Below are 60,948 nucleotides of genomic sequence, written 5' to 3' on the forward strand. Positions count from 1 at the left end.
ACCTCTTTTAGATTATTCTGATACCTTAGGACATATCTTGCTCACAGATGCACAAAATAAATCGAGATAAAGTGCACGAGTTTTGGCACAGTTGAAAGCTATGACAGCTTAATGCTGCGACACTCAATGTAGTTCCCAGGGAAGATGCCTACTGAGCGGCCACTCTCGCTGCTTGGGGTGCCCTGCCTCTGTAAGGGCTGGCTGCAAAACAAGCACAGAATGCTACTTTTGATTTTCTCCTTGTTTTGAAAAAGCAAAATCCTCTTTGGATTTCTTTTGATTAATGAACACAGGTATTAATGTTGGTCTTTCTAAAATGTGTGGTGTGACATGAACTTTCAAAGAGCAGGGGATATCTGTATCATGTAAAGTTGTCAACTGTTAAATAGTAAACTTTTACAGTATTTTATTCAGGGCGCCTGGGTGGTTCAGTGGGTTGAGTGTGGGATTCTTCAGCTCAGGTCATGGTCTCAGGTGAGATGAAGCCCTGCAGTGGGCTCAGTACTGAGCATGGAGTCTGCTTAAGATTCTCTCTCCCTCGCTATGGACGTTCCTCAAAATGTTAAGAATAGAACTATCTGCTAATTGTACAACTAGGTACTACTAAATAAGTATTTACCCAAAGGATACAAAAATACAGACTTGAAGGGATATATGCAACCTGATGCTACAGCAGTATTACCTACAATAGTCAAACTATGGAGAGAGCCCAAATGTCCATTGAATGATGAATGGATTAAAAAAATGTGGCATATATATGTATATATATGAATATGAATATATATGGGAATATATATATATACATGGGAATATCACTCAGCCATCAAGAAGGACGAAATCTTGCCCTGTGCAGTGATGTGGATGGAGTTAGAGTGTATTAGGCTAAGTGAAATAAGTCAGAGAAAAACGAATATCATTTGATCTCATTCATATGTGGAATTTAAGAAAGCAAATAGATGAACATATGGGAAAGGAGAAAAGAAAAAAAGGAGAGGGAAACAAGTCATAAGAGACTCTAATGATAGAGAACAAACTGAAGGGTGATGGAGGGAGATGGGTGGGGGAGGGGCTGGATGGGTGATTGGTAGTAAAGAAGGCACTTGTTAGGATGAGCTTTGGGTGTTGTACGTAAGTGACAGATCACTGAATTCTATTCCTGAAACCAATATTACACTATATATTAACTACCTAAAATAATAATAAAAAAAGATTCTCTCCCTCTCTCTCTGCCACTCTCCCTTGCTCATGCTCTCTCTCTAAAAAATAAAAATTAGGGCAGCCCGGGTGGCTCAGTGGTTTAGCGCCTGCCTTCGGCCCAGGGCATGATCCTGGAGACCCAGGATCAAGTCCCACATCAGGCTCCCTGCATGGAGCCTGCTTCTCTCCCTCTGCCTGTGTCTCTGCCTCTCTCTCTCTCTTTCTCATGAATAAGTAAATAAAATCTTAAAAAAAAATAAAATAAAAAATAAAAATAAAAAAAATAAAGTATTCACATCCAGGAGGTGATCTTCTCTTTTAAAGTAAATTTTGGTTTTTCTCCCATTTTACAAAAATAATACATTCTGATTATGGACTATGAATAAAGTACAGGTAAACAAAAAGAAAATAAAAATCACCCATCAGTTAATTATTTTTGGCATTTTATGGTATATCTTCCTAGTCCTTTTCCATGTACATATATTGATAATATTTTCTTTTGCTAAGATGTAATTTTTACAGAACATAAAATGTTGCATCTGTAAAAAGGATAAGCACATAGATGCTGTTATAGATATTTTTTGAGCTTCTGGAAATTATTCATAGTTGGTGTGAGTTGATGCTGCCAAAACCTTACAATAGGTTCCCGACGAAGCTCTCAATTTCTCAGATCTTTTTCATGATCTCCTGTTTTTTGAACTGTAATTTTATTTTCTTTTCCTCTTTTTTTTTGGAGAGGGATAGAGAGAGAGAGAAAGGGGGTGGGGCAGAGGGAGAGAGGGAGAGAGAGTATCCCAAGCAGGCTCCATGCCCACCAGCAGAGCCTGATGCAAGGCTCTATCTCACAACCCTGAGATCATGATCTGAGCTGAAACCAAGAGTCTGATGTTTAAGAGACTGAGCCAAGCCACCTGGGCACACCTGAACTGTCATTTTCTAATCTCTGGTTGTGAACAATAACAGTATTTCTAGTTTGCCTCGGTCATAACTAATTTATTTTACATACGCTTTATGCGCATTTCCAAAGAATTTTTAAAGTTACACTGTTTTGGCCACTGCTTCACAAGTAATAAAGCCCTTAACTTCCTTTTGAGTAGGTTAGAAAGGCTGATTATATATGTCTTGTGATTCTCACACCCTGGGTCGTCTCCGGGATGGTGGGGTCCCTGCTTCAGCCTTCATCGGGTTCTGGACTAACCCCTCTGCTTTTCACATAGGAGATGGTTCTGTGTAAATGTGAGCTACTCCAGCCCCAGTCCTCTGGAAATTCTGGCCTGGAGAAGTCAACAACCGTGATGAACCTCAGTCCTTCCACACTTACTCGGTTCCTGTTAGGCACTTACCCTTCCCATATATTTGCCACCACGAAACATGAAGGTTAGTTGCTCAGGGAAAGTGAAGACTACACAGGATGTTATCTTGGTTTTTATGGCTTTTCTCTGACTTATTAAATCACCATGTTTTTCTGAGTGACAAGGCAAGACAATAATAAAGTGGAAATGGAAATGAATTTCAGTGATTTAGGCCGTTGTTACTCAAAGTGTGCTCTGCAAGGCAGCAGCATCAGCATCATTTGGGAGCTTGTAAAAAAAATGCAAAAATCTCAGAAACCAGTCAGATCTATGAAACCAGAATCTGCATTTTGATAAGTTTCAGGTTATTAGCACATATATTAAAGTTTGAGAGGCTTTTGTCTAGAAGAATAAATTTTGTTAAAATGTTGAAGCTCGGTCATTTATAATTGTGCATTTAAATTATGTACTCTGACACAAAGACACTGATGTTATTTTGATTTCTTTTAAAACAATCAGCTCCCGGTATGATACTAATTTTTAAACTGCAAAAAGTAGCTGTGGTCCATGTTACTCATGGTAGTCACATAGCTTAGCTTGATCACTCATGTTGATCTCTCATGAGTTGGTTAAGGCTACACCCTGAAAGGATTTAGAAAGGTGAATCTGATGACTTATCAAAGTCTCTTCAAGCTTAATGATACTAATAGGAAAGCAATAACAAAAAACTTCTAGATGACTTAGTCTTTGCCAGGCTGTTCTTAGGGTTTTACGGTAACTCAATACTCCTAACAATCCATTAAGATAGGTACTAGCACTGTCCCTATTTTATAGCTGAGAAAACTGAGATTTGGAAGGGCTGAGTAATTTGCCCAAGGTGTGCAGAGAGTAAGTAGCAGAAATGGAATTCAATCCAGACCAGTTAGCTCCAAAGTGCATCCTCTTCATCGCCCTGCATAGGACTGCACACAAACACAACACGTCCACATTTTATGTGCATTCGGAATATGCTAATTTGAAATCACATAATATGAAAATGCAAGTTGACGCTTTTCATATGCAGAAAGTTTTAAATCATGTGATATTCCTGGATGAAAAAAAGAGGGTCAAATATCTCATAATTTTGAAGCCTCCCGGTTGACTTGTAAAACCATGTTTATGTTATTGCCACGTGGTGGCGCCACTCCAACTAGGAAACAATCTGCTCTCCTTTGTCAGCTCTAGAGAAAATCAGTCTTGAATTGTGCTAGGCCTTTGGGAATAAACCTCAAATACAATGTAACGCCTATGAATTTGACTAACTTACTGTAGGCCTGGTTCACACTGTGGGTTAATTTTAAATGAAAAATCTCAGCTCTGTATTTGTCATTTGTCATTTGAGTTGTGACATTCATTTCAAAGTTTACCTTTCAAAAAGGCAGCACGTTCAGGAAGAAAGGGCTGGAATGTATTGTAATTCAGCAGTAACTTAGTACTTTTTGCTTCTACTACCACATCTCAACCAAATTTTGTCCGTGAAATACACAAATACAAAGCCTGGCATATCTGGTGCCCCTTTTGTGCAGATAATGCAAATTGTTTCACATTAGACAGTAGATATCAAGCTCCTTTTGTTGTTGTGAGAGTCACATTGTTTATTTTATCAATATCCTATCTCACTCTAAAACGTTCTTTATGTATTTTATTGAATGTTTAAGAAAATTCCAATTAATTTTGCATATATATGTGTATATATACTACATATATAGGTATATAATACACATATCCTTTAAGATATTGGAACATACTGTAAAGTATTGTTAAACCAGGTTTAGATATTACTAATACGGGAAACTAGCAGACCCTCAGTGAATGTTTTTCTGCTTGAAAAGTTTATGACTCTGAAGCTAGTTCTATTTGCTAGAGCATGAGATTAATCAGAGACTCATCCAAAGTAGAATTTCATCGAGAAATGAAATCCAGACAGTCTTTCTACTGCTAAGGTGATCATGGGAACATTGGAGTCATAATTTACTGAACTAATAATCATTTTACTGTAAGTTCAAGGCAAAAGTGAATTCTCCATAAGAAAACAAGTTATCTTATATCATTTTAAAACTGTCAGTTTATTCACGGGTCAGTCATTAATATATGTGCCAATATACTAGAAATATAGATCTAATAAAACAGGAGGTTATAGTAAGTCATTAATTAAGACTGGCAGCTTTGGCAAACTGTCTGAATCAATTTTACAGACTCATGTCAAAAGTGTTAATAGTAGTTGAAAGGGTTTTTTTCAGAGGATAGCTCACAAAATTAAAAAAAAAATCTGTGACCAAAACCTATATATAAACATAAAAATGGGTATATTTAAATTTCTTGACTAAGCCACTGGACCTGCATTGTTGAGACCATTTCTCACAGTGTAAACTGGAGGTGAATACCCATGAAAGAGAATAAGTTAAAAATGGGTGCTCCCTGTCTTCCTCTAAGAGCCCCAGAGGGATGATGGGATGATACTAAAAAGGCAGCCCATTATCGAGAGAGGAGAGAGCAGTGGAAGGTGATGTCTATGCCAATGTCTGTGCCAATATCTGTGACGACTTTCCATGAGCTGCATACTGGGACTGTGCCCAAGACAGTAACTTAGTGGACTAGTTTTGAGTGCAAACACTGGAGCCAGCCTTCTTCTTGAGCTTTTATCTTGCCTCTACCACTTATTTGCTGTGTGACCTCAGACAGGTCACTTGACCTTTCCATGCCTCAGTTCCCTTCTCCATAAAATAGGGAGAATATTAGTACCTAGCTCAGAGGGTTATTGCAAGGATTAAATGAGATGATGCAAAAATTCTTTGAATAGTATTTGGTACAATTTATTTATTTAAAAAACTAAGAAAAATAGGTTTATCTGAATCTTCTCCAATTCCCTGAAAGCCTGTGTGCAATGAAGTACACCTCCTGACTCTCCATGTGTGAAGTTATTAAAACTACAAGTGAGCTTCAGTCAACCTCACTGCCTGTTGGGTTGCATTCGAACTGCTTGGCCAACTATGGAGAATTTCTATGCCTTCTCTCTACTACTCCAGTTCCTGAATCTTGTCTCCAGTCAGCCCCTACATTCCAGATACACAAAACTATTTGCTCTACCCCAAATCTGGCAAGTTATGTACCTCCAAACTTTGCTCATGCTGGTCATTCTACAGAAAATACTCTTTTCCCTTTGTCTAGTTGGCCAACTATGTCAAGGTCTAGATCAAACATTTCTCCCTTTATTTTATTTTTTAATTTTTATTTATTTATGATAATCACACACACACACTTAGAGAGAGAGAGAGAGAGAGAGAGAGAGAGAGGCAGAGACATAGGCAGAGGGAGAAGCAGGCTCCATGCACTGGGAGCCTGACGTAGGATTCGATCCCGGGTCTCCAGGATCGCGCCCTGGGCCAAAGGCAGGCGCCAAACTGCTGCGCCACCCAGGGATCCCCATTTCTCCCTTTAAAAAGCCTTCCCTAACCATTCCTCTTTGCCTGTCCCTCCTTTCCTACCATCAACCCCCCAATGAGCTATTCTCAGTAACCTCCATCCTCTCATTGAAACTGTTCTATGTCATTATATTAGATGTCACATTGCCTTTCTAGAGATCATCTGGTTCCCCAAACATCTGGTAGATATCTACCATATGGCAGATTACTATACAGTATTGCCTTTCAATGCAGCCACACCTTTCATCTTGAACTATTCCTATCCTGGGTTTTGATTTCCTGGAGAAACCCAGGTTTTCTAGTGAGGTCTCTATCTGGGATCACATGAATTTGCCCAAGCTCCCACAGCTCTCACAACTCCTTTTAGGAACTTGTGCTGGATTCCAGCTGAATCTCTCCTGGCCTGGCACTTACACAGTGTACAGACCACTGTACTTCATGCTCCTGCAAGCACTTCTTTTTTTTTTTTTAAGATTTCATTTATTTATTCATGAGAGACACACAGAGAAAGAGAGAGAGGCAGAGACATAGGCAGAGGGAGAAGCAGGCTCCATGCAGGGAGCCCGACATGAGACTCAATTTTGGGTCCTCGGGATCACGCCCTGAGCCAAAGGCAGATGCTCAACCAGTGAGCCACCCAGGCATTCCCTGTAAGCACTTCTCATCGGACAATGGCTAGCTGCTTATTACAGACTTTATTTCTCTGGAAATGAACAGGAATAAGCACAAATGACTGAATTTTGGATTTGAATATTATATTTAAGCAATGCATCTAAATACAAAACATAAGAGTTGTCCCTGACACTTATATTAATCACTACTTTTAGTTCCTTCTCTTTGTCTTAGGGAAAGGGAAGGCTTGGAGGCAAGTGCTGTAAAAGTTTCTCCTTCACCACAGCTCTGTGTAAGGTTAGTGATTTAACCAGCACTACAATTCTGGTGTTCACGTTCTTAATCACTAAGCACCAGAGTCATTGTGGGCTTTTCTTTCAGACTGCTAACCAGCTGCCATTGTGTTATGCTGTTTGGTATATGTGTTTTGGTATCAACATCTCATTTTTTCATGTTTTAAAGGGTTTTCTAGGGGGAAATTGCTAATCATGACCACCTTGCTGTGAACAGAATCCAGTTCTTAAGGGATATTTTCAGTTCCATATTTCTATTTCTCTGGCTTTCATGAAACATGATTTTGGTCCAGTGGGGTCACAAGAGTGTAAAGTACCAGTAAGGCTTTCCTTTTTTGAATTTTGAATATCTGAATAAAGCCAACTGTCTTCACTCAGCAGACACCCTGAGTAGCAAAATAAAAAAAAAAAAATTAGAAAACATGTTCCTTGGACATGGAGACCAAAACTAATGAAGTACTGTGGGTGGTCAAAGGGTTTTGAACTCACAAGTAAGAACAATTTCTTTGGAAGGTAAATACATAAAGGGTTGATACACTCTGACCATTTGTAAAATGCAGATGGAGAAAGGCAGACTCTCTGTTGAGCAGGGAGCCTGATGTGGGCCTCAATCTTAGGACCCTGAGATCATGACCTGAGCCAAAGGCAGATGCTTAGCTGACTGAACCATCCAAGTGCTCAATACCTCTAGTTCTGAATGATTTTTATCTTAGGGCATATCCAACATAAACCTTATTAGATATAATGTGTTTATTTTAAATTAAAGGTAGAGTGTGTGCTCAAAGCATTCTGTGTCATTGCCACCCTGGAGCAGTGAGTGGAAATTGAAGGCCTCCAACCAGGTCATTTTGCCTCTCTTTACCCTATTTCATAGCTTGCCCTACAAATTCTGCTTTTAGCTATAAAATAGGTTTGTTGTGTTTCTTTTTTTAAGAGATTAGGGAGGGGCAGAAGGAGAAAGAGAGAGAATCTCAAGCAGATTCAGGTTCCTGAGATCATGACCCGAGCAGAAATCAAGAGTCAGATGCTCAACCAACTGCACCACCCAGGTGCCCCACTATAAAATGGTCCTGTTGTGGATAAATATTGGTGTTAGAATTAGTTTAATAAAATATCTGGGATCCCCGGGTGGCTCAGCGGTTCAGCGCCTGCCTTTGGCCTAGGGTGTGATCCTGGAGTCCCGGGATCAAGTCCTGCATCAGGCTCCCGGCATGGAGCCTGCTTCTCCCTCTGTCCGTGTCTCTGCCTCTCTGCCTCTCTCTCTCTCTCTCTCTCTTTCTAGGTCTATCATGAATAAATAAATAAAATCTTTAAAGAAAAAAATCTTACTGTAACGTACTTATTTTTTTTCCCAGTTGTACTATAAAAAGGAAGAAGGTAGGAAACAATTACTTACACAGGAAACTGTGTGCACTGTTTTGTGAGATGCCCTTTCTCATGAAAATCTTCGAGGGAGGTCGTTGTTCTTTCCTTTTTACGTACAGGGAAAGCAAATTTTGCTGTGGTTAGACAGCCCTCGGTGGGGGAGTGAGAGTTTAAACCCTTGTCTGTCTACTTCACCAACCCTCCCACTAGACCAGGCAGTGGCACACTATGACTCATGGCTTACCTTCTCTTTCTGTCAACTATTTTTTAAAGACTTATTTATTTACTTGAGAGAGAGAAAGCATGAACGGAGGAGCCGAAGGAGAGGGAATGAGAATCTCAAGCAGACTCCACACTTAGGGTTCAATCTCACAACCCCAAGATGGTGACCTGAGCCAAAACCAAGAGTCAGAACCTTAACTGACTGAGCCACACAGGAGCCCCAGTTTCTGTAAAGTTTTATTGGAACACAGTCATGTGCATTCATTTACCTGTTGCCTATGGATACTTTTGTGCTAATGTGATGAAATCGAATGGCTAAAAAAATCTCTGCATGGCCCATGAGCCTAAAATATTCACTATCTGGCTCTTTACAGAGAAAGTTGGCTGATTCTTGATCGTCCACTATGTCTAAGGAGCTGTCATTTGTACATTTTCCAAATAAAATATAGAGCAAGAAATTAGTGAGGTTTTCTTTTTTCCAAATTTGCTTCCCCTGCATTTCAATATAAAAAGAAATTTCAGAATGCAAGAAGATAATAAAGCAGAAAGTAATGATGACTTATAATCTTGCTATCCAGAGATAACTATGGCCATCCTTCAGAACTTTTTCCTAAGTGTATATGAACACATATAATTTTTTCCCACAATGAAATAATATTATATGTATTGCTTTGTTTTATGCCTTTTTTACTTAATATTTTTTGAACATTTTTTATGCCAACAAATATATTCATATCATCCTTTTAATGGCTGCATAGTATTTGATTTTATAGTTTTGCCATACTCATTTAGCTTTTTTCTTTTGGCAGAAAGGAGGAGAAACTCAGCAAATCGCTTAGTGCTAGAGTAAGTTACGGCTAAAAAAACACTACCCAAAATTATAAAGATTTTTTAATTACAGTAAAATTATAGATCTATTTGCAACTTACTCTAATGTTGGGCTCATCTGAATGCAGACGAGTCTTGAGGAATGTACAGTATTTTACCCTGTAGTCCAGAATCTCGGAGGGCTATTTGACTACTTTCCAGTGACCCATGTTAAAGTGAGCATTTTATATCTGAGACCAGTACTGTTGATATATTGCTCATTCCACGCCTGAATGTTTTACTTCCCTTGTTATGTTAAAAGGGAGGCAAGCATGCTGTTTGATAACATGGGATAATTAGATTGTTATACCAAATAATAGCCACATCTACACCAGCGTTTTGGCCTAGAATATAAAATAGTACATACCGTGGAATAGGGGAATGCTAGAAACTGTTACCTACAAATTCTTCATTTTGTAAATTAGAAAATGGAGCTTAGAGAGCTGACTTCTAGAGCAGCGCCCTTTTAACTATTAAGTGTCTTTGTTCTTTTCACTATTAAGTTTCAAACACAGCCAGTTCTCCTGTTTGTTTGAATAAGCTCTTACTGGGAACCCAATACATAACATGGGTAAAAGGAGAACTGCTCTGGCTGAAGCAGGGTGGCGGGGTGGAAGTACCTAGTAGGCCTTTTCTTTGTCCCCAGATATGGCCTCCGAGGTTCAAGACTATATATCTTGGAACTTTCTTGTGTCTTGAATTTTAACATGTCTCTCCTTTATGCTGTCCTTCCCTATGTTAAGAAGAGTTTTCTATCTGAGAGGCATTTGACGGAGACTTACTTTCTCCCTTGTCTGTCAACCATGTCAACTAGGAGGGGAAGAATCATATTTGGGGTTAAATGCATAAAAGCATTTATTTCAAGCAGACTTAAAGTTCAAAAAGAAAGGTATTTTCCCTTGATACAGTTTCAACTTCGAAACAGTATTCTGCATGAGAGACTCCTAACTCTGGGAAACGAACAAGGGATGGTGGAAAGGGAGGTGGGCGGGGGTTGGGGTGATGGGGTGACTGGGTGATGGGCACTGAGGGGGGCACTTGATGGGATGAGCACTGGGTGTTATGCTATATGTTGGCAAATTGACCTCCAATAAAAAGAAATTAAAAAAAAAGAAACAGTGTTCTGGTGATGAACATTATGTTATTAATGGTCAAATATATTGAGCGAAACATTCATTTTTGCTATTCAGTGGCACTTGGCCACAGAACTGATCACAGTAAGCTGGTCACAAAAAATTTACTGTAATTTTAGGGATGTTTTTATTCCAACCTTTTGTGAAAGGTGAACCATTCTATTACCTAATCCAGCAGCATAAATAAGAATTATTAAAGCCCATCTAGATTATTACTTTATTGATGTTTCTCACCTGCACATCCTATAATATACAATGTTTATCTTGGAAAGATAATACCTTGCAGCACAAAAAGAAAATTGAAAGCCAGATCTTCTCTAAGAGAAAAAGCAAGATCATTATGTAAACAGCAGCCGGGGCTCATCCAGAATATGTCACATAAATATCACACCATGAAACAAGAAATGTAAATTATTGTACATACGCTGTAATGGAAAATTGTATTATACATTAGTGGAGTCACCCATTTATCTAATCACAATCAGTTCCCATAAAATCTCATTTAGGAAAGTTGAATGCAATTCAGGGGAGGTGGCTATGGGAATTTCAATCACAGGAACCTAAGGTTGGATCGAGATCTTACCAAGGTCTGCGAGTCAGCTTTTATTGCCTTCAAATACTGCCAGATCTCTGGAGTTGTCTATATCTGAACTGACCAGTTCAGCCTCTCACCTGTGGAGGAGACTTGAGACCAGTCAGCCTACATGGCCTTTATTTCTACATGGCCTTTATTTCTAAATCCTGGTTCAAAGACCATGTTCAACTCACAGTGCCACCTCAGTGTTGTCTGGGCTTTCTCATCACTCTCTGACCAGAATGTGGTCACTTCCACTCATTCATTTGCTCATAGATTCTCTTACTCAAAAATATATACTTAGTGGCTTCTGTGCCTAGGCTTTGTGCTATGAGCTATGGATGCAAGGAGACTGAAACACTGTCTCAGACTTTAAGGGGCTGCCAGTGTGGTGGGGATAATAGAAGTCATCGAACAATCATCACAACATATGTGTAATTTCAATGATGGATGCAAAAAGGGAAAGACAGGGTGCTGTGGGAATGCAGGATAGAGTTGGCTTGTGAACAGCATTACCCAGGAGGGAAAATGGGTGGAAAGGAACAAATATCAAGCAGAGAGAACACGCCATGTGGAGGTTTGGAGGAGAGAAGGAGCTTGGAGCATAAGAGATACTGGGACGAGGTTGGTGTCACTGGAGCCCAGTGTGCCAGATGAGACTGGGACTCTGAGGAGGTGGGGAGGAGGGCAGAGTCAACAAAGCATCAAGTATTTTGGATTGGGTTGTATTCAGAAGCCACTGAAACAATTTTTAGGTTTTGGGAGGTGGAGAGAAGAGAGCAGAGAAATATATAATCTGGGATTTTAAAAGATCCCTCAGGTCGCAGATGAAGAGCAGAGTTGGGAGGTCCGTTTGCAGTTGCATTTGGGGGGACATATTGGTAGCTCAGGAAGGGGAACAGAGAGAAGTGAATGGATTTTAGAGATATTTCAAAGTTGAAGTCAACAGGGTTAGGGAGGGATTGTGTGGTGGGGTGTGGTAAGGGAGAGGAAGGTATCAGTAATACCTTCTAGGTGTGCTTCTTGAGGATCTGGATGTGTGACATTGCCAAACCCTGAGCCAGGAACTGGGAAGGAAGGCTGGCAGCCTCACCGTGCTGCCCCATGTGCCTTCTTTGCTGCACTCACTACTATAAACGAGTGATAAGCTGTGGACCATAGCTCCTTCCTGTAATGATGACAAATGAAGGGGTGGAAGCGGCTTCCCAGCAGTCTCTGAGAGAGCACCGTGAGTTCCCTATCTGAATTTATCAATATAAAATGTGTAAATGGATATTAATATTAGGTCATAATAAATATGAATTCAGTTGTATCTGAATCTGTCCCCAACTGCCCGAAGAACCTCACTGCTGTTCTCTTAGATTTGCAATGGACAAAACACAAAGGCCTTAAAAAATTTCCTGTATGCAACGTCTTGATTATGCATTCTGGTGAGAGAGAATACATTTTTGAAACATTGTGAACAATAATCATAACACACTGTAATCTAAGGACAATCCATGGCTGAAGGCCTCTCGGTATTTTAACAGGAAACAACAAAGAAGGGAACTTGATAATCAAACAAGGCAATGTGCCCAAATAAATAAATCCCAGATTTGGTTCATAAACTCCTCTACTCAGGACTCAACACTAAAGAAATGCTATACATGAAATTGGCGAAGGTTGTTCAGAATGATTCTTCTCACCTGGAAGTGCGCTGTAGTCATGTGGGCGAAGTCCTTGGACAGAGCCTGAACCCTCAGCTCTCTTATGTACATTATCGTCCTATGTGGCCAACACCCATCAGATCGAAGGCTGCCTATCATCTTTTGCTAGTCTCACCACAACAGGCATCAATATGCCCATTCCCAGCTTACCTCACAAGGATGCAGGCCTTAGAACCAGGCTCCAGCAGTCAGATGCACCTGAGGACTGACTCATCTGAGCAACCTGAAAAAACTCCTGCATGTAGCATTTCCATAGTTGCTTGTATGGTGGGTATGGGTGGCCGAGGTCCTCTGGTTCTGGTGCAGCAAAGGCAATGGGGGATTTACTCTAGCGGTTTTTTTGAAGGTAAATTCCTGGTGTAGAAGTGGCAATGGGGGCAGGCGTAAGTGCTGTCCTTGGGTGGTTGGGGAGGCATCATCAGCAATGGTGAGTTCTCACCTGGCCACCTGCCTCAGGTGGTTTAGGCCTTGCTCCAGGAAGCCCAGCCTCATGCTCTTGTCCTCTCTCTCATCACTGGTATCCTCCTCCAGCCCTCTCTGAAGAATGCCTTTATTACCTCCACCTGGCTTCAACAGCCAGTCACCTTTTACTATATTTGCTTTATCCCCTTCTCCGTGTATGTATGGTTCTTATTTTTGTGATACCACTTGAAAGTTGTCCGGTTGAAAGTTGTCCACCTCCTGACGCTTTACTCCTAAACACTTTCAGAACACATCTCCTAAGCATAAGTATAATCTCCCATAGAACCACAACACTGTTATCAAACCTAAGAAAATCAATATTAATTTCATAATACTATCTGGAATACAGTCTATATTTAAATTCATCCAGCTTGAGAAAATCTTTTACAATTATTTTTTTTCCAAAACAGGATCCCATCTAGGTTCATTATTTTAATTGGTGGTTATGTCTCTTTAGTCTCTTTTAGTGTAGAGTATTTCTAACTTTTAAGCCCATGAGGTTGACTCTTTTTTAACAGAGTGGGGGGAGGGGCAAAGGAGGAGGGGGAGAGAGAGAATCCTAAGCAGACTCCAGGTCCAGCACAGAGCCTGACATGAGGTCAGATCTCAAAACTTTGAGATCATGACCTGAGTCAAAATTAAGAGTCCAATGCTGAACCAACTGAGCAACCCAGCCACCCCTATGTTGATGTTTACATTTTTGGGAAGAGTATTTCATCAATAGGGCTGTGTGTATCACTGATAGAGTGTTCCACTCTCTGTGATACTAAATGTGATCTCTTGGGTTAGGATGATTACTGCCAGATTGCTCCATTGTAAATGTATGTCTTTTCCTTTTGCAAGTAATCTTGTAGTAAGAAATCTACTTTACCTCTCGAGAATATCTTCTTGAAAACTTTCACATTAATGATTTAGTATCTATTGATAATTCTTGCCTGGCAATATTTTTCTTAAAAACTTTTAAAAAAAGATTTGTTCATGAGAGAGAGAGAGAGAGAAAGCTCGACCATCTACATGTGTTGTGTGGGGGGAGGGAGAGAAGCAGACTCCCTGCTGAGTACGGAGCTGGATGTGGGGCTCTATCTCAGGACCCTGAGATTACACCTGAAGAGTTGGTCCAAAATCAAGAGTTGGTCGCTCAACCGACTGAGCCACTTAGGTGCCCAGGCACCACTCTTAAAAACTCTTTTTCTCCTTTATCAGACAAAATTAGCCTCTGTTACTTACAACTAGGAACTCTGACTTAGTAAGCCACCTCCTATTAGTAAGAAACAGCATGGAACTGGAAGACCAGAGAGTTAGTATCAGCTCACTACTGCGCAGTGTCACTTTGAGCAAGTGCTTGGTCCTGATAAAGGGCCAAGCAAGTGTGGCTCTGATAAAGCCAGTCCCAGTGTGCTATTCTGAATCCAGCCAATTTTTAACATCTCCCCACCATGTTCCATGACTCTTCCCATTTATGTGCTTTTTCTCTCCTCCATATTCAGGGAGCAGTGGGGCAATGGGAAAGGGCAAAGGGGCTAAGCTGGGGTAAGGGCAGAGGAATTCCACTACACCCTCCCACCAGGCTGGCCCAGGCAATCCTCAGAAATCACTGCTCCAGTTCACGGGTGCCAGCTGCCTCACAGGACTCAAAGAACAATGCAATGCCAGCCTCCTCTTTGGAGCACTCACAGCTTGGCGGGCTGTAATGTAGGCAGCTTTTTTTGGATGCCTCCATGTGCATTGCTCATTTCCAACTCAACCTGTCTTCTCTTGTCACTGTTAATCTCCTTGAGAGAGATGAAGCACTGATGCATAGTGGACACATTTAATGTCATGGAGTGGACAATGAGTAAATACCAATGTATACAAATATATTCACCCATGAATATACACCTTTCTTGACTACACACACACACACACACACACACACACACACACACACATTCCCTTAAAGGACAATGTTTTGATGAAGTGGTTCAATACATGCTGCAGAAGAAATTGAGACATCTAGCAGTCAACTCAGTTGCCTAAATTTCTCATTAGTCAGTGGCAGAGATAGAAGCAACACTCTAATTACTGGACCATTTCTCTTCATTGTAACTAAGTTCTGTGAAAAACCATCATCTAGGACTGGCTTGAAGAAGCATACACCAGGCATAGCCCATCTAGACCTTAGAATCTCCATTCAGACCACTGCCCACATGAAGCATATCTTACACTGTAACCACTTGGCCACCTCCAAGCCATAGCATTCCATAGCTGGATCAATAAATATCAGAGCATCCAAGCCTCATCAGGCTCGATGGAGGTGACCCCAAAAGTCCTGCACCTGATTACCAATTCCCGTAGATGCCCTCCGTTTTTAGTGTAATTGATGTGTCACAGACTTCATCCTGTGATTTGTTATGGCTTCATTGATTAACGGGGGGCTGACAAAGCCCAGTGTTTTCCTGCTGCTCTCTCTGGCAGGAATGTTTGTTCAGCAAACAAGAAGGATTGGGGGAGGGATGAAAACTCAGGGACTCTGCTTCCCCTCATGTCTCTCCTTCCTTCTGGATATCACAGAATTAGCCAGGGCTGGATTAATGTGACAAGGGCTTGAGAACGTGGGTCCCATTACCACTGGTTCCTGTAGTTTCCTAGAGGAAATTAGCCTCCTTCAGTTTTATAAGTAACTGGAGGCTTGCAAGAATTTATGAAAAGTTACTGACTGGCTCTCTTAGAAAAAAAAAAAAACCAAAATAAAATATAGTGCAGCCTGCTGGCAAAACGAAATTAATGGTGATCAAAGAACAGTTTTCTCCGGAGATGTGTATTAATAGGGAAAGTCAGGAATAAAATGGGAATGATGGAAAGATTTTAGTTCTTGATCTGGGTGGTGGTTACACAAGTATGTATAGGGATGTGTGTGTGTGTGTGCACGCACAAGAGAAAGAGAATTCATTGAGATGTACACCTAAGATTTATGCACTTTGCTCTGCATATGCTACAATCTTATTAAATCTCTTATTAAAATACAGCCTGCTATAAAGGAAAGTACACTGTATTCAGGCCATCTTCCTCTCATTGTTTACATCTTGGCTGTCTTCACTTCTTCAGCAAAGAAGAAGCCAGAGCACTGCCCATAGCCAGAGCAGCCCACCCTCCCCCCACTACACTCTATCCAATTACCTGGTTAATTTTCTTCATTGCACTTATTATTGTCTGGATATAGCTTATTTATTAATGTACTTATTGGCTATTTCTCACCACTGGAATATAGATCCTGTGATGGCAGTGCTTACGATTATCTTGTTTCTTTGTGGACTCCCCAAGCAGGAAATATATATTGTTTGACTGACTGAGGTAGCGATACATAAGGTGATATTAGGAGTCTGTTCTGTTATAGGATGAGTGTTACCAAAATAAGGTCAGAAGATCAAATGATGCTCATGGTAAAGACTCAGGACTATGGCCAAAGTCAGGTTAGAGTTCATCAGACCAAGATCCAATCTCCAACCGGAACACGAAGTCATGGTCCAAAAGCTGGCATAAGTGGTCATCAGGCCAGCTACAAGGGCAACTCAGAGGTGCTGGCCCCAACAGTGCATATTCCAGTCTATAAATAGCTGCCAGGCAGATCAGCTTAGGGGTGTGAGCCAACTTCCCGAGAGGTGAGAATAGATATGGTTCTCAACCAGGGCGATTCTGCTTGGGTGATCGCTGGCAATGTCAGGAGACATTTTTAATTGTCACAATGAAAGGGAGGAGGACAACTGGCATAGAGGGAGTAGAGGCCAGGGATGCTGCTGAACATCATACAGTACACTGGACAGCCCCACCCTTCACCCACAGCAAAGAATTATCCAGGCCAAAATATCAATAGTTCCCAAGCTGAGAAACACTGGATTAGGGCAGACTCTATCTGAAGTGGGGAGAAATTAGTATCTCAGGTTTTTTTTTTTTTAAGATTTTATTCATTTATTCATGAGAGACACACACAGAGAGGGAGGCAGAGACACAGGCAGAGGGAGAAGCAGGCTCCATGCAGGGAGCCCGAGTGAGACTCGATCCCGGGACTCCAGGATCACGCCCTGGGCCAAAGGCAGGCGCCAAACCACTGAGCCACCCAGGGATCCCCTGGGATCTCAGCTTTAAATGTGTAGGAGTAAGTGTGTTCTTTCACTGTAGGAGGCAAAGGCCACTGATCTTCCAGAGGCAAAAAATATATCCATCTATAAGCATCCTATCCATGTTCTGTTCTATGAAACATTTTATTTTGTGGTTATCTCCTTCTCCACAAGCACCAGCAGACCGACGTTTAAACATTTTACAGTTGGTGTTCTGGAATTTAAAACCTAAAACTAGTTTGAGTTTTCCTCACTGGATGAGCACCTAGCTACTGGCAATTCCGTCTGACAATCAGTCATTCTTGGGCTCCAGGCCAATTTCTTTAATGAATCTCTCTAATTTAATTCATATTTCCCCACCTCTCTTTTAAGTACCACCCAGGCTCATCGAGCCTAGTATTTGAACCAAACACATTTAATGATCGTCCCTTCATTAAACGTTACAGCTCTTTAAGGCCTTGGCAGGCGGGTGCCCCACTCGATAACCTAGCGCCCTGGCAAAGTCAACAGCCGGAGCCAAGTTCATCCCTCTGCTTCCGTCTGCAGCTGGGGCCAGAGCCTTGGAGGCGAGACAGGCTTTATCACTGGGGAAGCGTAAGTTTTCCAGGCCAATGGATTCAGCGCTCTGGCTATATCTCATGCCTTGACACTAGATGTCAGCGAAGGGTAATTGTTGTCTCAATTTAGAGGCCAGCTCAGGTAGCTGCTGGCACCCTTGGTTCATGTTTTATAGCAAAGGTGAAGTATGGCTCCGTTCCCACTGCACACATATATTACAATAAAAGGGGATATCGGCGCCTAGTGTTTTTAAAGGCTAGTCATAAAAGATGAATAACGAGGCAGTTTAAAGCTAAAAGACAGCTGCCAAGCTCAATGGCCATGATGGATGCCGAACACCCAGTGTGGAGAAAACCCATTCCTCCGAGACCACCATCCAAAAAATTAATTACTACAATTCAGCATCTTTAAATGTGCCACTTAATATACTGCTACCATAATTAAATTTCCAGCCCTGTGACCTTGAGACCATTTCCTGAGATAATAAATGAGATCAAGGTTTAATTGATGCGGATGCAAGTAGAAACTGTCCAAGGATGCAAAGAGCTTCCACGCTGTGCGTCAAGGTTGGGGAGCAGGGCTGGGGTGGTTGAGGTGGGGCAGAGTTCAACTGCGGTGTTGTGCTTGTCCTTCTGTGATAGGGCAGCGGGCTTGGGGGGCTGTCTCTTAAAGCTTTTGCTTTTGGCACCAGAACAGCACAGTGAGGTGGCAACAGCCCTGAACTGGGAATCAGGAAAGCTAGTGCTGGGGTCAGACGTGTTGCTGAGATTCTGGTTGGCCTTGGACCAGTCACTTCTTCGTGGGCCCTGGAGGCTGCTGTCCTCTGTAGGAAGAAGGGCTAGACAACACACTGTCCATGGTTCCTTCTAGCCCTGATTTTCTAGGACTCTTCTTGGTAAGCTGTTGGAGAAACGTGTTAGCCGCCCCTCTCCTGCTCAGCAACAGCACCCCTGCTCACCCCTCAGGTATCCTTTAGAAATTAGTGAAAGGGAATAAAGGGAAAGGAGAGAGGATGAGTGAAAATATCAGTGAGGGTGACAAAGCATGAGAGACACCTAACTCTGGGAAACGAACAAGGGGTAGTGGAAGAGGAGGTGGGCACGGGGTTGGGATGACTGGGTGATGGGCACTGAGGGGGGCACTTGGCGAGATGAGCACTGGGTGTTATATGTTGGCAAATTGAGCTCCAATAAAAAAATAAAACAAACAAACAAACTGATGTTTGGTATGTTTAGTGTATCAATCCTGAGTCCTCATACCAAGCAGGGATCACCACAGAGGCGAGCAGTTTTCAGAGGGCATGGGGATAATAACGATGGACTTCCTGAAGAAAGAAATTGCCCCAAGGACTGAGGCCTAGAGCCCCGGACATGGGGATTCAGGAAGATAAGGAAGAACCAGAGAGGGGTGGGTGGGGAGGATGGATTAAATAGGTGATGGGGATTAAGGAGTGTGTCAAGATGAGCACCAGATAATGTATGGAATTGTTGAATCACTATATTGCACACCTAAAACTAATATAACACTGTCTGTTAACTAATTAGAATTAAAATAAAAACTTAAAAAGTCAAAAATAAAAAATAAAATAAAAAGAAAATGTACGGTGTCAGGTTTCTCTGTCAGCCACCAGGGTGTTCTGAGTGCCGACGTCGGGTGAAAGGGCTTGCTACTATCTCCCTCTATAGAATGTCACTGTCTCAGTGGCCAAGTTCCTTGGAAGGCTATAGATGCCCTTTGTCCAGCTAACTTGGTCACATACCTAGGACATACTTAAGGCATGAATCTGGCTAAAATGTAAGCAGAAGGCAAGTATAAAGAGTGGGGCCCCATGCAATCAGAGAGCTGTGAGTGGAAGGAAGAGTGGGTGATCTTAACCCTGGGCGTTGGGCCTCAGGTAGTTTCAATTAAAAATTACTGAACACCAATGAGGCACTGGGGACTGCGCTAGAGGCCAGCCCGCACTCGCAGTTTGCTCATAGCATTCTAGGGAAGTGGGAATGAATCAATTCACAACAGTGTCATAGTATAATCATGCAGGTACATATAAGGTGCTGCTCATCCGCTCATATAAGGGCTTTACTGGCTTTGTCTGTTTTTAGTTCTCCATTTCCAGCAGCCTTCCCGAATACCTGCCAGTTGATAGGTCTTTGAAGCAGTGCCTCCTCCCCAATAGAAGCATGGAAGCTACAAGCCTTAATTCACTGTAGCCCTAAGAAGGGTCTGTCCCTGTTAACCTTTTCCTTCCTACATCAATGTTGAATAAATCCCCCATCCTCTCTGCTGATATATGCACATAGCATGTGTCCAAGGCAGTGGGTTTTGTATCCGAGGGGATATTTGCAGTGTCTGGAAACATCGGACTATCACAGCTGAAGTGGGGGTAGCTAATGGCATCTGGGATGCTGGTACGCTAGAGGCCTGGGATGCTGCTACACATCTCATGATGCACAGCTCAGACTCCTCCCCACCCCAGAAATCCTGGTCTAAGGTAGTCTATCTAACTTCAGCACAACTAGTTGAAGAGTAATAAAATTTCCACATCTAGTGTGACTTTGGTCTTAGTATATCAAAATAACTGGTTTCACTGATTTTTTTTTAATTAGTGAATTACTCTAACACGAATTGGTAGAGGCACAGCCTAAAGTGTTGCCAGTTCGTTAAAGCAGGCGTTGCATGTTCCCAGAATTCTGAGCCTCATACCAAGCAGGGGTCACCACAGAGGCGAGCAGTCTTCAGAGGGCATGAGGATAATAATGATGGACTTCTTGAAGAAGGAAACTGCCCCAAGGACTGAGCCCTAGAGCCCTGGACGTGGGAAGCCAGGAAGATAAGGAAGAACCAGCAAAGAAACCTGAGGAGGAATGGTTAGACCCAAAGACTAGAAGGGACACTGAGAGGGAGAGGAACCCTAAAAGAAAGTAAAACAAGGATTTCAATGGTGTCTAATGCTGTGCCAAGAGGTCAACCAAACAAAAACAGTGGATTCTAGTATTGAGATCACTGGAGATACGGACAAGAGCTTGTTCTGTGGATTGGAGGGACAAGTGATTTGAGGGGAGTCAGTAGATGAAAGGAAAGAAAACAGAGACATAGGGTATACACTCTCTTTTGAGTAATTCTGCTGTAAAGGGAAACAGAAATTGGGCTATAGTTGGATGGGGATTGTGCGATCAAGAGGTATGTGTGTTTGCATTGAGATGGAAGATACTGTGACACAGTGGCAGGCTGATGGGAATGCTCCACTACAGAGGAAAGTATCAGTGATGCAGGAGTGAGAGGGGACCCTTTGCTTGAACAATATTTTTGAGTGAGTGAGGAGGGATGGATGTTAGTGCACACAGTTGGCCAAAGATGGGAGCATGGAGAGTTCATTCATAGTTTGTCAGTTATCTTTTGCTGTGTAAAAAATTGTCCCAAAATTCAATGGCTTAAGACAGCATGAAAACCCACATTTATTATCTCACACAATTTCCTTAGGTTAGGAACTTAACAGTACCTAGGCTGGGTGGTTTTGGCTCAAGGTGCCTCATGAGGTTGTAGTCAAGGTGTTGACCAAGGCTGTAGTCATAGGAAGGTTTGACTGGGGGCTGAAGACTACTTCCAAGATGATTCATTCACATGACTGGCAAGTTCATGTTGGCTGTTGACAGGAAGCCTCAGTTCTTCACCAGATGGACCTTCCCATAGGGTTGCTCGAGTGTACTCACAACATGACAGTGATCCAAGCAAGGACACGCAGAAGCCTTAAGGATTTTATAATCTAGCTTGGAAGTCGCATACCCTCAGTGTCTCCACATTCTGTTTATTAGAAATGAGTCAGTAAGTCCTAGTCAAGGGGAGGGAATTTAGATTCTACTTTCTGAAAATTCTTTAAATGTCAAAGAATTTGTGGATATATATTTAAATCACCACATATAGTAACAGGAAGGAAGTCAGCGGATGTGGGCACAGATGTGCTGAGGGGGAATTGGCAGAGGTTCTTTTCTGAGCACTTCTATGTTTTTATTGAAGTGGTAAGCAAGGAATCAGCTGAGAGTGGGCATGGGGAGACAGTCTGGGAAGTTGGAGAAAAGATAGATTGTAGGATATGGGAAACAGTTGAAGAGGCGATCAGGAGGATGAAAGGACTAGTGGACTCCCAGTGAATCAAGCGTCCCTCTAGGCGAGTGGTCGTCAACTTGCAGGGCAGCCACTGAGCAGTTTGAGTGTCTTTCTCCAACCAGGGAAATCTGAGGATGCATTGTAAGAAAAAAAACCTTAATCTCCAGGATGTAAGACCGTGGTTTTTTTTTGTTGTTGTTGTTTCCTTCCTTTTTATTTAAATGCTAACACACTTATTTTTTTTTAAAGAACTTGTTTGTATTAATAACATATTTGTTTGTTTGCTTCTGTCTACAATTTATTTCCTTCTTTCTAGTTTTCCAAAATTAACCAAATGTAGGATTTCTCCTCCCTGTTTGTTTAACATGAGCAAATGTGTATAAGGTGTGAATCAGTTTCCCTTTTGCACAGGTGCTATGTGGCAAAGGCAGTGGCTACATACAGTATCCTGCTGAGGGCCAAGCTGAACTGATGGTAAAGTCCCCACAGGACAGATTTCTGTTCTTGTGAGGAAAACGTCCCAGTAGGTGGAAACACTTAGACATGAGAAGGACTCCCTACAGGCGGTGCGCTCAGTCCCCTTTTCAGGAAGCATCTCTCAGGCTCCTTTGGAAAAGAAAGCCCGCACCAGGTGGGAGGTTGGATGAGCTGACTTCACTTGCAAGGGCTCTTCTACATCTCCAAGGCTGTGATCTGGTCACCTGGGGGCTTTTCATTGAACAAACGTTTGCTGAGCTCCTATGGTGTGATGTCCTGTGTACTGAATACCTCCTGTGCTTCACGTCGGGCATCCTCAGACTCACCCCTCGTGCGACCACAGCTGGGGTGGCCAGGTTCCCAGACTGCCATAGGGTATTTGCTATTCATGAAGTCCTCTAGAGATACTTCTATCAGCCAATCTCAGGTTGAGATTTTACATTACAAACTAGCATTGCCACTTAGAGGTCATCATCAGAGACCCCGAGCCACAGAGAAGCAAACCAACTTGTTGAAGCCTGTATTTATTTGGTATGGAATTTGATTTAAGAAATTGAGAATTATGTTTTCTAGAGTCCTTTTCAGCTCAAAGAGTCTGATGTGAGCTCTGTGAATTGTTTGAAGTCCTTTCTTTCATATGCTTTTTTGAGGGGTATTTTCCAGGATGTTGGGTTTTGTTTTGTTTTTAAGTAGGCTCCAAGCCCAGCTGGGCATGGAGCCCAACACAGGGCTTGAACTCATGATACTGAGATCAAGACCTGAGCTGAGATCAAGAGTCAGATGTTCAACCAACTGAGCCACCCAGGCACCCCAATATATGGTTATTTGATACTAATTTGTTGGTTTGGAAGTTTTCCTTTGGCATCAAATGCAGGGTTATTAAGTTTCTCATAAATATAACTTTTTGTAATTTGATTTTTTGTTATGTAATATGATCACACAATTCAAGCTTCCCTCCCCTCCCCCACAGCTCACAGTCTCTTCATGATGTAAACAACTACTAGTTTCTTATTTATTCTTCCAGAGGATTTTTATGCATATGCAATCCAATGTGCACGCACTATTTTTCTATCTGTTTTAATAGTGTTTTTACGTGATAGCATACCTTGTACATTTTATGCATCTTGCTTTTTTCTCTTAATATGTCTTCGAGATCTTTTCATTCCAACATAGAATTCCATTGTATGTATATTGCAACAAGCAATTTTATACAAATGTCACATATATGTGGGCAAGTATATCTGTAGAATAAATTTTTGAGAAGAGGAAATGCTGCATCAAAAGTCACGTGCATTTGTAGTTTTGATCTACATTGACATTTTGCCCTCCACTGGCCTTGGAGCACCAACCACAATGTATTAAAGTGCCTGTTTAGGCACTAAAATAATTTTTTTACTTTCTAAAAATTAACAAATGGATGTTTTTAAACAAAGTTAAGTGATATTAACCTTTATCTACTTGAAACATATTTTCAAGAAAGAAAAATTGGAATCAGTGTTACTCCAAAACAGTTCTACAGAGAACATTTTATGACATGAGCCCTGAAGTTTAATTTCTATTCCCATCACCTGTGAGTTCAGAGGTTTCTTTTCCAAAGACTGAATCCTCAGGCTTCTGATATCTTTTTTTTTTTTTCTTCCTTTGTGGATCAGTGAAGTGAGTTTCTCAGCTCCCCTGACTGCCTAGAAGGGAGGTTCTCTCTGTTTCACATCACAATGACATCATATGCAATGAGCCCTGTTCTCTCTCTCTCCAAGTATGGTCCGTGAACTGATTTCTTTCTCCTGGGACTTTGTCTCTGCCTGGGCACATTCCTATCAGTAACCAGTCCCTTTGCCAATTCTTTCTCATTTTCTTCTCATAATTAATAGACTCTGGAAGCTGCTTCAACCTGCATACCCTATTCCCCTAAAGAGTTCTAACCTTTGTTCATGTCATTTATTTGATGTTGAATTTTGCAAAAGTTCAACCTAGCAGTCCTTGCTTAATACAGATTTTAGTACAGTTGACCCTTGAACCATGTAGGTTTGAACCATGGGGGTCCATCATGTGGGATGGATTTTTTTTTTTTTTTGATGAACAGTATAGTACTGTAGATAGATTTTGTCTTCCTTATGATTTTCTTGGTAACTTTTAAAAGTTTAATTTGTTGTAAGAATACAGTGTATATACCTATAACATACAAAATAGATGCTAATCATCTGTTTACGTTACCAGTAAGGTTTCTGGTCAACAGTAGGCTTTTAGTAGTTAAGTTTTGGGGGAGTCAAAAGCTATATATATTTTCAACTGCACAGGGGGTCAGTTCCCTAACTCCCATGTTCTTCAAGGGTCAACTGTATATCTCAACAGCCATATTTACATGTGGTCATTCTTTCTGCAACAAGGAATAATATACATCCATGTTCAGAGGGGGTTTGCTCCTTCTAAGGTGGTATGGGCTTGTAGTGGTTGATGCTCAAGGACAGGAGCCCCACAGAGCTAATTGGGGTGACTAGTCTTTTGGACTTTGGAATTTACTAGCAGCAGCTGCTACTTTTGTAGAGCAATGGTCATTTGCCATGCACTTCACGTTCATTAGCTCATTTAATCCTGATCATAATCTCACGAAGAAGGTATTGTTATTAATCCTATTTTACAGATGGGGAATCAGAGGCTTACAAAGTTTAAGTTATTTACCGAAGGTCACAGCGCACATGGAGCCCAAACTCAACATCTGGTCCTACTCCACCCCACTAGGGACTCAAGAGGAAACTTTGAACATGCATCAGAAGTTTCTTACCCCCTCACTTTCTCAATATCCTATGTTCCTTCCACATTTGGCTAAAAAAAAAAAAAAAAGCCCTCATAATTTCTCTTTATTCCTTTGTTTTTAAGTAACTACCATACTGTTCTTTGTAGTAGGAGAGACAAAGGAAGAAGCAACCAACATTTGCCTTGATGGATGCTCCACTTTCTCTTTCACATCCTCACCACAATGTCTCACAGGCTCAATCACAAAATCCACTTCCAAATTTGTGGGGACATAGAGTACATGCTGAAACCTGAAGGCAAAGGAAGATCAAAGAGTAAGTTGTACCTTTCAGACGCATGTTGCTGGATTCAACAAATGTCTACCGATCTCTAGCCCCATGCCAGATAGATAATTGCATGTGTCCTGATTTTAAGAAATTTTTAAAAACCTACTGGGGTTGGGGGGAGATAGTCATTTAAGTGACTATGACAGAAGGCACAATGAAAACAAGTGTTTACATCTCACAAAGCTCTTTTTGCTGCCCTGTGTTGTGTCTCTTACACATAGAATTCCATAGACAACCGTATTCAAAGATTTCCCTTTAAAAAGGAAGAACTTGTGAAGAAAGGAAACATACAAAATTGGATTGCAAATTAATTGCTGGTGGATTCTTTGCAACTCTGACTGCATTTACTTCTCTTTAGGAAATCAGGGTGAGATATAGAAAGATTAATGAAGGAAGACAATCAAAGTATATTGCCTTTTCCACTATCTTTATAAAAATAATACTATGAAGGCAATATCATGCAATAAAAGATTATAAAGGTGTCTATGAAGGAATAAAGTTTCATCCCCACCAAGGAATCCTATTACTTTACAGTCATACGTATTGAACCTTAGGAGCCAGTTCCATAAGCCATTGGCCCTCTGCCTCTCCAAATAAAATAAATAAGAACCGGAGAAATTCTGTTACCACTTCTTTTTAATATATCCTGAGATAAGAAGAAAAGATGAGTGAGAATGAAAGCTATCAAATGATGCCCCCAAACTCCAAGTCATCCTGTCAAACAGATCATAATTAGGTAAGACCACCGACAGGTAGTCAAAAGCTGAGTGTGGTCTAGCTAGAAGCCAAATAGGAGAAGCCCCAAACTTAAAGGTCATAACTTAGTCTGACTTTAAAGTTTTACATTGTTTAATAATAGGGTTCCAACAGCTAAATTTAGTTCACCAGAAAAAGCCCTTAAGGATCTAAGTATGTTGCTGTAATGACACTGAACAACCCCTAGGAACACACTTTTCCCCATCTGCTGCTTAGGTAGCCTGTGCTGTCAGTGGAAACCCCAAGATGGCATTCTTGCCTTATTTTTCTAAATGACTCCTTTGGTTAAAAAACAAAACAAAACCCTCTGAAATCCTCACCAAGTTGGGTGACTAGATTTGGGAGGGGGGAGGAAGAAGTGACATTCTATTATTTAATAATCAGTGTTGAGTGGGTCGAAAAGGCAGTTGCCTACCGGATATGATTTTAGGTATGCTATAGAAAAAGCTCTTTGTTCACAATGATTTCTGCCTGCTGGTCCGGCCATGCTGCATGCAACGGAATTTTGAGACCCTCTTTCTACATATTATCACTGAGGTCCTAAGGAGGCCCTCCCCACCCCCCACCCCGGTTGACATCAGGAGCGGTAGGCAGCACAGTAAGTCATTATCAGACACAGATAAGAAAGTGGGGGGAGTGTTAATTATCTAGCAGGGACCTGAAGGAAGAGGATGCAGAAAAGATAAACTTTGGCAGAACGAAAGATCAAGGGGAAATAATCATTGATGACCTCATTATTTGATTTTATATGTTAGATCTTCTGTTCACCTATTATCTTATTTCACTCTTTTTAACAATAATGCATGAGGCAGCCATGGCACCGGTCCCAATCTACACCAAATGCAGGTCTGGGAGACGCTCTGAAAGGTCTAACATCATGCAGAATAACCCAAAGCAGTTAGGCCACTGGGATGATGTTGGAGAGAGTCAGAATGAGAGTCACCTCTTCTCCCTTGTGTATGTGGTGCTTCCCTCCCAGGCAGGTGCTTCTCATTGATATTTAAACATACTCAAACCGCTGCCATCCCTTGCTCTGCTATGAAATCCAACATCCATGTTTCAAGTCTCAATTCTCTTGATCTCGAAGCAGAAGCTATCGCTATTGATCATTCTCTTCTTAAAACACTTCCCCCCCTAATGCTGAGATACTTCCCTGGTTTTCCTCCTAGCTTCTGGCCAGCCCATTTCAAGTCTCCCATGCAGGCTTATTTGCCTCTTACCCAATCATCACACGGACAAGCTCCTCCTGGTCTCTTCTAGTTCGTCTGTCCTTTCCCCTTACTTCACTCCATACACCTCCATTGCGGTACTTGCTAGGGACTTGCAAATTGAAATCTGCAGCCTTGACCTCACCAGTGAGCTCCAGACCTACTCGACAACATCTTTGCTGGCTATCTCAAAGGCACCTCAAATTCAGCGTGTCCTCCCAGACTCAAACTGGGTTCTCTCATGTTTCCTAACTAGGTGAATAGTGACAGCATCTGAAATGTTGTGAAGCCAGAGATCTCAGATTCGTCCTGGACCCTCTTCTTTTCCTCTTCGCTATAGCCATCCACCACCAAGTCTTCTCAGTTTTATCTAAATCTCTCTCAAACATGCCCACTTTCCATCTTTGCCACTGCTGCTATACTAAACCTAACCCACTACCACCTCTTGTCCACACTTCCCATCGTTCTCCCTATGCACCCAAGTTTCTAATTAATCTCCAACATGAAATTAGAGTAATTGTTTTTCAGAACATGAATCTGGTCATTGCTTGCTTAAAAACATGGCAGTGGCTTTCTATTCGCCCTTATGATGAGGACCAAAATCCTTAGCATGTTTTGCAGGGTCCTGAGTGGTTTGACCCCTCTAGCTTCATCTTACACCTTCAGCCCCTATCCCCAACTTAAACTTACTTTATGTATTCCTTTTCTTTCTCTTTCTTTTTTTTTTTAAAGGACCTTATTTATATACTTGAAAGAGCACAACCAGGCAGAGCTGCAGGCAGGGCTGCAGGCAGAGGGAGAGGGAGAAGCAGGCTCCTCACTGAGCAGGGAGCCTGATGTGGGGCTTGATCCCAGGACCCGGGGATCACCACCTGAGCCGAAGGCAGATGCTTAACCAACTGAGTCACTCAGGGGCCCTTGCCCTATGTATTTCAACTGTATTCATTGTCTCTTGCTCCCAGGTCACCACCTGTATCTTTTCATTAATCAGATCCCAGATCAAGGGTTATCTTAGGGCGAGCTTCCCTGACCGCCTCCTTTCTCCCTCCTAAGTCAAGTCAAGTTTCCTTGTTATTACCCACTTTCAAAGAATGGCTACTACCTGACAAAGGTGCTCATCTCAGTTTGTCACTATGCATTCCTTGACAGGATTATTTGATTAAAGTATATCATTCCTATTATAGTCTAGGCTTGGTTTTTGCTCACTATTCTAATACTAACTAGAAGGATAGAGCCTGGCATATAATCAGTGCTCAGTAAGTATTTGTTAAGAGATTTAATATTGAGAAAGGAATAGCAAGATCAATATCTATTTCATTATTTCACCTAGTTCCCATTACACTACAGATTTTTCAGGGAGAATAATATTATCTATATCATACTTTGGGGGTCTTAAAGAATAACGTCCAATTTGGTTACTTTTTAATATCATTAAGCAAGTCCCATAGTTGTTTTTAATGTAAAAAGCAAGGTGATACAACATCTGAAAAATAAACATCTATATATTGAAACTCATATTTCTCTTAAATAGACATCTAGATATATTTCATAGGTTATCAAGTTTTTTGTTTTTTTGTTTTTTCATCCAGGAAAGGACAAAATTCTATAGATAGAAGGTCTTGTTGGAGAAGATGGATTTCCTTACTCAAATCAGAGGAGGGTGGACTCAATGCTGGTGGCTTAGAGGATTCATGAAAATTTCCCTAGTAAAATGTGACTTCTGGAAAGTGAACCGAGAACAAGGAAAATCGCAGAGGGAGGAATTGCAGTGGGAAAATAGCCCCATTATGTGGGGCAAAGAGTACCTGAGATTCATCTACCTCAGGAAAGTACAATGATCAAAATACAAGTGTTCTAATGACATAAACATACCATACAAATGTAAAATATCCAATAGATTTTTTCCTTAGGGCTAATCTGATAGAAAGTTTTCAGAATTAAAGAAGCTACAACTGATAAGCATCATCTTCATACTAAATCTAATCCTTGCAGTTAAGAAACAATATGATACCTCTGCAAACAAGGGTGTAGTCAAGGAAATGTGACATTTCCATGGACTGCAGTTCTTATCACAAACATACACTGTTTTCTCCAAAAGTACCTTATGCTTATATTGAACATGCCATTTAATTTTTTTTAAATTTTTATTTATTTATGATAGACACACAGTGAGAGAGAGAGAGAGGCAGAGACACAGGCAGAGGGAGAAGCAGGCTCCACGCACCGGGAGCCCGACGTGGGATTCGATCCCGGGTCTCCAGGATCGCGCCCTGGGCCAAAGGCAGGCGCTAAACCGCTGCGCCACCCAGGGATCCCGCCATTTAATTTTTTCAAGCTACTTATTAGTAGCCAAATGTTAAAGATTTTACCACTTTGGTTGAATTCAACAACAAATTGGTAGGTTGTTTCCTAAACCAATTTGGGCAGAAATTCAATAGACCTTTTTTAAAGCCCCGAAGCACATAGGAAAATTAGTATCTAACCATAAGCATATAAACTAATGGTGGATAATTTATCTTTTGCATGTACTTGTTTTTATTCATCAAAATCCACTCATAACTAAGAAAATTAAATAATTATTACTTTTCTTAAATATTAAGCAGCTCTACCTTCTGATTCAAGATGAGTTGAAGACAAATACAAACTCTCAGAGATGTATTTTTAAAGGTAGGGTTTTTTTCTTCAGTCTAATTTAGGATCTCTGGGATAAACAAGATATTTTACATACGCTGCTAGGAATAATTGATAGTTCAAGCTTCTGTGTGTTATACTTGTTAAAATATTTGCATTCAAAAGCAAAGCCAGAATTGTAGCTCAAGGCTATATGTATATCTTTCCTAAGGAACATAAGACATAAATAGCAGTTTGAATTGTAATTGTTTTGAAATCACAAATTTAAAGATACAGACATGCATTTTTAAAGAAAGAGGACATTGTTTTCTTCATTCAAACTTTTGCACTGATTGTATGTATGTGCCATACACTGTGGCAGGTATTGGATACAAAAATAAGGTTGGGTGCCTGTCCTTAAGAAGCTTGGAGTCTAGTGAGGGGATCATCAACTATAACCTGCTAATTGCAGTGTAGTGTTGTTGTTGTTGTTGTTGTTGTTTTTAAGATTTTATTTATTTATTCATGAAAGACACAGAGAGAGAAGCAGAGACAGGGAGAGGGAGAAGCAGGCTCCCTCTGGGGAGCCTGATGTGGGACTCGATCCCAGGACCCCAGGATGACAACCTGAGCTGAAGGCAGACACTCAACCACTGAGCCACTCAGGCACCCATTTGCAGTGTAGTGTAATAAAATACTGCAATTGTGGTCAGTACTGGGATTCTGGGTACAAGTAGGAAGAGCTCTGTTTTGACCATTCATGATATCCTGGGTCTTCTTGACACATGCTAGCATTGCATCTCTTCTCTTCTTTAAACTTAGGCATGACTTATTTTGGCTAATGAAATATAAGTGGAAGTAACATAAGCCACGTCTAGGTGGGAAGCCTTTTTCCTTCATGATGACTGGCAGTACTCTAGATAGTAGAGGCTCCACTGGGCTTGAACCCCAATGGAGGATGATATGGAGTGGAGCCCCCACTTAACCTGCAATGGGCATAAAGTATGCATAAGAAATACATTTTTCTGTTTTCATTTTTTTTAAGCCACTGAGATTTGGAGGATGTTTGTTATTGTAGCACAGGCTAACCTCAACAGACTACTAGTACATGCTTTACTCCAGACTTGGAGAATTACAAGTTTTCCAGTGTGTACAAAGCTAAGCTGAGGCCTAAAGAATGAATAAGAGTTATCCAGGTAAAGAATCGAAGGGAACACAGTTTCAGAAGTAAAAGTACATGCAAAGGCTTGGAGCAGGATGAGAATTCAGCATGTTTTGGGGAGAGTGGTTTTTCTTTGTTTGTTTCTTAAATAATTAGAATGGAGCAGTCCAACAGAGCTATTGGAGATTACTCTAAATAGAGGTAACAGTAATTGCTTAATAAGGATATGATTCCAAAGGATTTCTGACTGGTTTATTTGGGCTCTTGGACATAGAAAGGAGAAATGAAGAACCGAATTGCTATGGACCAAAATAATGGTGCTTGTCCTTTATGGAAAATTCACCTGCAAATTCCTTACTCACTTATATTATCACCTGACTTTGTAGTTATTTTTTACATATAAACTCAAATGAGTTTTTCATCTTATTAAGGTCAGTTACACCTGCTTCTATGCATATCTATTAGACTGTAAGCTCCTTGAGGGCAGAGTCCATATCATTTTCATTTTAGTTGTATGGTATTGCATTTTGCATTGTGGGTAGTACATAAATTCCTATTAAGACAGCTACCACTATTTTAGGAGTCTAAATGCAGATCGTAGCCCTGAATAGCCTCTGAATCGCGGCTTTACAATGAAAAGAAAACTCTGTGCACAGCTGGGGATATATCCATTTAAAAACGCTCCAGAAACATGCTGAGGTTTTTTGATGACAGTGAAGGCTGTGGACTTAGGAAATTTGCTGCCTAAGACCAAGATTTCAGGCTACCCATTCTTTTTTTGAGCCCTTGGGTTTAACTTCCATCTGGTTGGTTTCTTAACTTGTGAACTGCAAGGAAAGTCTGCCCTACTCACCTCTTGGGAATATCGGGGAATCCAAATAATTCTGAGTGCTATACAACATGATGTGACACTCACGTTCCTGCTGTTAGCATTAGAGGAAGGGGGTGTCATGCAAAGCCTGTGCAGTTGATTAGATCGGGGTTGAATTAATCAATTAACAGTTGGATACTCTTGGTTGAGCAACAAAATCCCAGCATATCACCAATTTCCCACTGATTTAAACTTGAATACTTCTTTTATCCAAGTATTCTTAGAGAAGCCTGGCATTCTAGAAGGTCATTGAGCTTTGAAATCATACAGGTAGAATTCAAATCCTGTCTCCATTACTTATTAGACATACGACCTGGGGTAAGTTAATTAACCTACCAGAGTCTCAACTTCCAGATCAATACAATGGGGGCAGTATCACCTAGCTTCCCAAGGTTAAGAGACTACTTGAAGTAGAAAGTACTGAAATGTCATGCCTTTGAAATGTCAACGTGTCTGTTTACCACAGAGCAAGCTTTATCACTAAAAATTCTGAATTCATCCTATTCACAGAAAAGTCTCGCTGAGACTCAACAACTTGCACAGGGGCCTCTTCTCTTATCTCAACACAGGGAAAATGACTGAATGAACTTAAACTTAGACCTCTGGTCAGTGGGTAACTCACCAGACCAGAAAAGATTCCCATTTACCTGGAGGAAAGCAAGGCAGCTCATACGAGCTCATCTTTCCTTTCTCCTTCCTTTCTAATGGTTGACAAGGACTTGTTTTCCACAGGGTTATCCAAGGAATTCGAGGTGTAAAAAAGAGACCTGGGCCACACTCCGATAAAGACCATAGCATCATGTGGGCACCACAGTGCAACTGTCGTCTGTTTTCTAAAGTACACAATCTTAGCCCAATAGAATTGCTCACTCTGGTCATCTGTCATGGTCTACCCAGCTGGTGGCTAGAGGCAAGCTGCTTTAGAGCAAGTAGATGGGCCAGGCCTCCAGAGGGAAGTAGATCTGCCAGCGTGCCAAGCCTCTCCTCACACACAACCTCCAAGGTCTGTTCTTGACAAAACAGTATAAGTAAGCTGTCTGCCAGGCTCCTGCTCTCACTGTGTGGTCTGTATGCGGCAGCATCAGCATCTCTTGGGATCTTGTTAGAAATGCAGACTTTCAGGCCCAACCCCAGACCTACTATACCAATCCACATATTAACAAGATTCATGTGCACTTTACAGTGTGTAAAGCACTTGGCTACAAAGTCTAAATGATGCCTGACACCAGGTGCCAAAGAGAGACATTATTTAGGACTTATAGGGGAAAAAACCCCCAAATCTCTTCACCAAAATTCTTATACTAGACAAGATATTCAATTAAAGAAGCCCTCGACTCTCTGCCCTACCACACACATATACTACTTTGAGTGCAATAAAGATATTATTCACTTTCTAACAAGGGTCTTCAGATTTTGGGAGTTGCATAAAATCAGATAGCTAGACAGTTGCTAAAATGTAAAATAACCTTCCTTTTTTGTAACTATTGGTTTTGGCTGATAGAAGTCATGCATACAGTCATATTTCAGAGAAATTACCATGCCTTAATGAGAACTTTAGGTTGAAGGAAGACATTTCAGTCAAATGATAGTGAAATTGATATGATCAAAATGAAATATGTGGCATATTTATCTAATCAGCTAGAGCTGCAATCTCTAACCATAGTCATTTACAGCTCAATCAACTCATCTAGTCATTATCAGCTAATGATACAATGAGTGATTACTCCCACATGGAGATAATAAGTGAGTTCATGAAAATCAGCACTTCTGTTATAAAGTGTGACAGGTAGAACTGAAAATAAGGTCTTTGAATGCCGTTAGTGCCTGGCTTACCTGACAAAAATTTAATAGGAAAAAATGGAATGGCATGGTTATAAGATGAGGTACATCCCTTTTGGAAAGCAACTTAGCAATTTGCATCAAGAATCAAGAAAACATTCACACCTGTTTATCACATAAATTTTTTTTTCTTTTTCTATTAGTTCACAACAATATCAAGCTTTCAAAAATTGGAAGTGGAGCAAAAAGAACTTTTCCCATACCATTTGAGAGTAAGTTGCTAATAAAATACCCTTATCATCCTTGAGTATTTCCAAGTGAATGTCCTACAAATGAATAGGTTCTCCTCCATGACCACAATAAGACATAAAAATTAGGAAATTAACCTTGATACATCACTATCATCATGTCTTCACACTCTATTCAACTTTTGCCAATTGTTTTAATAATGTCTTTAGTAAAGGATCCAATTCAGAATTACACATTGCTTTTAGTTGTCATGGCCCTTTAGTTTCCTTCAATGAGGAACATGTTCTCCTTCTGCCCGTTTTTTATGGTCATGCCACTTTTGAAGGTCACAGGCCAGTTATTAGATGTTCCTTTACCATTTGATTCATATTACTTGACTTTGGTAAGAATATCACAGAAGTGATGGTGTGTTCTCATTGAATCCTCTCAGGTGGCACATAATTTTGATTAGTCTCATTACTGGTTATATTAACTGTAATCACTTCATTTAGGTGTCATCTACCCAGTTTCTCTACTGTAAAGTTATTCTTTTTCCCTTTGTAATTATCTATTAGGTAAGAATTAACTTTGAGATGATATAAACATCTTATATCTCACTAAACTATTTATTTATTTCTATCATTTGTTTAATTAGATGAGTATGAACTCCTTTATTCTTTTTTATTTTTAAGATTTTATTTATTTATTTGAGAAAGAGAGCAGGAATAGGAGAGAGAGGCAGAGAAAGGAGCAGACTCCTCACTAAGTGGGTAACCCAACGCGGGGCTCGATCCCAGGACCCTAGGATCATAACCTGAGCTGAAGGCAGATACTTAACCATCTGAGCCACACAGGTGCCCCTATTCTTGTTTTATTCAGTGACTTTTAGTGTGTTAGCTCATTATTTTGCTGCTTCCACTATCCAAGATTTCTCTAGTGGGAACTCCTTCAGGTTGATTTTTGCACTGTTTTGACATGCTTCTCTTATTCTTTGAGTGCTTTTTCTCTTTCTGGCACAGGATGTTTCAGGCTCATCCTGTATTTTCCCTGTATCAGAACTGGAATTTTCTATTTCTCCAGGGAGCCTTAGTGTCCATTAGTGGAGAATGATATTTAGAAGCCAAAATCTGGACACTAGATGTGCTCATTGCACAGTGACACTGGGAGTCTTGAGTCCCAGGGCTCTTCAGTGGCCAGAGCTAGAGAATGAATATCTCTATATATCTGTAGACAAGTAGGATATGCATAGAGCTGTTTATATTACATATTCAACTATGAACACAAACTGATACTTTCAATTTGAATCTGACACCACTTGGTTTCTTGTAGTTTTCTTTTCAGTAATTTCCTTCTTTGACAATGAGAAATTGGACATCCATTATTGTTAGTATATTTACTTATCTGATTAGTCCACTTGTGTGTAAGTAATCTCCAGTCCCTGCTGCTACCCTTCATTCCCACGGGGACACCTTATTGTCCTTCCCTCAGCCTCCAGAACCTCCCTCACAACACTGACTGCTTTGCTCCATGCAGTAGCTTTTATCTTTATCATACTTAATATATTTGGAGTTAAATTTCCTTATTTTTCAAGACATTTAGGAATATTTGATTTATAGGCTCTTATTTATCTCTATAAGCCAATCAGAACAGAGTTCCTTTTAAGAGACTTTATAATCTAAGTTATTATAAAGTTGGGAAAGCATTTTGCATTCACACTCTGAAAGGTAAAGGACTTTGTGAATCACAGACATATAGACACACATATATACATAGAGTATATATTTCCAGTTCGACAACTTTATTAAAAGGGTAATAGTAAAATAGCAACACAGAAACTCACAGGTCCAGACATCATAGAGTTGTTCACTCTCCTGATGAGTATGAAATTCCAACTGATTTGAGCTCAAAATGATAAACACAAAGACTAACAATCTAGATTTTCTGTTCTTTCATCCAATAGAGAAAATAGGAATAGGAAAGGAAGAAAAAGAAAAAGAGAAAGCTACAGAAAAAGAGAAAGAAAAAGCACTTACTATGTAATTTTAATTCTGACCTGTAACCCAAAGGAAAAATTTAAATTAAAAATATAGTTTTTGCATAAAGATATTCATTTCAGTATTTTTTAAAGATTTATTTATTTATTTATTTATTTATTTATTTATTTATTTATTATAGACAGAGAGAGAGAGAGAGAGAGAGGCAGAGACACAGGAGGAGGGAGAAGCAGGCTCCATGCCGGGAGCCCAACACGGGACTCAAACCCGGGACTCCAGGATCACACCCTGGGCCAAAGGCAGGTGCCAAACCGCTGAGGCACCCAGGGATCCCCCCCTCCATTTCAGTATTACATTTAATAGATGCAAATTGGAAGCAGTCTAATTGCCCATAAATAAGGAAATGAATAGGGCAGCCCGGGTGGCTCAGCAGTTTAGCACTGCCTTCAGCCCAGGGTGTGATCCTGGAGATCCAGGATCGAATCTCACCTCTGTCTGTGTCGCTGCCCGCCCCCTCTCTCTGTGTGTGTCTCTCATGAATAAATAAATATAATCTTAAAAAAAGGAAATGAATAAACAATGGTAAACACACAGATTATTAAGCAGTCACTACAAATGGTGGTTGAAGACCCCCTGGTTAAGAAGGCAATTTCAGCACACATTGAATCTGAGAGCAACAAAACCTGAAAGCAAGTGTATGCTATGATTTCAGTGACCATATACTTCAGTTCACCTAGGACAGTCCCAGTGTGACCTTGTTGTCTTGTTATTAATCTCCTTTTTTGCTTTCAAAAGTATCTCAGTGTAGACGATAAATTATATGGTCACTTTAGCTATCCTTGGTTGACTAGAGGATCAAATTTCATTCTCAGTAATTTTTCTGGGAATCATCCTAGAAGAAGAGATCACAATAGGAGTCTTTCTGCAGTATTTATACCCAATTTACACTTAGATAGGTCAAAACAGTGGCTGGCATATTGTAAGTATTCAAAAATGATAGCTATTATCATTGTTATTATTACATTTGATGTGACTAGACAAGCTAAGTAAATACACGGCACTGCTGTGGCTGCTGTTTATGAGGGCAACCTTGGACTTAGGACACTGCCTGGAGTCATTTGGGCTCTCATAACAAAGATGTGGTCAAAACTCACAGGCACAGAGGTGACACTCCCTGCTGTAACTACACCTGCTATAGCTTGTTCATTATTTTCCATTGGCTTCTACACATAAGAAAACTACAGCACATTTAAACTTTCCTTTTTCTATTTCTGTGGGCTAAAATGTTTGAATGGGGATCTCAACAATTTTCAGACTCCTCTGAACTCATACAAGCAGACTAGTATATACCTTGTAGAAAACTATGAAAAATACAGAGCAGTTCAAGAGAAGGGGGAAAATCTTAGCATCAATTGTTTCTTATTACTGAAGGTAACAGGATAAAACTACAGAAGATTTCAAATAAATGTTCTCATCAAGATGCAGGAAGAATTGTAATCTATAAAGCTAGAGAGGACATGAAGAGAGCACTGTGCAGAAAATGCAGCCCAAGAAAGATGTTATAGAGATATAAGAGAGGTGCCTGAAACAAAAGCAGCAAACTACAGATTGTTGTGGGAAATTAAGAATTATAGATGTTATCTCACTTAGAGAAGATTTATGAGAGGAGATGGACTTTGAAAAGAACTACCAGAAATTTGAAATACATATGCTAAGAATTCTAGAAAGAGAAGACCAAGCAAACAGAAGAGAAGTAATAATCAAAAATATAAAAGAAAACAACTTCCACCAGCTAATGAAAGCTTGAATATTCAGAGCAAAAGGGTTAACTGAGTGGCTGGCAAAGTTAGTGAGGAAATTCACCTCTAGACAGGTTTTGTTGTATTTTTGGAAAAAAAAAAAAAAAGAATCCTGTATTTACAAAGCAACATGAAAGATCAAAATTTTTTTTAAAGATCAAATTTCTTTACTAAATTGACACTAAATTTAAGAAGACAATAGAGTAATAGCTACCAGAGGGTTGAAAGGAAGGGAATGGGAACTTAGAATCTGATCTCTAGTGTAAAGCCTCAGAAAAAAATGATCAGAAATGCAGATATTTTGAAACTAACAAAGATCTATCTCTCTTTTAAAAATAAAAATATATATTTTAAAGATTTATTTGAGAGAGAGAGAGCATGAGCATGTGAGTGGGGGGGAGGGGCAGAGGGCAAGGGAGAGAGAGAATCCCAAGCAGGCTGTATGTACTCAGCGCAGAGCCCTAAGCAGGTCCTGACCCCACAATCCTGAGATCATAACCTGAGCCGAAAGCTTAACTGACTGAGTCACCCAAGTATCCTGAAAAATAAAAATATTTTGATGAAATAAGTGAATCAAAATAAAGAACTCAAGAATAAATAAGACTTGGAATAAAAGAAATTGTAGAAAACAGACAAAACAAATGTCAAAAAGCATTCTTTAAAAGGATCACAATGTAAATGTAGTAATACTTAGAATCTAGATCTAAAATCTCTGTTTATATCAAGAAAAGAAGATGGAAGGAGAGAAAGGAGGTAATATGATGGCAAATTTCACAAGCTTTATAGGAAGAAGTTAACAGATATTTTAATGACTAATATTGACAAAGAAACAGGCTCAAATAATTTTTAGAAAATTTAACAATGTAGTTACAAAAACAAGCATACAGAAAAAACACCATTTATTGTGGAAACATCAAGGAAAATTAAAAAAAACAAAAAGAATAATGGAAGACAGTAGAAGAAAGCCCAACCATATTAGTTGACAACCTCCTACTTATAAAAAAAACTCATATAGGTATAAAAATTGTAACAACTTTATTTTAAAAATTAAGACTTTTAAAACGAGCTAAGATAAGACTTGAAAGATTATAGAGAGAAGTACCAGGTTGCTGAATGGGAAAGTTTCACCTTGTACAAAGGTAAGTTCTTTCCAAATAAATCAATATAATTATTGCAATTACAGTAAAAATCCTACGAGAATTTTGGAAGGCAATCTCAACAGTCTCATTCTAAAGCTTAGCTGCAAGTATAAATGAGACCAACAAATGACAATAAGAAGTACATAAGAATAGGTAGTCTCAAAGGCAAATTAACATAAAAAGTTAAAATCTGATTCATAACTTCTATATAACATTAAATATATCACAAATATACAGATATTATAAGATACATGATGTTATCATGACCACTGAGTAGGTGACATGCAGGTGATGCTTGATGAATGATCAGTGCAACCCTGAATGTATTTACATTATGTATTTTCTCATACCATTTCTTGACATTCTCAGGTATAATTGATTATATCCCAAAAACAGATATCAAATAATAATCACTACTTATATTTATTTTTCTTGCATATACACTTAATTCTTTAAAAAATGATTCTTTAATTTAAATTTAAAAAATATAGTTTCATAAACAATACCTCCAGTATAAAATTTTTTTAACATCAGTAGAACATTTATTATCATTTCACGGGACATTAATTCTCTGTGGAACATAGTTTAAGAAATGCTGCTTGAATATATAGGAAGATCCTACAAATCAACAAGAGAATAACAGATATTTCCAAAAGAAAAATGGTCAGAGAACACTAACAGGTAATTAATAAAAAAGTAAAACTGGCTAATAAACAGATGAAAAATATTCTACCTTACATCTAAATATAGATATTCAACTGATTTTCCACTTATTAAATGTAAAATAACATGTTACTTCCCTATCATAATCCATCTTATAAATATTCTATAAATAATATATAGAAATGCACTGAAAAATACTGAAAGAGAATGCACTAAAATTTAACAATGATTATACCTTGATGATTTTAAATTTTCTTCACTAGACTTCCCTGAATTTATCCAAACTTTCAGCCGGAAGAATATATGAAAATGATACAGCTGGGAGAGGTGAAAAGATGGCTATGAGGTCTGTTCTGTAACATAAAGATTATGTGTGATGAATGGAAAAAGAAGACCAAATTAGAGGTACCTTCCATGTTCTGGACTGTATGCTTGCGATGCCCTAACCCCCAGTATGGTTGTATTTGGAGTCTCTCTGGGAGGAATTAAGCTAAATGAGGTCATAAAAGTGGGGGCTTCATCTGATAGGATTAGCGTCCTTACAAGAAAAGACCCCAGAGATCTTGTTCTCTCTCTTTCCCTGAGCACATGGTGAGGAAAGGACATGACAAGAAGGCAGCCAGGAAAAGAGGCTTCGCTAGAAACAAAATCAGTCAGAATCTTGATCTTGGACATCTAGTTTCAAGAATTGTGAGAAATAAACCTCTGTTGTTTAAGCCACCCAGGCTTTGGTCTTTTGCTAGAGCAGCCTGAGCAGACTCATATACTGGGTCAAAAAAAAAAAAAAATAATCAGCCTTTCTAAAGCAGAAGGAAACTCCAAACAGTGGTATCTGCTGGAATACCTCCTTCTCCTGTTTCTAAACACAAAAGGAAGATAGTGAGTTTTCTGGTGATGAACTGTGGGTCAGGGGCACAAGTCCTAACTGCTCCTAGCAGAGCACAAACTCAAGGTGGGCCACCAGGGTGTGGCTGCCCTAACTCCTGAACTATTTTTTTAAAGATTTTATTTATTTATTCATGAGAGACAGAGAGAGAGAGAGAGAGAGATTGAGAGAGAGAGAGAGAGAGAGAGAGAGACACGCAGAGACATAGGCAGAGGGAGAAGCAGGCTCCATGCAGGGAGCCTGATGTGGGACTCGATCCCAGGACTCCCGGATCACACCTTGAGCTGAAGGCAGGTGCTAAACTGCTGAGCCACCCAGGGATCCCCCTAACTCCTGAACTATTGCCTTCAGTGTTGGTGCCTGATTTTAAAAGAAGGTCATTGGCCCAGAAACCCATTCAGAAGAGATTAACTAGATCAGTAAAGACTCTTCCAGAAACAATGTCTAGGCTGGTGGGGTAGAGAGGGTACAGTGCCTTCAAGTAGTAACACCCAACACCTTTGCCCTTCCCTTCTACCTCTCAGAGTTGCATAGCAACTCTCGTAAAATAACAGATAGGCATCTTAGTGATTATATATCAGACTTCAATTTTCTTTATTCTTCCCCATTCTAAGTTAAAGAAAGAACAGAGGGTTTCATTTTCCATTTTTGTAAAAGGAGGCAGTAAAGGAGCAACGGTGTCACACATAATCTTATTATCTGGCAGAAAACGGAAGTCATAGCAGACTCAGAGGCCCCAGTGAGCAAGCAAGAGGGTGTGTCAAAGAGGAAAGATGGCAGATGTCTGCACACTAGAGAGTGGGCTGCACACCATGCTACCAACATTAATGCGTTCTTCCTAAAAATCTCAAGACTTTTTCATTAAGTGGATAAAATTCAAATAATGTAATCTGTGCTTTTGCAAATTAGCCACAAACCATCTAGTTTCTCACCAATTACTTGATATTTTTATCTACCTCTAAATGTTACTGACCTAAAAAAATCTGATCAAAGGCTGTAGAAATTCTAACCCCTGCAGCAATTATTAAATTGGTCCACTCTGTGTCCTATACTGACAAATTGTTATACTCTAGAGCCTGACGACCTACAAGTGTCTCAATTAGACGCATGGATGTAGCAGCAATGTTTTAAAGTTGTCTACACTTGACTTCATTCCTTTAAAACAATAACCCACCTGCCCAGTCCCCTAAAATCTCCCCAAACCTAATACATAGAAATGTCTTTCCTTTTATATCCTAGAGCAGGTGTGAGGGCAACCATATCTCCTGGGAAGTCACATAAAATGAGGATAAGCACCTTTTGTGGAATAAATCTCCTTCTTATAACCAGCTTCTCACATCAGGCTTCTCCTCATGTTGTGAAGATCCTTGCATCTACATAGAATCTTCTTATCTAAAAAAAAAAAAAAAAAAAAAAAAAAAAGAATCTTCTTATCTATTCCATCCCTTTATCCACACAAGCCCTAGTGGGCCGTGGTTGTCTAGAACTTTATTGATTGAGTTATGCAGAGCTTGATAATGGATGCCAAACTCTGCCAGAGTAGCAGTTAAAATCCCTGACCTCTCTTAGGCCATGAAATTGACCACTTGATGAAACAATGGAAGTAGAATGTTAGGGCAATGGAATTTGGTATTTAGGAAAGTTTATTCCTGTCTTGAGAAGTTACCTGATTGATATGTCTAAATACTGCCTTTCAAAAAAAATTAAAATTAAAAATAAATAAATACTGCCTTTCACAAAAGATTGTAAATCTCCCAACATTAAAGAGGAGTTATGCATTCCTGCTGTATATACTATAGCTCCAAGACTGTGTAGGACACAACATAAATGCTCATAAATTGTTAGGTCGAAAATCATTTATTCCATATTATCTTTTTAATGATTTTATTTATTTGAGAGTATGAGTGAGAGGGAAGGAGGGAGCGTGACAGTGGGAGAGGGAGAAGGACAAACAGATTCTGCTGAGTGTAGCATGATTCCATGACCCCAAGATCAGGACCCAGGGTGAAATTGGAGTCAGAGAGGCTCAACTGACTGAGCCAGCCAGGCTGTCTGGGAATTAGGGCACCACAAGCATATTACTATTTTTGTCCAGTGAATTCAATGATCAGAGAGAACTGGTTGTTTTGGGACAATGCAGATTCATTTCTTGTTTACCTACTGTGTGTTTCTTATTAGAACAAGGTGCTTGTGTGCACATGTACAGGCAAGGTAAGGTTTCTCTCCGCTTACATGACAGACAGAAGCAGCCTGACATCTAGCCTTCCTGAGAGCTTGTATCTGGAACAGTCAGCTGCAAATTGCTTTAATAACCATTAAGATAGGCCACTTTTCTTGAACAAAAGTTAAATCATTTACCTAAATATTTATGAAGTTCTTTCCTTGTGCAAAGTAAGGCCTGGTTCTCCATGCCTGAAACAGTTCTTCGTGCTTCTAACAACTTCCATCTCACCCTACAGACTCTATAAAAAAGTCTGCAAGACCCACCTTCAGAACCCTATGGATCTGTGTTTGTCCAGAGGGCAGCTGAATTTGCTCTCAAGTCTCTTTGGGCTGGTTCTGAGTCTCTCTCTTGCTACCTTTCCAACCACCTCCTTTAGACCTATACTTTGTTTGCAATATCTGTTCGGCACAGGACCGACACTTATACTTGGATGTTGTCTCTCAGAAGGTCACTTCTCACCCACTACCAGCAGCTCACAGTCTCAGAACCACTGACCAAATCAGAGCCCCAACCTTACCTCCCATGTGAGCAGTGGGAGAGATCAGACATCTGGAATGTATTTTAGACTTGTGTCACATGCCCACACATGAAGATGGGCCCATAGCAGTGAAAGATCTGTTGTATCCTAAAAGCACAACATTTAAAAAAAAAATTCTTCAAAGCTTGTAGGGGAATTAAAGAAAACGATACCCATAAGGATGTGCTCTACAAGCAAAAAGAAAAGTGATTGTTCTCTATTTGCCCTGTTTAACCAGCTACCCTTCCAGTAATGTCTTCCAATTACAGTATGAACAGAAAAAAACCACTGGAAAGAAAGTAGGAGCAGAGCCATTTCTTTAGTATTTCTGGCAGTTGAGAAAGTCAAGCCTTAACTCTCAAACTGGAGTGTCCTGAGCACTTGTAAGCACATCCTTCACCTTATTTTAGGGGTTCTTCGAGGGTTATTCCTTCTCTCCTGCTACTTCCCTTTGTCTTCCCTGCTGCAGAAGCCCAACAAAAAGACCCACATGACTCCTATCTGGAAAATATATGATAAATCATTAGAGGTAGAGTTTATAATGAATAAGTCTTCCTGTGGATTAAAGGAAATAGTTATATGAAAAACACTGACCATGTTACTTGGCACATAGTAAGTACTCGATAAATGCTATTTGTTTGTTCACTCATTTGTATATGTCCCTACCGTGGTTCTGGGGAGGATTAAAAGCAGTTTATGAGGGGATCCCTGGGTGGCTCAGTGGTTTAGCGCCTGCCTTTAGCCCACAGCATGATCCTGGAATCCTGGGATCGAGTCCCGAGTCTGGCTCCCGGCATGGAGCTTGCTTCTCCCTCTGCCTGTGTCACTGCCTCTCTCTCTCTCTCTCTGTCTATAATGAGCAAATAAATAAAGAAATCTTTTTTTTTAAAGCAGTTTATGAAAATAATGCCAGAGAGTCTGTGATATTACCTATGATACTGGGCTCCAGAATAAAAATACGGAGAACATTCTCCCTAAACTTTTCCCATATCTTATCATTCAGCCCTACCGGGTTCTGCTCATAAATATGCCCTGCATGGCATCTTCTACTTAAGCTAATACATGTGTCTCTAAACGTCTGGCCCTCAGTGAAGCAGTCTGCATACTGCAAAATCTCTCATTGGATCTGCCACCATTCTTGGGGTTCTGGTCCTTAGAGATAATTAACACCACTGTGGTGTAGGCAGAATCGATAAAAGATAGAAGATCATCAAAAGGCTACTTGTGTCCAATTAGACAGCACACACCTTGACAGACTGTACTGAGACAATGAAAGCAGTCTGACAGAGAACCCAGCCAGAAGTTGGAAGCAGATCTTCTGTGCATCTGAGCCAGGGAGCTTCATTGTGGTCCTCTGAGGTGGATGGGTACCTAGTGCCTTATGAGGAGTTGCCAGCGACATCCTTCTTTTATTTTGTCATGATAAAAATATGATATTTTTATTAAGACAAATTACTGAAGTATACTGAGTAGAAAGTGAAATTCCTCCATCTCCTCATTTCTCTCCCCCTCCAGCACCTGTTAACCGTTGAAGATGTATCCATTTTGATCTTTTCCTATCCAGTTAAAATCATAGAATACATACATACTGTTTATAAATATATAAATAGGATCATATTACATAAGTATATACTTCTACAACTTGCTTTTTTCATTGAAAAATATATCATGGAAATCTTTCCTTGATGTTATGGTTAGATCTACTTTTTTAAAAAGAGATATATTCCAAGTTATAGCTATACCATGATTTATTTAACCATTTTCCTACCTGTAAACAATTAGGTTGTTTCCAATGTTTTGCTATACAGAAAATGCTATAATAAACAGTCTTAGATCCATATCACTGTGATTTGGTTTATAGCGGAATGGCTTGGTCGAGTGGGCTGTACATTAATATTGTATAGGTTTATACCAAACTACCTTCCGATCTATACTCTAACAAGTTATATAAGAGATTATTTGTTTCTCACATCCTTACCAACAGGAAATATGATCGGTCCTTAAACATTTTGTCATTCTTAAAGGCAAAGAAAGCTAACTCATTGTTCAAACGCCACCTCTTGGTCCCATATTTTTAGACATTTGCCTGACGAGAGCATGCTCCTAGAAGTAACAACATGGTAAGAACAGGGAAAGCAGTGGTGGTTCCAGATTTTTTTATCTAGGAAAATCCTGAAGCCAGTGGGGTGATGGCTAGGAGACTGCACTGGAGCTGTCTTTGCCTTGGAAGCGAGTTTCTCTTTATGTTATATGTTATGTGACTTGGCTCCTGGGACACAGATGAAGATTATGGAATGGTTGAAATTTCCCCCAATTCTCTCTGTCCTCCCAGTTTATGCAGACATGGAAGTTTTGGGAAGGAGGTTGTCACCCACCGACACAGGGTTAAACAGAAATTCTTGGTGGTGAAAACAATGTTATATTCACATTGACTTACATTTATACCACAGCAATTTCCATCTCTTGGGTAAAAAGACTTTAAGACTGACAAATAAAATGCCCAAGCATCCTGTTCTTAATTTTACTTCCTAGCTTGGCTGCCTGGAGGTGGCTAATGCTGGAATACTTTCATATCAGTGAACTTAGTTTCTATGGGAAATAAAATTTTGCATTCATAGAATAAAACTGTAGAATATGTTATCCCAATACAGGCTGGTGAATATTACTGTTCCTAAAAAGAACTTTGGAGTTTGGTGTGGCATTAACTATATTTAGTTCTGAGCAGATAACCACCAGAGTGGCCTACTTCACTATCAGTTTGAGAAATTACCATCAAAACCAAACGATTTGGGGAGAATCAGAAAGAGGACAGCTGGGGTTTCCCTTACTGTGAAATCAAAACACCTCCCAAGTACTTCTTCTTTTAATCCTGAACACAAACTTCATTCTAATTACACTACCAGCAAAAGCTGAACAGTGTGAGATCCACTGTGAAATGAATATTACTAATGTAAAAAAACCCCAGCATATCCATCTTTTAAAAATTTAGTATCTTAATGTGATCCATGACTTAGTCACCTTTTGTACTGCTTTCTGTTTGATTATAATTTTATCTATTAATCATGTTAATCCAATAGACTCTGCCTTAATCAAATGTGAGTCAATTACCCAGTTCTTCAAATTATATTTTTTAATGAAAGACATTTTTTAAAATTGAATGCCAATTAGGGCCAAGCCAAACTTGTTCATAAAGTTTGGGTTATCACAGAACAGTATGAGCCCTTGACTATACCTGTAATTCCAGCTCCTTCTGATGAGGGCGTGCTGTGTGCTTTTAGACACAGTCATTAACCTCTCTGTAATTCTCGGTTTTCCACCTGTGAAATGAGGATAATGATACTTCTGGCTTGGGAAATGATTTTATGACTCTAAGTTGAAAAATGCAGCTAGAATACCAATTTTTAAAAAAAGCCTTAAGTAATTTTGCTCTTAATGTCTTACTATAATTGTTTTTGTTTTTCCTTAGCACCAAACTGGTTTTTGACATTATTAGAGAACTGCTCATAACTCCCCTGAGAGGGAAGTCTATTGGGAAGGGTCTCTGGGGAGCTGATTCTTTACCACAAACGATTAAGGACAAAGCAGTGAGGACAGTCTATCCATGGATCTCCTGGAACTCTGTGCTGGGAAAGCTTGTAATGCTGCTTCTTAGGTCAGAATAAAGCCCCATGGTCCATCAAGGAGGCATGCTACAGACACAGATATGGGGAGTGGGGGCAAGAGTGCAGAGGGGACCAGCTCATGGTATAAGGGGCTCCATGTCTGGGTTTCTGGGGTCTGTGCTCCACCAATACTGTGTACAGAGTAGCATGTGCACATTTCTCCAGAATGGGCATCCAGAGTTATGAATTTTCAGTAAGATTCTAAATGGAGTCTACAAACCACTGTTTCAGGATCAAACAGACTATGAGGTCAGGGGCCCAAACCTTGGGCTGGGACTGATCCAGAGGCTCATCTCCACCTGCTTAATGGGAGAGGAAAGACATCTTATCAGCAGACAAGTGTTTCTCCTTCCATTCTGCAAAGCTGGCTGCCATTACACTGTCTGAAATTAGGGATCTGGACTTCTCAGGAAGAGGGCTCTTTCATAGTTGTTGAAGTTTAGGGAGGTAATGATAGTTATTTCATTCCCTTTCTTTTCTGTTCCAAGTACCCTACTCCTCTGGTATTTTGCTCTGTCGTTTAGTTGAAATCACGTTAGTGTATTACAGGCTGATCCAGCTGAGTACATTCTGCAGAGAAATGACAAGGAGCCTGGTGGTGGTAAAAAGCTCTCCTAACAGCAGGCAGCAGCATGGTGCTTTAGTGCTTTCTGATGGACAGCTAGGGACCCGCTGTCAGTTTCTAAGCTCTGTGTTGCCATGGTTCCAAAGAAAATCATTTGTATTAACAATCACCGAGGAGGGGCTACCTGGGCAGAGAGCTTCTGGTCCATAAAGTGGCCTGGGAAGCTGGTTGGGTAAACTGAGATGTTCTGACCCTTCTGTTAATAAGCTTTTGAAGCCATTCCTCTTGAATTGAAGCCCCACAATTCCAAAGGGCTCAATGCCACTTGGAGCTAACACGCTACAGGACTATTTCTAAGTTGTAATGCTACTGTTAAAAATGTGAAAAAAAAAACTTGCAATTTGCATGTGATTAGAGTGATTTTTGCATCCCAACCTGTGTGACCATCTGAAAATCTCTTTCTGTGTTTCCATCAGGCCCCTGTGTTGATGGTGTTACAGGGATGCAGGGTTACTCCCAGCCAATGGGCAGCATGAAACTCAATAGTGGGCAAACATCTATGGTTCTATAATGCTCCAGTAATCTTGTTGAATCTGAATGACTGGATTCTGGGTCCTGACTCTCCTCCCACTACAGCCCTTAGCAAAGTTGCTGGAGAACATCCTGTAAGAGAACAAGAAAGGCCCTACTGTGCTTGAGTTAAGTAAATAAAACTTTCTTCCCCCCAAATTTATGACTCTCTTAGATTTTTAGCAGTGGAATTATTAGGTCAAATAAAGTGAATATTTTGAAGCTTTGAGAGCCAGATTGGTTCCAAAGTATTGTGTCAGTTATGGAGTTTATTTCTAGTTTTATATTCTTCTTTGAGAATCGTCTTTTAGGTTATTTTTCCCATTTACCATATTAGTTTTAGTTTTTATCTCATCTATTTATATGAACTCTATATACACTAAAGATGATATCTCTCTGCGATATTTGCTGCAGATATTGTCTTAAGGCTATTGGGAATTTTCTTGACATACAGAGCTTTTGCTTTTATGAAATAAAGCCTGTCCTTTCTTTTCTGACTTCCTTGGCAATTGTATTTCAATAAATATTTATTAAGCACATACAGTGTGCCAGGTATCATGTATGCCCTGGTCTCCAAGAACTTGCAATCATTTTATGAGGAGACAATGGCATCGAAAACCTCACCATTTTGGATTGGGGGGGCTTCCACTTCTAGAATGATAGCTCGCTGAGTACTTAAAGGGAACCTTTGGCTATAGAACAGTACAAGAGTTCTAGAATTAAACCCTAGAAAGGACACACTTTTGGAGATATTGCTAGAGATAGAGATAGTCTCTAAAGATTCCTCCCTTTCAAATGGAAAAATGGCAGGATAGGGCCAGAGTAGCTAGCAGCAAGAAGGGTGATTACCTGACAACTACTGTGATATATGTCTATATGTCTATATGTCTATATATCTATATATTACAGTGGGATGGGCCAGCTGGGATGGGAAAGCTGAACTGGCACTACCCTTAGAGCTGGGCAAGACAGGATCTGCTGTGGGCCCATGTTTTGGAAAAGATTCTCATATCTAAACACACACATACAACGCCCATATATAAGTGCTGACACAGCATGACCATACCCTATACAACCGCTCTCATGACTAACTCCATTAAGAGTCCAGAGAGGCAAACACTTGTACAGGATAGCATCTAAACACGGAGTGATAAAGTCTAACTGTGGTGAGGTTTGGGTTGTTGGAGATGGATACTGCTTTAGTAAGCAGGGAGGATTTGAGCAGTGGAAACCTTTAGGTAAAAGAAAAAATAATCAATTTATGAAAGCCTTTCCTCCTGAGTAAATGCAATAGGTCCTCATGCAATAAATATTGCTCAGTAGTCTCAAGTGTCCATTTTGGGGGCTTCTTTTTGTGTCCAGCTTGTGGTTCTAGATGGTCTCACAAGTTAACACAGTATTTGTGACAGATGCACATGACAGTAGAGAAAATTTTCCAGTACTACATAACTCATATTACTCTTGTGTTCACAGATTTGCAGGTTTAATACACCATATATGAGGTGTGATACTTACTGATTCAATATATTAAAAACTAGAGAGACATCAGGAACTAGAATTACAAATGATTTTATGTTATACAAATATATAACAGTAATTAAAAATTCTAAAATTACATCAGAAAGCTTCAGTTTCTTGAAATAATTTTGAACTGTGTATTTTGATGGGCAAATATTTACATGTATGCTTTGAGTGAAACTGCAATTTATTTTTTGATCTTTTAGATCATTAACGTTAGTAGAAAACAAACTATGTAAGTGTCTCAATCACAATAAGTGATTAAGTGATTTTTCTGAAAGACAAACATGATCTGATTTCACTCATATGTGAAACTTAAGAAACAACACAAATGAGCAAAGGGGAATAAAAAGAGAGAGAGAGAGAGAGAATCAAACCAAGAAACGCATTCTTAACTCTAGAGAACAAAATGATGGTTACCAGAGGGTAGGTGGGAGGGGAGATGGGTGAAATAGGTGATAAGGATTAAGGAGTGCACTTGCGATGAGCACAGGGTGTTGTATGGAAGTGTTGAATCACTATACTGTATACCCAAAACTATCATTACATTGTATGTTAACTAACTAGGAATTTAAATAAAAACTTTAAAAAATTCATCAAGAAATTTTAAAAAATAAGTGATTTTTCTGAAGTGAAGGCAAGAAAAATATATTCAATGAAATAAGCATATAATAATTTATGAATTATGTAAGTCCTTACTTTTCTTAGTCAAAAAACTCACCTATCAAAAGAATACCCAGACAGGTGCAATATTAACTTCAGTTGTTATTACAATTTTGCCAACTTTCAGTGACATAAAAACCATTTGGTTTTACACCAAATTTTCTAGTTGGTTGTATGAAGGTATATTTTTTAAAGTGAGAGGATTGAAATACAAGTAAAGTTTGTAGGCTTGATTTATAATTTCTATGCATTTAGATGTAGATATGTAGACATTTCATTTTTACTCTTGCCCCAGCCACCAAACATGTTAGGGGCAGATTTGCCTAAATTTTCAAGGAGTCTGAAATGGTCAGGTTAGTGGCATCTTCTGGGTCAAAGATTAAATTCTATTAGGCTTTTTAAAAATGTCTGTTGCATGAATTGTGAAAATTATACATGTCAAAACTTTCACTAGGATATAGCAAAAGTAGTATTTTACACAATTAAGTGCTTAAATTAGAAAATAATAAAAGATAAAAATTAACGAATGGTATCCAACTAAAACGCTTTAAAAGGTAGAACAGAATAAATTTAAAAATGTAAAGGGAGGGACGCCTGGATGGCTCAGTGGTTGGGCATCTACCTTTGGCTCAGGGTGTGATCCCAGAGTCCCAGGATCAAATTCTGCATTGAGCTCCTTGTGGGGAACCTGCTTCTCCCTCTGCCTCTGTTTCTGTCTCTCTTTCTGTGTCTCTCATGAATAAATAAATAAATTTTTTAAAAAAAATGTAAAGGGAAGAATATTTTTTTCCCCTTCTTTTTTTTTAATTTTTATTTATTTATGATAGTCACAGAGAGAGAGATTGAGATAGAGAGAGAGAGGCAGAGACACAGGCTGATGGAGAAGCAGGCTCCATGCACCGGGAGCCCAATGCGGGATTCGATCCCAGGTCTCCAGGATCGCGCCCTGGGCCAAAGGCAGGCGCTAAACCTCTGCGCCACCCAGGGATCCCTAAAGGGAAGAATATAACAAAGATCAAAACAGTAATCAATGAAAAAGTAAACAATAGAATAAAAGAAATGAAAGTTGTTTGTCTTAAAAGACAAATCAAATAGAGAAATTTTTTGTAATGCTGATCAAGAAAAGAAAATGGAAATGATCACCATAAAGAAGAAAAGGGAAACATAACTATATATGGAGTTGGAATCTAAAAATGTAATTAAGAAAAAAAAAATAAATAAATAAAAATGTAATTAAGGAATACTACAAACAAGATTATGCCAACTGGATTAAACGAGTAGATGTAATGGACAAATTCCTGGGAAAATACAACTTTGCAAAACTGATTCAATAAGAAATAGCTTGCATTTCATAATTATAAAAGAAAGAAAAACATTAGTTAAAAATCTTCCCATAAAGAAAACACTAGTTAAGTTCTAATAGGCCAAACTAATATTCAACAAACTGTTCTGGAAAATACAGAAAGAGGAAACACTCCCCAAGATATTTTATAAGGCTTGTACTTCTTTATACCAAAACCAGACAAGGACAGACTGAGAATAGAAGATTCATAGGATTTTTATGGAATTTCAAGTCCAGATATTTTCCTTGTCTTCAAGAGATTTGACATATATTTACTTTAATATTTTTAAGTTGTCTGTTTAATTTAAAAATTTTAACTTGAAAAAAAAAAATTTTTAACTTGAATTCATCCAGAATTTATTTAGATATGTGATATGAGATGAACACACACACACACACACACACACACACACACACAGGTACACACATTTCCCAAAGAGCCAGCCTATAGTTCTCTCACTATATAGTAAATAATCTCTTCCCTTTAGTAAAAGTGAGATTTTACTACCAGGAATTTTTATTACCAGGTACTTTTAACACATGCTGACTCAGTTACTTGGGGTTTATCCACGGTAAACACTGATAAAAATAGATTTTGATGCTGCTACATGCATACACACACACACACAAACACAGCGAAGAGAACCAGGCAATCATTCAATTTAAGTTAAATTTAGTTTTAATATTAGCCTGCTTTATTTGAAGAGCTTGTGTCAATACCTTACTATCCACCTATCTTTTTAATTACCACAGTGACAGTTTAATTACCATGGACAATTAAAACAGTTAGTATTATTTTGAATTTTTTATGTTATAGTAGATTATTTCACATTAAATGTTAAATACCTATCAGTTTTCATTTCCTGTTAATAAATTCCCACATTCATCAACTTCACATAACATTTTCTAACACACACACACAGAGGGAGGGAGAGAGAGGGAGGAAGGGAGGGAGGGAGGGACATAGTGGGGAGGGAGGGAGGGAGCCCAAGAGAACTGTTTCAGGCCTTTGCAGGAAAATTACTCAGGCAGCTGGTATCTTATTGGCTTGGGCTTCTGATTGATGACAGACAACATAATAAATAATCTATTTACTAACTCCTAACAACTAAATAATGCACTTATTTTTCACCATAACTGAATTGCCAATATTGTATTGACAAAGTGTCACAGGGCTGGGGTTAAACTGACCTCATGTCACCATTTTTCTTTCTACAGCATCAGTGAAGACCCTAGTAAAGACCCTTATTACTCTGATTAATGGAAGGCACTAAAGGTTACCAGTGAACTTGGTTGTATTTATTTATTTACACTTAATTCACTGGTAAGGGGTGGATGGATGGGAATTCACTGGGTAATGGAAAACGCAGTAATTTTTTCTTCTCTCCCACACTGTCTGCATAAATGACTGTTTTTGCATATAGCAGGGTGCTTACTGGTGCAGGCGGCTTCTGATACCCATTCCAAATGGCTGGAGTAGAGTGTGGGAGGCACAGAAATGGAATCTTCCCAGGGCTGAGCATGGAATCTTCACTCCACAAACATTTGTCAATTTGGCTTGGAAACCACAGACCCCACAAAGTAGATGGTGGCATGGAGTAACTAGGACTTTGAAGAAAGCAATCATTTAGAATCTCTAAATCTGCCTTCCAAATACAATTTTCAATACCAGTAAAAAAAATTCTTTAGTCTTCATATTGGTAGCATCAAGGTGATCTGCTAATCTTCACCTCCCCCACAATTTCTTCAGTTTAAGTCCTATTGTGGGTGACACCTCTGAAGTCATCTCCCTGTCTCTACTATAATCTTCCCCTGACCATAAAGTTCAGGGTTCACTTCTGGATTCTCTATTCTGTTCCACTGATCCATGTGTCTGTTTTTGTGCCAGTACCACACTGTCTTGATGACCACAGCTTTGTAGTACAACCTGAAATCTGGCATTGTGATGCCCCCAGATATGGTTTTCTTTTTTAAAATTCCCCTGGCTATTGGGGTCTTTTCTGATTCCACACAAATCTTAAAATAATTTGTTCTAACTCTCTGAAGAAAGTCCATGGTATTTTGATAGGGATTGCATTAAACGTGTATATTGCCCTGGGTAACATTGACATTTTCACAATATTAATTCTGCCAATCCATGAGCATGGAATATTTTTCCATCTCTTTGTGTCTTCCTCAATTTCTTTCAGAAGTGTTCTATAGTTTTGAGGGTATAGATCCTTTACATCTTTGGTTAGGTTTATTCCTAGGTATCTTATGCTTTTGGGTGCAATTGTAAATGGGATTGACTCCTTAATTTCTCTTTCTTCAGTCTCATTGTTAGTGTATAGAAATGCCACTGATTTCTGGGCATTGATTTTGTATCCTGCCACGCTACCGAATTGCTGTATGAGTTCTAGCAATCTTGGGGTGGAGACTTTTGGGTTTTCTATGTAGAGTATCATGTCATCAGCGAAGAGGGAGAGTTTGACTTCTTCTTTGCCAATTTGAATGCCTTTAATGTCTTTTTGTTGTCTGATTGCTGAGGCTAGGACTTCCAGTACTATGTTGAACAGCAGTGGTGAGAGTGGACATCCCTGTCTTGTTCCTGATCTTAGGGGAAAGGCTCCCAGTGCTTCCCCATTGAGAATGATATTTGCTGTGGGCTTTTCATAGATGGCTTTTAAGATGCTGAGGAATGTTCCCTCTATCCCTACACTCTGAAGAGTTTTGATCAGGAATGGCTGCTGTATTTTGTCAAATGCTTTCTCTGCATCTAATGAGAGGATCATATGGTTCTTGGTTTTTCTCTTGCTGATATGATGAATCACATTGATTGTTTTACGGGTGTTGAACCAGCCTTGTGTCCCAGGGATAAATCCTACTTGGTCATGGTGAATAATTTTCTTAATGTACTATTGGATCCTATTGGCCAGTATCTTGTTGAGAATTTTTGCATCCATATTCATCAGGGATATTGGTCTGTAATTCTCCTTTTTGGTGGGGTCTTTGTCTGGTTTTGGAATTAAGGTGATGCTGGCCTCATAGAACGAATTTGGAAGTACTCCATCTCTTTCTATCTTTCCAAACAGCTTTAGGAGTATAGGTATGGTTTCTTCTTTAAACGTTTGATAAAATTCCCCTGGGAAGCCATCTGGCCCTGGACTCTTGTGTCTTGGGAGGTTTTTGATGACTGCTTCAATTTCCTCCCTGGTTATTGGCCTGTTAAGGTTTTCTATTTCTTCCTGTTCCAGTTTTGGTAGTTTGTGGCTTTCCAGGAATGCGTCAACTAATATTCGATAAAGGAGGAAATACTATCCATTGGAAGAAAGACAGTCTCTTCAATAAATGGTGCTGGGAAAATTGGACATCCACATGCAGAAGAATGAAACTAGACCACTCTCTTTCACCATACACAAAGATAAACTCAAAATGGATGAAAGATCTAAATGTGAGACAAGATTCCATCAAAATCCTAGAGAAGAACACAGGCAACACCCTTTTTGAACTCGGCCATAGTAACTTCTTACAAGATACATCCACGAAGGCAAAAGAAACAAAAGCAAAAATGAACTATTGGGACTTCATCAAGATAAGAAGCTTTTGCACAGCAAAGGATACAGTCAACAAAACTAAAAGACAACCTACAGAATGGGAGAAGATATTTGCAAATGACGTATCAGATAAAGGGCTAGTTTCCAAGATCTATAAAGAACTTATTAAACTCAACACCAAAGAAACAAACAATCCAATCATGAAATGGGCAAAAGACATGAACAGAAATCTCACAGAGGAAGACATAGACATGGCCAACATGCACATGAGAAAATGCTCTGCATCACTTGCCATCAGGGAAATACAAATCAAAACCACAATGAGATACCACCTCACACCAGTGAGAATGGGGCAAATTAACAAGGCAGGAAACCACAAATGTTGGAGAGGATGCGGAGAAAAGGGAACCCTCTTACACTGTTGGTGGGAATGTGAACTGGTGCAGCCACTCTGGAAAACTGTGTGGAGGTTCCTCAAACAGTTAAAAATATACCTGCCCTACGACCCAGCAATTGCACTGTTGGGGATTTACCCCAAAGATACAAATGCAATGAAACGCCAGGACACCTGCACCCCGATGTTTATAGCAGCAATGGCCACGATAGCCAAACTGTGGAAGGAGCCTCGGTGTCCAACGAAAGATGAATGGATAAAGAAGATGTGGTTGATGTATACAATGGAATATTACTCAGCTATTAGAAATGACAAATACCCACCATTTGCTTCAACGTGGATGGAACTGGAGGGTATTATGCTGAGTGAAGTAAGTCAGTCAGAGAAGGACAAACATTATATGTTCTCATTCATTTGGGGAATATAAATAATAGTGAAAGGGAATATAAGGGAAGGAAGAAGAAATGTGTGGGAAATATCAGAAAGGGAGACAGAACGTAAAGACTGCTAACTCTGGGAAACGAACTAGGGGTGGTAGAAGGGGAGGAGGGCGGGGGGTGGGAGTGAATGGGTGACGGGCACTGGGGGTTATTCTGTATGTTAGTAAATTGAACACCAATAAAAAATAAATTAAAAAAAAATCTTCCCCTGGCTTTCACAAGACACCTAGAGCCACTGCAGCTTTCATCACACCACCAGGCCATCACTCATGCATCTCTTCCTCTAACCACACAGAGCCACCTCCTCCTTGAAATGCAATAACTCAATAGTGCTCTGCCCCCAAACCTCTAATATTTTGGTTCCTGATTTAGTTCTTACTCCTCTAATCAGTTTATATCTTCAAAGCCTTGTCTCCTAATTAGACTATAAATTCCTTTGGTATGAGTTTCTATCATATTTTTAACCTAGAAAGTTCTTAGGCTCAGAATAGTTGTTTATTAAGAGTCTGAAATAGAGTAAAACTTGCAAGTGAGTACAAATTTAACTTAAGTCATGTTTATGTGTGTGTATATGTGTGTGTATGAAAGAGGGAGAGTGAGAGATTCTTATTTATTCACTAATGTGTGCCACTTAGAAATATACATCCTGGGGTGGCTGGATGGCTCAATCAGTTAAGCATCTGCCTTTAGCTCAGGTCATGATCCTATAGGCCCACATGGGCTCCCTGCATGGGCTCCCTTCACAGTGGGGAGTCTGCTTCTCCCTCTCCCTGCTGCTCCCCCTGCTTGTGCTCTTTCTCTGTCGAATAAATAAATAAAAATTTTTTAAAAAAAGAAATATACACCCTTTTGCAGATTACACCGCAGCAGAAAAATAATTCATAAGAATGACAAGCTTTTTGAAGCACTATGGAAATAATCAGTTATCAAACTAGCTCAATTACATTTCTTACTATTGATTAAGATTAATCTGGACCTTTGTATGAACAAAAATTTGGTTGCTGGGGTGGGATTTTATAGCTGTATCACTATAAATTTATATCCACCATACAAAAATTGTCAATGTATATAATTAATTGCCAAAATATTCCCTAAGGTTAACTGTCAACTGAATTAACTAAGAAATACAGTTAGGTTTTAATTAGCCATTTTAAGGCCCATAGAATTAGGTACAGAAAGCTGGGTGATAATTTCATATAAAAAAGTCTCTTCTCAATTTTCAGGTTCACATGAGATTCTAAATACACAAATATGTATTACTTTCTTTCTTTTTTGTATCTTTGTAACTTATGTTTTAATAGGTAAAAAGTGAACACTTCTACACAAAAATATTTGTTAAAGAGAGATTGCCAGCTATTCCAAAGCCTAAATTTTACCATTCCCAAATTCTCAATATTATTTTTAAATATTTATTGGAAAAATCTCTCTGTTATCTGTGATTTGAGTTCTTTTAATTACATTAAAAAACAATCTTAAAAAATAAAAAATAAAAATAAAAAACAAACTTATTCAAATAGTTTTAAGTTCATAAATTTGTGACAACAACTGGTGTGATTGTCAGAGGATGACAAATTCAAAATGTTTACACATTTTTGAAATCTTTGAGCATGCTAATCTATTCACACACACATAGTCTGACTATACTAGTAAATCAATAAAATACCACACACTTGGCTGTGCCTAAGCAACATTCAGAATTGATAGAAGTTTCCATTATTTGATTGCATTCATCTGGCCATGAAGCATCAGAATAAATTATGGAAGAGGCAGTTTATTTCAAAAGAATGAAGCTATTCTGACATTTTAAGTGATGATTATTTGATGTACTCTCAAATTGTAATTGACTTGATACCAAGTCACTGGTCATCTGAACGCTGAATAAGTTGAAAATAAAATGTGGAAGGTAACAAAGATTATTAGACTATTTTCCAACTCTCATTCTGAAATCCTTGTTGGTTTCAGTTACCTGACTTGAATGCATACATTGATCTAATAAACTGAAGAATGAATAAAGCTCCTCTTCTTTTTGTTCTGTGGAGCCAATATAACAGATTTTGAAAAAGTTATTTTGAGTATTTGAACAAACGGACATTTCTTTCTGTTTTACCTCATTAAAAAAAAAAAAAGTAAACAATGGGTGCCTGGGTGGCTCAGTTAATTAAGTATTTGACTCTTGATTTCAGCTCAGGTCATGATCTCACGGTCCTAAGATCCAGCCCTGTGTTGGACTCTGCACTCAGCAGGAAGTCTGCTTGAGATTCTTCCTCCATCTCCCTCGGTCCCTCCTTCCTCCTTCTCTCTCTCTAAAATAAATAAATCTTTAAAAAAAGGGAGAATTCAGGATTAATGTGTTTTGATTAGGAGAGTCTTGTGACATGGTAGCTTCTTAAACACTGGGTCTTGTTTTTTATATGGGTCCATATCCTACCAAGGGAAATTATCACTTCCTAAATCTCAGGGAGTGGTTGAGGACCCCTGCAACCAGGGTTTGACATTCTACTATGTGACCATAAACCAGTTACTTGATCTCTAGGGGCCTCATTTTCCATATTTGTAAATAGGAAGTAATAATATCCCATTCAATGGGTTATTTGGAGGATCCAATGAAATAATGTATGTGAAGATGCTTTGCAAAATATACTATTAAACTGTACAACTATCAAAATTATGTCATTGTTATTATGCTTTGAGCAGATATTATTCCTGAACACAAGATTACTGCCCACATAGTGTGTGATATCTAATTAGGCTTATAGAAAAGAAACATGTTACTTCTCTCTGGACCAACAGCTTTACATATTTACCTTTATAATAGCATTTGATACACATGATTTTCTTGACTTCAGTGTTCTCTAAGCTTTTTTGGTCAGTTATCTCATAGATAAAAATATGGAGGAAGCATGAAACCTAATATATTTGGATGTCTTGTATGATTTATTACATTAGGGGTCTTAAGAAAACATATCCAAATAACAGTAATTTTAAAAGGATGGAAGAGACTTTGTGTGTGTATATGGAAACTATTCAATAGAAAAAGATATACTCCATATCTAACAAAACTAAGAAATAGCTAGAAATAACCAAACTATAAAATAAGTGGAAGGGGTGCTGAAAGGAGTGGAGATTATTTAGGAATACATTAAGAGAGAGGGCACCGTAGCACAGATCTTGAAAAAGAAAAAAACACACTTGAAAGATGGAGGTTTACCCTGAAGTGCAAAACTCAATATCTTATAGGCAAGCACAGAAACAGTGCATATGCTGGCAAGAGGAGCACCTTCTTACCTGGTCTTATTCCAAGAAGAACAAAGTGAGGCTAAGAGCGAAATCACAGAAACACGCCATATTTGTAGAAAGTGGTCTATCTCTGCCAGAGGGAGAGAAAAGTAACTTTGCTTTGGAAAAACCTCATAGCTGCTAAATTCCACTGATTTAAGAAAAACAAACTTACACAAGACTCTGTAACATAAAAAAAAGTTCCACTTGGCTTTGGCCCTTCTTCCCCAGTGTGAACTTTTGTAAACATCTGGTAGAGGAAAACACCCATAATTGCAAAGTCAAAAAGAAACAAATCAGAGGGTTAACAGAAGCCCAGGAAGAGAATGAAACAAGCAGCAGAAAATATTGCCACAGGATAGATGAAAAGTATGAGCAAACTTCCTCTCCCCCAAATTTAAAAAGCTTGGTGGAGCAATTGTTCTATGAAGGAAGAACACAAATCAGAGATGCAAGAGCTCAGAGAAGACATCAAGAGGCAACAGAGGAGAAGGTGAAATCTGATCTAGCAGAGCTTAGGATAAAGGTTGAAGGGGAAAAAAAAACCAACACAGAAATGAAAGTGAAATTGGAAGAAGCACCAGGGAGGCTAGATAGACACTGCTAAGGACACAGTGGGGGACAGAGGACAGAAAAACAGGGTGGGGGTGGAGGAAGGAAGAAAGGAAGATAAATGAGTAACAACTGAGGAAAGAGTTGAAAGATAAAAAGAGATACAGAGGGTAGGAAAGGGGAATGGGGAATGGGAGTCAACATATGCATAATCAGGGCTGCTGAAGAAGAAAGCATTGAATTATAACAAACTTTTAAAATATAATTTGAGAACATTTACCTGAAATAAAATAAGTTTGTATCCACATAAGAAAGTCCACATAATATTCAAGGGGAAATGAACTCAGACATATCCTAGTAAAGTTACTGGGCTTCAAGACAACAATATCCCTTGGACAGCCAGGCAAAGGTCATTTATAAAAGGAAAAAGAATGTGCTGGCCTCCACCTCCTCCCCAGCAGCAGCCAATGCTAGACGGACTTCTAAGTCAGAGGAGTAAACCCTGTGGTAGCCTCAAGGAAAGAATCCGTAGGGCAGCCCTGATGGCCCAGCAGTTTGGCACCACCTTCAGCCCGGGGTATGATCCTGGAGACCTGGAATTGAGTCCCACATCGGGCTCCCTGCATGGAGCCTGCTTCTCCCTCTGCCTGTGTCTCTGCCTCTCTTTCTCTCTCTGTGTCTGTCATGAACAAATAAATAAAATCTTTTTTTAAAAAAAAGGAAAGAATCTGTAACTTAAGGATGTTATTTGGATCTAAGGACAACAGGCAAATACTTCTGAACACGTAAGGATTCAGAGACTATTATTCCCATTAGTCCCTTTGGAGGAATAGCTTAGTGGACAAACTTTAGCTAATCAAGATGGAACAGAAAAGGGACCAACACAAGCACCAAATGTATTAGCACCAAAATAAGTATATGGTTCAGATTACAGAGCAGAATGTAAAAATTCTTTGCCCCCAAAAATGCAGACACAAGTAATACATGTTGGGAGGGTAAGGGCAGAAGAAGCTGGAAAATAAAGGCTATGCAGATTCATACACAAAAACCTGCGATGTCGTTAAAGAGTATTATTTTAATATTGACTAATTAAACTCTTTCTA

General features: G+C 39.5%; 1 long non-coding RNA gene across 2 annotated transcripts; it reads right to left on the reverse strand.

Annotated features, from left to right (window-relative positions):
* Window positions 1–21,195: 21,195 nt before the first annotated feature.
* Window positions 21,196–60,240, reverse strand: LOC111093380. Of its 2 annotated transcripts, XR_005381367.1 has the most exons (6): window positions 60,126–60,240; window positions 41,886–41,981; window positions 39,939–40,056; window positions 25,345–25,458; window positions 23,520–23,655; window positions 21,196–22,065 (listed from the first exon to the last, which is right to left on the reverse strand). It is a non-coding gene; the product is annotated as an uncharacterized LOC111093380 (long non-coding RNA). The 2 variants fall into 2 exon arrangements; XR_005381366.1 differs by lacking the exon at window positions 39,939–40,056.
* Window positions 60,241–60,948: the final 708 nt, after the last annotated feature.

Source organism: Canis lupus, chromosome 30 (assembly GCF_011100685.1).
Source record: "Canis lupus familiaris isolate Mischka breed German Shepherd chromosome 30, alternate assembly UU_Cfam_GSD_1.0, whole genome shotgun sequence".
Classification (NCBI taxonomy): domain Eukaryota; kingdom Metazoa; phylum Chordata; class Mammalia; order Carnivora; family Canidae; genus Canis; species Canis lupus.